This window comes from Camellia sinensis, chromosome 13 (assembly GCF_055761805.1).
Source record: "Camellia sinensis isolate YWXY chromosome 13, ASM5576180v1, whole genome shotgun sequence".
Classification (NCBI taxonomy): domain Eukaryota; kingdom Viridiplantae; phylum Streptophyta; class Magnoliopsida; order Ericales; family Theaceae; genus Camellia; species Camellia sinensis.
Window position 1 is genome coordinate 79051247 of NC_138973.1, and position 72089 is coordinate 79123335.

Here is a 72089-nt window from a genome sequence, read left to right on the forward strand (position 1 = left end):
TTTGTTGAGTTTATAAGCTCTAGCCTAGAATACTTGGGTTGGGGCCCAAGGGACACCCCAAGTTTGTAGAAGGGGGGAGTTATGGACAAAGTGAACCTTAGCCCAAACCACCACACGCATGCGCCGCCGCCGTCCGTCCGGGCCGGGTGTGGGTCAAGTCGGTTCTTGTATTAATTTTTTCAAAATAATATTGCGAGAATTTAATTCAAATTTGAATTCTAATTTTTTGTCCAACATTTAAGACAACTTCTGTCCGAAATTTCTCAACAAATTTAAACTGTTTTTCAGTTATTAAACTTCCAAAAACTGCCAAGCAGTTTCGGGTTTAACTGCTGCAGTTTACAGAATTCAAATCTGTCCAGATCTGTTTGAATTGAAGTTGTATCTATTCGGAACAGTTTTGCGCCTATTGGTTCAAACTTCTACACTTGTTCGGCCCTATTTAAATCCAGCACTGTCCAACAGTTTTGCCCCCGGGAAAAATAGTCTAAAATCAATTTCCTTACTGCCCAAATTTCATTTGTATGCATTACTCTTGATTTTAGTTTTAGAATAAAAATCAGAGAGTTAGAACATAGGTTTGGTTCGCCGAACAAATTGTGTGGAGTGCTACTACAATTTGTGAAGATCATTGTATCCTGGGAGATAGACGCCACTCAACTGTAAGCACCGTAGTGCGGCGAATCTGTCTTAAGGACAGAGTGTCACACACCTGACTTGGTCTTTTAATTTTAATTCGGTTCGATAGCGGGAATTGCACCCATCCAGTATTTTCTGTGCAGTGTTGGACGCTCGAGCGTGGTATTGGCCGCTCGAGCGGGGTTGTGTGAGTGCCGCTCGAGCGGGGAGTTGGAAGCTCGAGCGGAGACCTGGTTCTGTAAAAGTTCTGGGAGTGTGTATCCGCCACTCGAGCGGGATTGTTGGCGCTCGAGCGGGAGTCTGTGAGTGACGCTCGAGCGGGGTGTTTGACGCTCGAGCGGGTCGACTGGGTTTAAGTTCCGTGTTTTGACTTTTCAAATCACTTTTTCACTTTCTCTTCTCTCTCCTACTTTTCCAAAAACACCATTGTTGAGCCTCTCACTCTAGAACTCTACATTCTCTCTAGGTTTTGATCTAGTATGAGTGATTTGCTCACCTTTGGCCTTTACAAAAAAGTTGTTGATCGTCGAGGGTTACTTTTTAATCTGAAAATTTCGAGATTTGGAGCACGTTGGGTTTTGTCTTCTTCTCCCTTGGAGCTCCGAATTTGAGGTAGGGATATCCTACTCCTCTCTATGGATTTTGTCTTTAAATTTTGGTATTTTGAGATGTTGGGGTTGGTTTGGTAATCTTGTGAAGATTTGGGGCTTTTGTGTTATTTTACAAAGGTTGGGGTTTTATTTATAATAAACCTAGATGTATGTGTGGTATAGAGAAATGGAATAAATGTTGAATCATTGATGAAAATGGGACCTAAGGGTTGAAATGGTAATTATGGAAAATGACCTAATTACATTGTTGATTAATTGAGATAATTAATTGTGAGAAATGAGGAAATGAAATGGAATTGTTGAGATTGGGAATGTATGGGGTTAAAGGGTGTAGTTGAATTGTTATCACACACCGAATTGAAATGTTGATTGAATATCCATTTGTGCATTTATTTTCTGTTTAGAAATAATTGTTTTGGGCTATTGGTGGAGGATAGTCGTGCTTGTTGTAGATAATGCATGATGATTAGGCAAACGGAAACTAATCAATGGAATGTGTCATGGAATTTGACGGTTGATAGAATACATTAACTGTATGTATTGAGTGATTGTATATAGAACCAATGTGTTTGTATACGTTATGTGTAGAGGAGGAGATGAGGGATGTACTCCGCGGTTTAGGGAAAGATGGGGGATGTACCTCTAAACCGGATAGTGTTGGGAGAAGATAGGGGATGAACTCCGTAGATACAGCTCATATGCTTGTCTAGAGAAGTGAAGATAGAGCTCATATGCTTATCTTTGTGAAGTGTAGATATAGCTTATATGCTTATCTGTGAATATGGGATATTGTTGTTATACATATCTGTTGAAATGATGATAGAGCTAACATGCTTATCTGTTGAAAAAGAGAAAATAAAAGGTAACTTGGACTCATAAGTCGTATGACATAAATATGTGATTTATGTGAATGTATCAGTGTTGGCCATCTATCAATTGCTAATCTTTTAGTCATTGTTCATGGTTGGTTTAGTGTATTTCTACTGGGCTGTGGCTCACCCTATATGGGAATATCATTTTCAGGTACAGGTAGCATGCCACCTCCAAGGACATAGCTTGGGAGGCTAGAGGCGGACATACGTTTTAGTTTTGATGTATTACATGTAAATTCAAGCCAAGGGCTTAACGTGTAAATGAGTTAGTACTCTTCTGTTGTAACCAAGTGTTAACTTGGAAAGCTGTAAGCCCATAGGGCATTTGCTTTTGCTGTTAACATGTAATACTTTGGTAATGAAACTCTGATAAATGAGAAAATATGGAACTTTTACATATAAATGCATATCTTTATTGATGGGTTTAATGTTGTTATTTTGAGGGCGTTACAAACTCACTCTCAACAATGTGCTGCATGTACCGGACATTCGCAAGAATCTTGTTTCCGGATCTTTGTTGAGTAAGAATGGGTTTAGGCTAGTTTTTGGAAGTGACAAGTTTGTACTTACCAAAAACGGGATGTATGTAGGAAAAGGTTACATGTCTGATGGCCTTTTCAAATTAAATATAATGACCGTTGTACCCTCAGTTATTAATAATACTACATCTTCTTCTTACTTGCTTGAGTCTTCAAATTTATGGCATAGTAGACTAGGACATGTTAATTATGGATCTTTGCGTAGATTAATTAATATGGAATGTTTACCTAAATTTAACATTGATTCAAATCATAAATGTGAAATTTGCGTTGAGGCAAAATTATCTAAAACTTCTTTTCATTCAATTGAAAGAAGTACGGAACCACTTGAATTAATTCATAGTGGCATTTGTGATTTTAAATCAATTCAAACTAGAGGTGGGAAAAAGTATTTTATCACATTTATAGATGACTATACTAGATATAGTTATGTTTATTTAATTCGAACCAAGGATGAAGCTTTGGAAACTTTCATTCAATATAAGAATGAAATTGAAAATCAACTTGGTAAGAAAATAAAGAAACTTAGAAGTGATAGAGGTGGTGAATATGAATCACCTTTTGGTGAATTTTGTAAAGAACATGGAATAATTCATCAAACCACTACTCCTTACTCACCTCAGCAAAATGGAATTGCTGAAAGGAAAAATAGGACTTTAAAAGAAATGATAAATGCCATATTAATAAGTTCTGGATTACCTTCAGAACTTGTGGGGGAAGCAATACTTTCTGCTAATTATATACTTAATAAAGTACCCCGAAAGAATGAATCAAACACCTTACGAATTGTGGCATAGAAGAGTACCATCCTACAAATACTTAAAAGTGTGGGGTTGCTTGGCTAAAGTGGCTATTCCTAATCCTAAAAAGACTAAGATAGGTCCTAAGACTATTGATTGCATTTTCATTGGTTATGCCAAGAATAGTAGTGCATATCAGTTTTTGATTCATAAATCAGAACATTCCGAAATGCATGTAAATACTATTATTGAGTCTCGGAATGCATCATTCTTTGAACATGTATTTCCAAATAAGACTGGACAAGAGACTAGTAATAATAAGAGATCTTTTGATGCTATTACTAGTAATGATCAATAGCAAGAGTTAGACCAAAATGAGGAAGAAGAACCTAGGCGGAGTAAACGTGCTAGAACTTCAAAATCTTTTGGTCTAGATTTTCTAACATTTTTGTTAGAAAATGAGCCTTTAACTTTTAAAGAGGCTATGTCCAGTCCTGAAGCTCCTTTATGGAAAGAAGCTGTCAACAGTGAAGTTGAATCCATCTTGCAAAATCACACTTGGGAATTGGTGGATTTTCCACCAGGTTGTAAACCTCTTGGGTACAAGTGGATTTTCAAAAGGAAATTAAAAGCGAATGGATCAATAGACAAATACAAGGCAAGACTTGTAGTCAAAGGTTTTAGAGAGAAAGAAGGTTTAGATTACTTTGACACATACTCACTGGTTACTAGAATAACATCCATTAGAATGCTAATTGCCATTGCATCTCTATACAATCTAGAAATTCATTAAATGGATGTTAAAACCGCTTTCTTAAATGGTGAGTTAAATGAAGAAATTTACATGGAACAACCAGAAGGGTTTAAAGAAAAGAAAGTGTGTAAATTGGTTAAATCATTATATGGTTTAAAACAGGCGCCAAAGCAATGGCATGAGAAATTTGACAAGGCAATGATGTCAAATGGATTCAAAATTAATGAATGTGACAAATGTATTTATATTAAAAACACAGACAAAGGTTATGTCATTGTATGTCTTTATGTAGATGATATGCTCATCATAGGTAGTAATAATGACATGATTAAAACTACCAAGAAAATGTTGAATAAACATTTTGACATGAAGGACATGGGCATTGCTGATGTAATTCTTGGTATGAAAATTACCAAAACATCAGAAAGATATGCTTTGTCATAATCTCATTACATTGAGAAAATACTTGACAAATTCAGCAAAGATGATGATCATCTTGCTAGAACACCTGTAGATGTTAATTTGTATCTTTCTAAGAATGTACAGGAAAGTATTTCTCAATTAGAATATGCCCAAATTATTGGAAGCTTAATGTACTTGATGAACTGCACTCGCCCAGATATAGCTTATGCAGTAAGTAAATTAAGTAGATATACGAGTAATCCGGGAGTAGAACACTGGAAAGCAATTATAAGGGTTCTAAGATATCTCTGATTTACTCGTAACATTGGGCTTCATTACACTAGATATCCAGCAGTACTTGAAGGATACTGTGATGCAAATTGGATATCGGATACTAGAGACTCGAAGTCCACCAGTGGGTATATCTTTACTCTTGGTGGGGCGGCTGTATCTTGGAAATCTTCGAAACAGACCTGTATTGCTAGGTCTACTATGGAATCTGAATTCATAGCTTTAGACAAAGCAGGGGAAGAGGCAGAATTGCTTCGCCACTTCCTTGAAGATAATCCAATATGGCCGAAACCAGTGCCTGCTATATGCATACATTGTGATAGTCAATCAGCTATTGGTAGAGCACAGAGTCATATGTATAACGGTAAGTCACGACACATTCGCCGTCGACATAACACCGTGAGACAACTACTCTCTAATGGAATTATTTCCATAGAATATGTTAAGTTTAAAGACAACATAGCGGATCCACTAACCAAAGGGTTAGCAAGAGAGTTAGTTGAGAATTCATCGAGGGGAATGGGACTTAAGCCTATTAAATAGGAGTTACCACAACGACAACCCAACCTAGTTGACTGGAGATCCCAAGATCTAGGTTCAAAGGGACAACCGAGTTGTGATTGACTCAGAAGGATCACTGTGGAGTCCAACTCCTACCCATTTCTATGATGAAATAAGTGATGTCTGCAGCGATTTAGGTTAAGTAATACTTTTAATGATTCTTATATCTAGGTAAACCTAGTGGAGTATGACAGGATACTTTTCATAAGAATCACCTATGTGAGTGTGAACTAGGCCGATTTTATAAGATTTGTGAAGGGCTACAAGTCTTTAGAGCACTCATGAAGACCAGGTTGTTCAGGGTCAAAATGAACACAATAGTGAGAACTAAACTGTGTCTGGGGATATACTGTGTGAGTTCTATTGTCTTGGTTTACACAAAACGGCTGAACAGTTTAAGACATCATGTTCACTAGTTAACTAGTAAATCCAATAGTGTCTCACAAGGGAAGGTTCAAAGCCAAAAGCTACCTATCCTTTGCAGAATATTTCCAATTTCTGTACTCTCTGTATTTAGATCATATTGTTGCATCTTCTCTCCGTCAAATTCCATTCATGTGGGGGATTGTTGGAAAAAATGGTTTATATAGGCTTATTTTGGGCCGACTTTGAGCCCAAAATTGAGTGGGCCCCGAACGTCTTTTGGGGCATGTCCGAAGAGGTGAAGTGTTCCTTGCCACATGGCAAGTCACACGGTGAAGACGGTTCGTCAAAACCATTTATGAGTGAATGGGAACATGATGTCATTTTCGGGTTCATGGAATTGAACATTTAAGTTTTGAATGTGGGTTTCCTTGAGGGGCTTGTCCCACATTGAAACTTGAAGAGAGTTTTGTTGAGTTTATAAGCTCTATCCTACAATACTTGGGTTGGGCCCCAAGGGGCACCCCAAGTTTGTAGAAGGGGGGAGTTATGGACAAAGTGAACCTTAGCCCAAACCACCACAAACGCGCGCTCGCGCCGCCGTCCGTCCGTCCATCCGAACCGGGCGTGGGTGTGGGTTATGGGTCGGGTTGGTTCTTGTATTAATTTTTTGGACAAAAGTCATTTGAATTTTTTCAAAATAATATTGCTAGAATTTAATTCAAATTTGAATTCTAATTTTTTGTCAAACATTTAAGACAACTTCTGTCCGAAATTTCTCAACAAATTTAAACTATTTTTCAATTATTAAACTTCTAGAAACTGCCCAGCAGTTTTGGGTTTAACTGCTGCAGTTTACAGAATTCAAATCTGTCCAAATCTGTTTGAATTGAAGTTGTATCTGTTCGGAACAGTTTTGCATCTATTGGTTCAAACTTCTACACCTGTTCGGCCCTATTTAAATCCAGCACTGTCCAACAGTTTTGCCCCCGGGAAAAACAGTCTGAAATCTATTTCCTTGCTGCCCAGATTTCATTTGTATGCATTACTCTTCATTTTAGTTTTAGAATAAAAATCAGAGAGTTAGAACACAGGTTTGGTTCGCCGAACAAATTGTTTAGAGTGCTACTACAATTTGTGAAGATCATTATATCCTGAGAGATAGACGCCACTCAACCGTAAGAACCGTAGCGGGGCGAATCTGTCTTAAGGACAGAGTGTCACACACTTGACTTGGTCTTTTAATTTTAATTCGGTTCGATAAATAAATCCGGTATGTTATTTATTTATTTTGTTTGAATTTATTTCAAATTATTTTATTTACACAGTAGATTGTTCCAACAGTTTATACTTAGCTTTTTATGTAATTCACATTAAAATGGGACCTTTGGATCCATAAGAAAAAATAGATGACCAAACAATTTATAAAATCATTATTTAAGATTTATTGATGCTTCATTTTATTATTATTTTGAGTAATTTTTTTAATATCATAGACCTATTAAATTCCAATAAACAAGAAATATGAAGGATATTGAAACTTTTAATAATAATTTTATTAACACATTCACAAATTGGCATGAATCCTATATCAAGTAATAATTGATTCTCTCAAAACTTATAAGCGTTTTAATAACATTATTAATTAATATATATATCTATATATATATTCCTGACATATGAACTAACTTCTTCTGTTATCTTTTCAAGACAAGACATATATGATATAATGCACTTTCCAATCCACCTATACCATGAAATCCCAACAAACTAACAAACTAGGTACTCCAATGGTTAATGCTATTTTTGTTTCATCTTGTCCATTCGAGATTAGCGGAAATGACCCAAAACACAAATAAAAGTTAGGGTAATTTACACTTTACGCCCCTATATTTTATATTAAATCTTACTTTAATCTTTACACATGAAATCGTAACAGTGAATATTATTTTGGTCAAATCCTACTTTGATCCTTACACATGAAATTGTGACAATTAACCTCTTGTACTTTTGGTAAAATCTCATATTGATCTCTATACAAGTATTAATGTCCCCTTTGTATTAGTCAATTGTTTAAATCATTAACAGAATCTACTCATGTGATAAGAATATGATTACGCTTTGAGGATAAGAAAAAAAAATTATCTATATTTTTTACTAATAATACACATTTTATCTCAAAATTTATATCAAAATATAATTGTATTAGACTAAACCAAACGCAAATTGTGAACAATTAAGAAGATGAACTAGGATTTTGCATAAATTGGAATCACGAAACTCTATTTTTCACGGTAACACGGTCTTCTGTCTATTTATCTTTTTTTTCTCTTTGATATTTTTGTCTCATTTTTTTTTTTTCAAAAGCTCTACTTTCTTATCTTTTCATCCTATTTTTTACCATACGAATATATATATTGTATTATATAATTCTCATGTGCTTATCACGTAGGACAAAGTGTATTTACAGGAAACATGAATGATTTTCCCCTCTTACCTATATTTCGTAGTCATATTTTTGTCACATGACTGAATTCTGTTTAAGATTTAAAAATAAAATAATAGAATAAGGATATTGACACTTGTGTAGGAACCAAAATGAGATTTGAGTAAAAGTGTAGGGGTTGACTATCATGATTTCATATGTGGGAACCAAAGTGGGATTTGACTAAAAGTGTAAAGGGATGATTGTCGTGATTTCATGTATAAGAGCCAAAGTGAGATTTGGTGCAAAGTACAAGAGTGCAAAGTGTAATTTACCCTAACATTTGTTATGGACATTGAGCATTTTGGGTTTGTTTATTTGGTAAATTTTTTTATTTTCATTTTTAGTGAATTTTTTACAAAATAAAATTCAAAAGGATTTAGGTTTCTAAATTCAACTCGACATGGTGAATAGAAAATTTTAAAGATTTTAAAATTTTTTTTAAAAAGTCTAGATAGTTTTATAGCTTGTTCTCGCTTGTTCAATTTTTTTTTAAGAATATTTCAATTTTTTTTTAAATTTTTAGATTTGTTTACACAACACGAAGTGAAAAAGTGCAAAAATGGCATAATATTAATAAAAAAAAAAATTACTAAAGACAAAATAATTTAGCGAAAGGTATGACTTTTTTAAGTGTTCCAAACAATAAATAAATAAATAATACAATTGTATGTCCGCCCGAAATTAATGTTATTCAAGTTCTTTGTTCTTTTTAAGAACTTCCATTGCTTCTAGTGTCAAACATTTCAAAAATGAAAAATTCTATTCACAGCAAAAATTTATACAAAACATTTTATAAGATTGATGTGGTAAAGTCATTATTGTAACAAATTCATTTTTAACGATATTCTATTTTGAAGTAAATGATCCACAATAAACTACATCATTATATATAAAAAAAAAATTATGAATAAATTTTTTGTTTATGTAATATTACTCTTTAAAAATTAATAGAGGGCCTTCATTGCAAAAACCAAAAATAGTGTCGTATGAGAAGAGCATACAAGAGGCGTGCACAAAAGATTAAGGGAGTCGAACTTGGATTTAGTTGATGGATAATTGTCACATTTGTATGGACAAGAATTCAAGTCAGTCGAACTTGGACAAGAATTCGTATGAGAAGGAAGAAAAAGAAAGAAAGGAAATGCCTGTCCACAACTAAAAAATTAAAAATTACATACAGATTGTTTTTACATTTTGCTTCTTATATTATTTTAGTTTCTATATTTTTAATTGGTTCAATTTTAATTGTTAATTTTAGATTTTATATCAATTTGGCATAATTGATAAGTTGTTAGTGTCTTTGGCAAAAAATTATTAATTAATTGGTTGAGATTATTTCACAAAATTGAGTAAATTTATAATTTTTTCCTAAAAATATGACACTTGCCATTTATGTGGGATTTTTTATTAAAAAATTATAACAATTATAATCAATTAGATTAAATTAAGACAAATTCAAAAATTCAAGGTCAAAATTGAGTGAAATGAAATTACAAGTACAAAAATCAAAATAGAGACACTATTGACATAATTTGTCCAAAATAAATAAATAATGGATAATAAAGATGCAGGGGAGGAGGAAGACACTCCACTCAAATTGCAAAGACTCACTCACTCAGAACTTCCAAGAATCAAAAATTTTTAATCAATGGAGCAAGAGGGTGTTAACAACTACACCAAGGTTTGTGTTACAGGAGGCTCAGGGTATATTGGTTCTTTCCTTGTTAAGAAGCTATTACAGAAGGGCTATACTGTCCATGCCACACTGAGGAACTTAGGTCTCTCTCTCTCTCTGTCAGATTGGTGTTTGTGTAGGTGTAGTAAACCTTAAATTTTTATTTTGATGGTTTCATGTTGCAGATGAAAAACCCAAAGTAGAGCTTCTTAGGTCCCTTCCTAATGCAGACACCAGATTAGTACTATTCCAAGCAGATATATACAATCCCACTGAATTTGAACCAGCAATTAGAGGCTGCCAATATGTTTTTCATGTGGCTACCCCAATGCAGCACGATTCCCAGAGCTCTCAGGTTCTAATTCATGATTTTCTCTTGTTGTCTCTAATATGTATAAATTTCAATGATGTTGAAAATTAATTATAATTGAACAGTACAAGGATACATCTGAAGCAGCCATTGCCAGCGCAAGGATCATAGCTAATTCTTGCGTTAGATCACAAACTGTTAAGCGGCTCATCTACACGGCTAGTGTAACGTCATCATCGCCATTGAAAGAAGATGGGTCTGGCTATGAACCCTCCTTCAACGAATCCTCTTGGACTTCTCTAAACCTCTCTTATACTTTCAGCAACGATTTTTTTCTGGTATGCTTGGTTGATAATGCTGCAAATCAATCCAAAAAACATATTTTGAGTGATTTTTGTACAAATTCAAAGTTAATTTTTATTTTATTTTTCTCGGTAGGCATATATTAAATCGAAGACATTAGCAGAGAAAGAAGTGTTGAGCTATAATGAAATTGAAAACAGTAAATTGGAAGTGGTGAGTCTGGCTTGTGCACTTGTGGGAGGAGACACTCTTCTTTCCTACTTTCCTGCTGCTTCTAGTTTAGCTGTAATTATATCACAGCTCACTGGCAATCTCTCATACTATGCCGGCTTAAGATTTCTCCAAGAACTTTTGGGTTCAGTTCCGCTACTACACATTGATGATGTTTGTGAAGCGCACATATTCTGCATGGAAAAAGAGTCGCTGAGAGGTAGATTCTTATGCTCTGCCGTGGATCCAACTATACAAGAGATATCAAATTACTACCAAGAAAACTATCCCCAACTAAAGATAACACCAGAGTAAGTGACTCTGTCGAACTTCATTGGATGGTGTTTTTTCTTTCTATAAATTTCATTGGATGGTGTTTTTTCTTTCTATAAATTCCAACCACCCCCCCCCCCCCCCCCCCCCCCCCCCCCCCCTATAACTTGAATTCAAATCAGAGACTAACAATATGAGTTCATTTTTAGGCTCATGGGAGGACCGAAGAGAGGAAGCAGCTGTGATTCTGTGAAGCTGATGGAAATGGGTTTTCAGTATAAATATGATATGAAGAAGATATTGGATGATAGTGTGGATTCTGGTTTCCGACTAGGAGCTCTCCCGCTCAACTAAATCAATTGGTGACCTATATGAATATATAGTTCAAATCCTTTGTGTCTGTTCCGTACATTTTCCCTCTATTTATAAAATTGTCCTAAAAATAAGACATTGAAACCATGAACTCTGACTTTTGGGTTCAATAATATATTCTCACTTAGTAGTTATGGAGATGTGCAATTACCCTTTGTATTGCTCCAGAATCTTTTATTTTCAGTAATTTGAAGAGAAAATCTGTAATAGACTATTTGATTGTTGCAATAAAGGGATAAGCATTTAAATGCACCCGCTGTATGCTTTAGTTTCTACAGATATTGCTGTGACAAAATGAGCCATTGTTTTGATCAACCAACGTTCATTTCATTATTGTTATGGGCCCTTCTACATTTGTCGTTCATTTTTCAATGTTCTTATTGAGGGCACTTAGAGCATAAGTCTGCTTTTAAATCTTTTGGGCCATTAAGCTCAAGGTTTAATTTCTTTGAGCTGAAATGATATAATTTGTCTAAAACGACAACTATCTGATGAAATCAACCTATCTATCTATCTCTTGAAATCACTCAATTTGTCTATTTGTAAAAATTCACCAAGCATATTTTCTTATATGTTGAAATTTCCTAACCTACCTATTTGTTGAAATATGACGCATGTCACTCATTCAACATCCTATCTGTTGAAATATCACCCATTTCTTTATCTCATCACCACCACTAGTAGTCGTTACAAGCCAATTATTGCTGCCGTCGACTTTTCCGACACGTCTTTATCACCAAATAAGATTTTATCTTAGATATAATGTCTTATACCATTTTTAAATTGAATTTTTCACAAATTTTCTCTCTTGAAAAAGGCCTAACCACTGAGGGTGACCTCTAGGGTTACATCCTAAGGAGCTAAGGCCCCAAAGGTCACCTTTAGGTGGTACTACACTGTAGAGCTACTTAACAATGTAGCCGTAAGTCATGGACTCACACATAGGTGGGGATTTGAATCCACACTCCTGACACTAGGTACGGATTGTCCAGACTTAGAAGATTCATCATACTAATCATATATGATATCACCCAGATAACTTACTCCAAAAAAAGTGAAACACAAAATCTCAACGTTTATACCTCAAGACCTTACACCTCCTGGTTAATCAATTTTCTCTCTTATTGATTCATAGATTATTATTTCATTACATTTCGAGTAGTTGTAAAATCTGAGGATGATTGTAGTCGTCCTTTATATTGATTGATTCCCAGTTTTGGTTTTGGTGTGAAAAGCCAGACCAAAGTAGGCTCTTACTGTCTCCTATTAACTTGTCATATTTATTATGACAGACAGAACGACCAACTTTAGGCAAAATCCTAGAGGCTTTTAGCCATTTTGATATTAACCATTCCCTAACTTCAAATGGAAAATTTATGATATGGATTCTTAAAACGAAGCATGTCGTAAGAAAGTTATTATTTTTTGAGATAAAAATTACAAATATTTATAATGCGTTATTTTAATTTGTGATAAAATTTGTGAAGGATCTTTATGATGTTCATCCTAAAGTGAAAACTTTACTTTTTGTGGCAAGAAAAGTTATGTTATTTTATAATTTATATTACAAAATTTTATAGTATTGTTATGAATTGCTTGCCGTATGCAACCTTTTAAAGATGGATATGGTAGCATCTCTCTTTTTGAAATATTAATTTTTTTTTTAAAAAAAGAAAATTGAATTTTCTTACCTTTCAAGATATAAAATTACTAATTATTTTTACATTGAAATCTTTCTAATATATTTTCAATTAATAATATTTTAGTCAACGAACTAATTAAATTTTTATAATCAACTTTAAAGATAAACAATGTTGATCCACTACAGGAAAATGAGGATTTAACGGCGTTTAATTAACGGCGTTTAATTAAACGTCACCTTTTTTTATAATTAACGGCGTTTTTTAAACGTCGCCTTTGTTGTTAGGTAAAACGGTACCGTTTTGTAGAAAGAAGACGTTTAAAAAACGCCTCAAACCTCTCTCTTCACACCCTCTTCCCTGTCTCCCTTCACACCCTCTTCTATCTCTCTCAGTTTTTATTTTGAAAACCTATTTTGAGCACCGCCGTCTCCTTCTCACTCACTCAAATCTCTCACTCACTCCTTGCTCTCTCTCTCTCTCTCTCTCTCTCTCACTCACTCAAATCTCTCTCGATTCTTCTTCGATTCTTCTTCAGTTCGGTGATTCATCTCGGGATTGCGGTTTCGAAGTTCGATTTTGAGCGTAGATCCGTGATTCATCTCCATGGATTTGGAACTCTTCGTCTTCTTCGATCAGAGGTTAGTTGCTCTCTCTTTCTCTCACTCAAATCTCTCTCGATTCTTCTTCAGTTCAGTGATTCTTCTTCGTTTAATTAACCACATTTAGAAAGGTTAGTTGCTCTCTCTTTGAATTGTTTTGATATCCTTTATGCTTGTTCAACATGGCTATTATATATAATAGACAAAATCCTAATCGTAGCCCAAGGATTAGAATAAAAAAAAGGGAAAAATTATTGGCGAATAAAAGCTAGTCCTAAATTTGACTAAATTTTATGCTTGACCTCGTCAATATATGTAATTTTCAGGTACTCAAAGAGAGTTTTAAGATTTATTGTGCAATTAATGATGGAATCATCAATCTGGTTGATAAGGTGAATTGCCTTTATTTTCTTGCAATATTTCCAACTTTAACATGGTATTAGGTGGAGCTTTTCGCTTGCTTAGACTTTATGCTTTTGTTTTTTTATTTTTTATTTTTTATTTGTTTTTTATTTTTATTTCTATTTTTTTTTTCCAGTTTTTTGAGATGCCAAGACATGAAGCAATGAAAGCCTTAGATATATATAAACGATCTGGCCAACAGGTGATGTTTGCATTGATTTTTGTTTGAATCATCACTTTTCAAAACTATCTTCTGTATTTTGTCAAATTAAAATGGGATGGATCTGAAGTTTAGACTCTGGACTCGGTTTTAATCATTCAGATTCAAGTTTTAGTGGTTAAAAAGTAGGTGTTTACTGCAGGCTGGAAGCAGATTGAATTTTTAAAATGCCTTTTCCATTACTGTCTCACCAATTTGAATAGTCTAATAATTTTCCTTGGAAGTTGTTTTTTTTCACACATTTTAAGTGATATATCTAGGGAACTGAACTATGCCTTTTTAGTTCATTAGTAACCGTTTACAATGTGATCTACAGCTGTAGAATGTTAAGAATATTAAATCTGATGGCATTGATATGTAATATATTATTAACAAGGTCTTCACTTTTCTCTTTTTTGTTCTTGCGCTGGTGGGTCTGGATTGTTAAAGTAACATCAATAGCCTGTTGAGTAATTCTTATTAAATGTGATGCTGTCAAGTCTTGAATTAAGTCAATATCCTGTTGAGTAATTCTTATTAACATTCAGAGGAAGCACCTATTTGAGGACCCATGAGCTTAAACTGATTATCTCAATGCCATCATTTGATTTTTGTTGTAGGAAACAAAAATGGGCTTCTATTGCCTCACACCACCACCGACCAAGGTAATGCTGTGACAAACATTTTGTTATTCTAAGTAGGATTACATTTTTATGTTGCTCTTAGTTATCATGGATATTCTTGTGTTTCTTAGAATTTTATTTGATCAAATCTTTCCTTTTTAATTCCACTTGATGCTACTGGGTGAAAATTGCGTCCATGTATAAGGAAAATGATTGCATAGCTATCCTCATTTTGGAACATTAAAATCTCATATAATATATCATAGAATAATAAAATATTCTTTCAAAATTCAAGGTATGAAGGTGTTTTGGTGTTGTTTCGATATGGTTGATCCTTTGTGGTGAAACAGAGTGTGATAGCTAAATGATATTGTTGTTTTTAATTTTTAATTTTTTTTCCCCCAATTTTCTTGCTTTAGAAGAAGGCAAACAAAACCTTTCTTGTCCAAGAGGAGATACGTTAAAGGGTTTTAATGATTTGAGTGATATTTGCTTTGTTATTGGCTGCAAAGTAATCCTATACTTTTTAGTGGTCTGTCAAGCAGTTACTCATTCAGTTGAAACAACTTTGTTTAAGCCATAATCCCTGAGTTATGTTACAGAATTTTATGCTTTTTCTTTTTTGCTTCCAAGAAAATATCATTAGGCTTACTTTGGAAAAATAATTTACAAGAGAAAAGCAGGAAATGAGCAGAGAAAATATCATTAAAGGTTCTCCTATAGTTGTGGCAATATGAACCAGATAATGAAGTTCTTTAGCATGCCCCTCCTGCATGGTGTGCTTGTTTGTAGAATTTATCCCCGCCCTCGCTCTCTCTCTTTCTCATTGAATACTAGTTGTTATCTTAGTTGTTTTTTGTGATTGAATTGAAGGAAGAGATTATTTTTGCAGCAATGAAGCGACTCGAAGACCTGGGTGCCTCGTCTTTTATTCTTGATCTTAGAGATAATCTGGGTGGACTAGTTCAGGTTTGTTTGATATCTTACATTCTCCATTTGTCAATGTATATATATATATATATATATCCAAGTTGGACACTTTTATTATTTCATCTATTGCAGAAGGTTAAATTCATGATGCCAAAGAAAAATTGTCTTTGTTATATTGGTTACCATCAGTGCAATTTTAATGGATAACAGATAATTTGAATCGATTTCTTAGAGCATTGTAATTTTCTTTCTTTATTTCTTCTCCTTTGTTCTCATTGAGCCATGATTAGGTTTTATTTTATGTTATTTCTTGGACATGATTTTTAGTTGCTCTTGTTATCCTTGAATCAGGAGTTATACCCATTCATACCTTTTAGAATAACACTTCCTACCTATATATGTGTTCAAAGTTCATATTTATCATAAAAAAAAAAAGAAAAAGAAAAAAAGAAGAGGAATGAAAAAACCGTTTGGAGTTGAGGAGAAAAAGCTATTTGTGTATCTTATGAGCAAAGGAAAAATTGATTTGCTTCACTAGTTAGCTGATTTTTTCCCCCACTAATTTTCAAATGCTTTTAAACTATGTTTTTAATTTTTTCGGTTCTGTCCATGGAGTTTAATGTGATTGAGTGTTTAAAAATTGTAAATTTGATTGTTTTGCTTATTTCAGGCTGGGATTGAAATTGCTAAGCTCTTTCTAAACCAGGGGGAGACGGTATGTGAATCTAATCAATCAATGTCATTGAAATTGTAAAATCCATATTTTGATAAATCTCCCTCCATCTCTCTCAAGAGAGTTCTTAATTCTTTTGTGTGCTGGCATTTGTCCATTGATGTTATCATCAATTCCAAAATTGCTGGTTGTTTGTCATTGATTTAAAATGAATCTCATGACATAATAAATGATCATATCTTCTTTATTTTGAGATGATCCAATATTACGGGTTTCTCATATTTATATCTAGAAACTTGAGGTGCTTTCTTAGGGTTGTGGTCTTATGGGCAGGTGATCTATGCCATTGGAAGGGATCCCCAGTACCAAAAAAACATTATTGCAGAAACTGCACTTCTAATTACAGCTCCTGTCATTGTATGTATGCCTTCCTAATAACTACATATACTTCTATTGGGTTTTTGAAGTGAATTTATATGTATGATTTGCACTGTGGAAATTTATGGAATTCTCTCAAGTCAGTAGCGTGACTGTCAATTTAGAACCAACTTGTTGACTATAAACAGGGATTTGGACACAAATGATTTTTGGCATATCCTGTGAACTATATAAGATGTGATCTTTCTAAAGCTGGGATGCTTAATGCAGTACAATATGGATTGCTATTGTTCATCCTTCATGCAGAAAACCTTGGGGTTGTAATTGGATCATGGATTCGGAGAGGAAATTTTCTATGGAAAAGGAAAATTGAAGGGAAAAATTTGATGCTATTATCATAGATCATGAATAATTTGAGTTATGAGTTATTGTTTTGTTTTCTAATTTTTTATCATAATGTCAGAAACAAGCTGCCAAGAAGGATGTATTTCAGTTGTTTGCTGAGAAGGTGGAATATTTCAGAGGAAAAGAAGGATGTACTTCCAGCTATGTATTAATATCTTGGAATGGATTGTGATTTTGTATTCATCATATTCTAAAGACATACTAGAATCAGATAAGAACCTAGAAATAGAAAACATTGGCAATATTCTACTGGGAAAGAATCTTTTGGTGCGCTGTGATTTTTAGATATATGTTAGTTTGTGATTAATGTTAAAATATGATTTTTGGATATATGTTATTTTGTGGGTAATGGTGATTGAATATTAATTGAATGAGAAATTGAATTAATGCTTCATTTGTTATTTGAATATGAGTTGTTATTTTATATGTTAGTTTCATGACAGGTGTTTGAATGGGAGTTAATATTTTATATGTTAGTTTTATTATAGGTATTTTTTTTAATTTAATCAAATAAAATTAACACAATTTCACCCCCAAAAAAAAAAAAAAAAAAAAGAAAAGAGAGAGAGATATGACAGCGTTTTTACAAATGCCTCCTAAACCCTCGTCATTAACGGTAACAGATAAGACGGCGTTTTCAAAACGTCGCTAAATATCGTTGGTGACGTCAGCGTGTGTGGTGGGACATTTGGCGGCGTTTTTTAAAACGCCTCATATACTAATATCACGGCGTTTTTAAAACGTCGCAAAGATACAGCGACGGCCGCAGCTTCGACGTTTGGTACTAAACGCCACTAAAGGAATTAGCGGCGTTTTTGATAGATATAGCGGCGTTTTTTAAACGCCACTAAAAGTCTAATTTCCAGCAGTGATCTTATTAATATTTTAGTCAACAAACTAATTAATTTTTATAATCAACTTTAAAGATAAACAATGTTGATCTTATAGGAAGATGTTAGACTTATTCTAACACATTTAAGCCGACTTATATCTGGAGTTAAACTAAAAAAGTCATTTTTTTAAGAATATTTTAGCATATGCGCCTTTCTATATAAATATAAAAAAGAAAAAAAAAATTTAAAAATCACATTATTATTATTTTTAAATTATGATTTGACCATGTAAGGGATGGAGGAGATGGGCAATGGGCTGTTTTGTTCTTGTACAGTTTGAAAATGATGGAGCTGAGCCAAACCAAGTGGCTGCACGAAGAGAAACTAAGGGGGAGGTGGGAAAAAATTGCCGTATGCAATTTTGTGGTCAGTAAAAGGGTTGGAAAAAATGGAAGGATGTCCAATAGTGGCAGTCTCACCGGAGGAAAGGGAGAGAGACAACGAACTGGAAAAGAAAATATTTTCCCTCTTTCGCCAATGAGTTGGATTTCTATAAGCCATTGGATTTAAAATTGAACACATGGCTAATGGAGGAAGAAAGTCAAAGAGATAAGGAGGACAATGGCACTGGTGTGGAGGTGAGTTGGACTTGTTTTATAATATATATAGTTGGACAAATTACAGTGATATAGTATTTATATTTTGTCTCTGGTATTTTTTTGATTCTTACATTTTTAATTAGTTTAATTTTAATTTTTAATTTTTAATTTTGTATCAATTTAGTTTAATTAATAACGACGTTCGTGTTTTCGATATTGAATTGGTTGAAATTAACTCATTGAATTGAACAAGTTTATAATATTGTATTGAAAAGTATGACTTGTCACTTATGTTCATATTTTTTTTTATTAAAAACATGATAGCAGTTCTAAGCAATTTGACTCAATTGAGACAAAATTATAAATTTAAAGTCAAAATCGAATCAATTAAAATTAAAAAAAAGATTTATCCACACAAAAATTGTAGCCCCAACTTGCCTCAATTATGTGTCACCCATTCAACTCAAAATTGATCCATGTGTTTTGAGAATGACAAGCAATGCGTTTTGAGAAAGATAGCAACGATCCCCTCCATCTCTCTCTAACTTATTCACGCTCTTTTTTTGTTTTTTTTGTTTTTTGATCAAAGTTATTCTTCTCTCTGGTTGTTTTGTCTCTTCTCTCTCTAAAAATCTCATTTTTCTCTCTATCATGGTATAGGTATCTCATTTTGACTGACTCTAAGATTTCGGACGCTTGCAAGCCTCCCGATAATGAAACAGTACTTATTTTAGAATGTTTAAAGGACTGTTTAGAATTGTTGTACAAACCTGTTTTGGCCAAAAATCAACTTTTTTGCGAAAATGACCATTTGTAATGACCCACAATTTTTTTTTAATAGCCAGTGCATAACTTAATTGACCAAATTTTCGAATTTGATTGTTATGTAAATTCTATGCAAAAACAGTTTGGTTTTGTATTTTTTAAAAATAGTTCCCGATCTCAGAAAATTATGAAATTTTTATATGTTGTTTCTGTGTGAGTTTAACACGTTGAATAAAAAATTTCAGAATTAAATAATGAGTATTTATTTTATGAAAATTCACAGACTGATTGGTGTTCAGTTTAATTTATAGCATAATTTGAAATTGAGTTTGGGTGTTCGGACCAGGATTTGAGATAAATTTGTTGGGACTATTTTCGTATATAATTGGACCATGTTTGACTTATGAGTGAGATCCATGATTTAGATTTAATTTAATTTGAATTCATTTAATGACTCATGTTTAACTGTTTGGTCCTTTTTAATTAGGTGATTGGTAGTAACCACCTTAGGAGTTGTTATTATTTATTATATATGATTATAATAAATATTTGATAGTTGATTTTATGGTGTGTACCATATGGCAAAAAATTATATATTTTATAAAGAATGAAAATGTGTATATTTCGTAGCGATCAAAATATTATATTTTGTGATGTACAAAAATATTGTATTTTGTAGTGTACAAAAATATTATATTTTGTGGTGAGAAAAATTATATCATTTTATAATTTATATTATAAAATGTTGAGGTATTATTACAAAAATTATATTTTTTGAAAAAAAGTCAAGCTTTGGGGAACAAACCCATGTGGGTGGTCCCCATTTTTGTCCTTGCCATCATTTCTCCTCCTTTGATTCCCCTCATTTCCTTTTTCTTTTCATTTCTTGTGGCAGAGAGCTCGACTCTCTCTGCTTCGTCTCTTTCTCACTATGAATGCTCAACCTTTGAGATTTGAGTGAGAGTCCTTAGAGTGAAATTTTGTAAAATTTTTGTAAATGAAAGTCGGAAAGCTCATTGTGATCTTTGCAATGGTAGTCTCGGATTTATGATCGGGCAAGATTTGTCTTCCAGATCTGCTCTTCTTCATTATTTGAGGTAGGGACTTTCTTCATATTTTTACATTAAAGCTATGTTGGGGTTATTTTGAGAAAATATATCATTATAAGAAGTATTGCATATAGATATATTTTCATATTTTTGTTTGGTAATTTTTAGAAGAAAAATTATGTTGAAATGTTAAGAATGTTGGTATTTGAGATTAATTTTGGAAAAATCATTTTGTTTTGTTAATTTTGTAAAAGAAATCCGAAAATAGAATTTATTATCTGTATGGATTGTATCTACATCATATTATGATTAGATGATTTATTTTGAGAAATATAAAGTTGATTTTTTTTTTTTTTATCTTTGATTTGGAATTTATCTTTGAGAAAAATAAATTAATGTTGAGGAATATGGAATAAATGCTTAAGTAGGAATTATAGAGTTGTTTTAGGATTAAAAACTCTAATAATGTTATATTCATGATATTTTATAAAGGGGTCTTTTTTGATAAATCCTATTTGTAACTGTTTTATTCTATAAAATCCAAACTATTTCTAAATATTCCATTAGGTCCATTAATTGTAAAAGGATGAAATACCCCTCCTCCGCCTCTCCTGCCTGTAACCGATTCTACCAAAACCCATTCCCATTCCAACTATTTAATCCACAAAATTTCCAAAACAAAAACTGAATCACGAAACCAGATTCACATCGCCTCTAGTAACCCTAGATTCACATCGCCTCACCAACGTCGTCGTCGTCCACCATCCACCGTCGACCCCAGATTCCTTTTCATCTCACCATTGCGAAGGTTCACATCGGAAGGAGGGTGCTTCTTCGTCGTTGGATTGAGTTTATTTCATCCACTGAGAATGACCATACCCACCCACCATGAGGAACAAAAGTAAGCAATACCATTCCCCCTTCTACTTTTCAATCATAATGCGATCACCGATGTATACATCCACCTTCTGGTTTTCGGATTTAAATTTGTAAACATGGATAATTTTAGAATGATTTTGTAAACATAGATGATGTGAACATTTCCATTAGTGTTGATTACTGGGTAAACTTACATTAGTAAACACTAATGTGAACATTCACATCAGTGTATAATGATGTGAACATTCCCATTAGTGTTGATTACTGGGTAAACTTACATTAGTAGACACTGATGTGAACATTCACATCAGTGTATAATGATGTGAATGTTCACATTGCTATCACTGTTGATATTGTTGATTGTTGATGTCCACAGAACCCCCAAACTTCACTCAACAATGTGATCGAATATGATGTAAATATTCACATTGTCACATCAATGTCATACTTGTTTGTGTTGTTGGGTGTTGTTTGGTACTGTTGGTTCCATCCTTTGATTTTCAGTCAATGATAACATAATGTGATCACTCATGTAAACATTTACATTGCCATATAACTTTTGTTGTTTTCGTAATTGATTTTGTAAACACAGATGATATGAACATTCACATTAGTGTTGATTACTTGGTAAACTTACATTACTAGACACTGATGTGAACATTCACATCAGTGTATAACGATGTGAATGTTCACATTACTATCACTATTGACATTGTTGATTGTTGATGTCCGCAGAACCTCCAATCTTCACTCAACAATGTGATGGAATATGATGTAAATATTCACATTGTCACATCAATGTCATACTTGTTTGTGTTGTTTGGTGTTGTTTGGTGTTATTGGTTCCACCTTTTGATTTTCAGCCAATGATAACATAATGTGATCATCCATGTAAACATTTACATTGGCCTATAACTTTTGTTGTTTTCGTAATTGATTTTGTAAACACAGATGTTGTGAACATTCACATTAGTATTGATTACTGGGTAAACTTACATTACTAGACACTGATGTGAACATTCACATCTGTGTATAACGATGTGAATGTTCACATTACTGTCACTGTTGATATTGTTGATTGTTGATGTCCACAGAACCCCCAATCTTCACTCAACAATGTGATGGAATATGATGTAAATATTCACATTGTCACATCAATGTCATACTTGTTTGTGTTGTTGGGTGTTGTTTGGTGCTGCTGGTTCCACCCTTTGATTTTTAGTCAATGATAACATAATGTGATCACCCATGTAAACATTTACATTGCCCCTATAACTTTTGTTGTTTTCGAAATTGATTTTGCAAATATAGATGATGTGAACATTCACAATACTATACTGGGTAAACTAACATCAATATACACTGATGTGAACATTCACATCAATGTACAATGATGTGAATGGTGAGATTACTGTCACTGTTGATTGTTGAATGTTTTTTGGTGCTTTTGGTTCCATCCTCTGTTTTTCAGCCAATTAAATGTTCTTATTTGAACACCCAAGTCTTCCCGATAGATTTTATGGCAAGCGAAAGAGAGGCAAATCCCGTGTCATAGCCAAACCTGATCAAATAGCTGTTCTTGAAGAAGTGAACATGAAAAAAGTTAACTACCAATCAAATTTAACTGGATTGGTCAAACTGTTAAAGGATACCAAATTTACAAGTGGCCAATTGAAGTGCCATCGAAAAACACCGTTTTGGCCATTATTTGACTGCTTGATCAGTAATGAAGTTGACCTCAACCACTGCATGAAATATGATGATGTTGTTGTACGTATAGTGCAGACATTCAAGCCATCTAGTGGGAGGTTTTACATTGGGGATAAGAACATCCAGATTTCTAGAAGCGATGTATCACTGATTTTGGGGGTGGACTGCGGCACAAAGTCGATGGACCTCTCTTATGGTGCAAAACCAACAACCGGCATCATACACTGGATGTGCAAGGATGTTAGTCGGTTAAGTGCTGCCAAAATACGAGAAATTCTGAGCGAAGCATTAAAGGGCACCAAGAAACAAGACAATGAAGAGGTCGCAAGATTAGTTTGCATGTATGCATGCGTCAAGCTCTTCTTCTCTACGTCCGGAGAAACAATTGGATGGGCTTTCTACTCATACATGGACCCATTAGAAAACATGATCGAGTATGATTAGGCTGAGAGCATCCGGCCAACCCTGATGGGTTCATTGGGCCAAAACTGTGAAAAACCAGGACGAGTCACCAGATATGTGATGTTGTTAATGGTAAATCTCATAAAACTTATTCTATATTTAATATGAACATTACTGATGTGAATGTTCACATTACTGGGCAATGGAGTGGAAGTTGACATCAATGATGTAAACATTCACATTACTGTTCAGTAATATACAAGCATACATTAGTAGACACTGCTATAAACATTCACATCAGTGTAGATTGATGTGATGGTAGCACCGAAACAAATTTGGAACATTCACATAACTGATGTGAACATTTACATTACTAGGCAATGGTGTGGAAATTGATATCAATAATGTGAACATTCACATTACTGTTCAGTAATGTATAAACACACATTATTAGCTACTGGTGTAAACATTCACATCAGTGTTAACTGATGTAAACATTCACATTACTGGCCACTGGTGTAAACATACACATCAGTGTTAATTGATGTGAACATTCACATTATTGGCCACTGGTGTAGACATTCACATCAATGTTAATTGATGTGAACATTCACATTACTGACATTTGTTATTTGTGTCAGTACTGGTTGTGTAAGCATACAACAATCTTACAACCCTGCAACCCCAATGCCATTCCACGATGTGTAAAGTGGGACCTCACAGCCTTACATAGCAACATGAAGTCCATATCTTTGGCTAAGTTTGGTTTAAATGAGGTAAAAGTACAACCCAAAATATTGTGCCCATTCACATAGTCAGACAAGGAACTATCTAACTAACATAATGTCTCCAACTGCAGGTATATGGCGGCGAGCTAATGGCATCCCCAACTGAAGCAAAGATGTACCATCATACAAAATTGGATGTGGAGCCCAAACCTGAGGTTTTGTCAAGTGCACCAGCAAAGCAAGATGAAAGCACTGATGATGAAAAAAAAGACAGTCAACACAATGATGGCAGTGATGGATTTTCTGGCGATGCAATGGACCTAAATGATGTTGGACATGACATCAACCCCAACTTTAACACCCCCAATGCTGAGAGAGGTATCATCATAGCACAACCAACTGAGCCGGACATTGTGGATGTACTTATAAAAAAAAAACCAAAAAGCTTGGGGTCTTGTACGACAATGGGAAGCGAAATACAAACAGTTGGAAGAATCATGGGAGTTGAGGGCAAGGGTGATTGCTGCCCTTGAAGCAAAACAATTTGACCAATCGGGCCCATCCAATATGGACATGGACATGAAAAATTGCATGGAGTGGAAAGATAAAGAAATTCAGCGGCTGACAAAGTTGGTCGTGAACTTGGAATGTGAAAAAACAATTCTTCAAGTCCTTTTTGGCGATCAGTCCGTCCACATTATCACTCAAGTTGAAGTACAAAAGGTTCATGACAGCCTTAACAAGCATCCCGCTGCAGCATTGGAACACATTATCAGCCCACCATCGAGGGTAAAGCACATCAAGCAGAAAGTGAGGAAAGAGCACCGGTTGGATGAGTTTGAATACCCCAACTTGCCTGGTCAAAAGAAAGGGAAAGAGGGAGCTGAAGAGCAATCCCATGCAATCCAAATTGCACAAGATTTAGACAAGCATCCACAGAAAAGGAGCCAACAAAAAAAAAAGTTAACCTTGAACAACAAACTCAAGGTTTAGGCCAGCATGAGCGAACTCAACAAGCAGAAGGTCTAAAATTTGCACAAGAATGGCGGTGATGAGTAAGTGATCTTACATATCCCCAACTGAATTTTCTTTTTTTTTTTTCTCATGTTCAGTTCACATACATACTTAATAAATTAGATCATTTCATAAATGTGCAATGTTGACATTAACATTTTCTGTAATCACAATGCACAGGTTGCAAGTGTGGTGAGGGGACTTGAAGACTAAAGATGTGTATTTTGATGACATCATACATATCATCAAGGAAGAATCAATAACCAACAATGTATGGCAACTGTAAATGTGTACAAAACACAGACACACATAGACATACACACTGCAAAGACACTGTAAATAATGTACTGCCACCCCTTTGTTTCTGTAGGTGATAGATGCATATGGTGAAATTCTACTTGAACTACAAGGGCTAGTCAACCCAAGTTTGGAGGATTCAACATTCATCTTTACAAGCACATGTTTGGTAACCACTAGACTTTTGCTTTGTTTATGTTTTAATAGATGTGAATGTTCATCTCAGCATTATATGCTTATATTGTTAACTTAAATGATAGGCTGATGTGAATGTTAACAACAACATAAAAATGACATATGAGAAGATGCACATTGACAGATGTGAACATTAACATCATTCGCAGTGAAAATTATATGCCTATTATGTTGTTAACTCAAATGATACACAAATGTGAATGTTAACAATAACATAACATATCAGGTGTGAACATTCACATTTGTAATACATTGCATGAATGTTTGGAGGATTCAACATTCATCTTTACAAGCACATGTTTGGTAACCACTAGACTTTTGCTTTGTTTATGTTTTAATAGATGTGAATGTTCATCTCAGCATTATATGCTTATATTGTTAACTTAAATGATAGGCCGATGTGAATGTTAACAACAACATAAAAATGACATATGAGAAGATGCACATTGACAGATGTGAACATTAACATCATTCGCAGTGAAAATTATATGCCTATTATGTTGTTAACTCAAATGATACACAAATGTGAATGTTAACAACAACATAACATATCAGGTGTGAACATTCACATTTGTAATACATTGCATGATTGTTTCACAGGAAGCCACAGACTTCCTGTGATCAAGTACTTCTTTAGGTCAGCCAAAGCGGCTTCGCATTCTTCGGTCCACAGGAAGTCTGTGGCTTTCTTCACCAAGTTGAAGAAAGGTCTGCACTTATCTGAGCTTCTGCTGATGAATCTGTTCAGGGTTGCGGCCCTTCAAGTTAGCATCTGCACTTATTTTGCTAACGTCGGGCTCTTCAACTCTAGGATGGCCTTGACCTGATCTGGGCTGGCCTCGATGCCCCTTCTGGTCACCAGGTATCCTAGAAACTTACCAGATCCAACTCCAAATACACACTTTGATGCATTGAGTCGGAGCCGATATGTTTTAAGGATTTCAAAGACTGCTTTTAGATCGGCGAGATGACCCTCAGGCTCCTTGGTCTTAACGACCATGTCGTCAATGTAGACTTCTACTGTTCGGCCAATCAGGTGTTTAAATATTTTGGTTACCAGTCTTTGGTAAGTTACTCTTGCGTTTTTCAACCCGAAAGGCATTACTCTGTAATAGTACAGGCCTTTCGGGGTGATGAACGCGGTCTTCTCTTCGTCTGGGGGATACATGGCTATCTGGTGGTACCCCCTATAGGCATCTAGGAAGCTCATTCTTCCATGCCCTGAAGTGGCATCTACTAGCTGGTCAATATTGGGTAGAGGAAAGCTGTCTTTGGGACAAGCTTTATTGAGGCTGGTAAAGTCTACGCAGACTCTCCATTTACCGTTCTTCTTCTTTACCGCCACTGTATTGGATAGCCATGTCGGGTAGTGAATTTCTCTAATGGCCCTGGCATCCAGAAGTCTATTTACTTCTTCCTCTACTGCTTCGACGTGCATCAACGTCGGTCTTCTGGCTCGTTGAATTACTGGTTTGGCCGACCTGTCAACATTCAGTTTGTGGCAAGTGACCTCGGGGTCAATGCCAGGCATTTCGTAAGGTGTCCAAGCAAACACCTCAATATTTGTTCTCAAAAAAGCTTCCAATTCTTTTTCCTCTTCCTCGGCTAAGCCCGAGCCAAGAAGAAAGAAGCGTTCTTTATCCCCATCCTGGACGAGGATTTTCTTCAATGCCTCTTCGCTCTTCTCGGTTGGCTCCTTGCAGACGTCTTCTAGTACTTCCACGTCCTCGTCTTCAATTTCTGCATTTTCTGGCTCTCGTATACTGCAGGTAGATTTCATTGCTGCCATGGAGCAATTCTTCACCTACAGCTAATTGCCTCTGACTTCCTCTACCCCATGCTCTATTGGGAATTGCAATAGTTGATGCAATGTTGAGGGAACTACCCCCATTGCATGCAACCATGGCCTTCCCAAGATGATGTTGTAAGGGAAGGGTGTATTGATGATGGTGAATTCTGTCTTGATCTTCCTGGTGCCAGCCTGCACCTCCAAGCTTACTGTTTCCAATGGCCATGTCGGCGTTCCATTGAACCCAATCATGGGGCCATTGGATTGTTCAATGTCATCGGGGTGAAGACCAAGCTCCTTGTAACATCGGGCATACATGATGTCACAAGAGCTGCCCTGGTCAATCAGGATGCGTTTCATTTGGCACTCCTCAACATGGAGGGATACTACCAAGGCATCATTATGCGGATGCTGGACCATCTTTAGGTCGGCTTCCGAAAAGGTTATTATTGGTCCCTGGCACTCTTTTGCCCGATGTCTTTTTTCCCCAACTTGGTAGACATGTTGTAGGTGTTTTACCTTCTGGGTCTCTCCTCGGATTTCATTTTCGTTGACCTTTGAGTGGATTACATTGATTACCCAAGGTCCTTCTGTCTGCGGCAACTGTGCTGGGGGAGGTGGGCCTGCTGGTGCCTGAGGCAACCTTGCCCGTTCTTTCCTTGTCCTGATCTCATCGACAAGGTCTCTTTGATGTCCTTGTCTCACCAGGTCTTCCAAATGTGCTTTCAGGGCTCTAAAACCCTAAGTTGTATGCCCATCTTCATTGTGGTAGGCACAATGCCTGCCAATGTTTCTTTCCATGAACTCTCCTAGAGTCCTCTCTGGCGTTCTGAAATAGGGCTGGTTCCAAATTTGATCCAGGACTTTGTAGATTGGGATTCGGAACACAGTCGTTACTGCCTGTGTGGCCCTTAGTTCTGCTTTTTGTTTGTTCGATCCATTGTTACCTCGGCCTCGCTTCGGTGAGCCGTTTCCGTTCTCTTGTTTTATCTCCTTAGCCCCCAACGTGTCTTCTTCGGCACTGGCATTCTTCTCGATTCTCGCCATGAGCTCTTCCATACTTTTTGGCAATGTCTTTGCCAAAGACTTTCGTAGTGAATATTTGTCTTTCAGGCCGTTCTTGAAAGATACGACCGCCACCTCTTGATTACATTCGGGTATTCGATTGAACACCTCATAGTATCTTTTTGCATAGGCCCTAAGGCCTTCATCCTTGCTGATCTTTAGAGCCATCAATGCGTCCACCCTTAATGGCTGCAGCTTGTTTGTCACGAACCTGGCCACAAACATCTCGGCCAGGCCTTCCCAAGTCTTCACGCTTCCCTTCGGTAATTTGTGAAACCAATCTGATGCAATCTCCCTGAAGGATGAGGGGAATACTTTGCAGAGCAACGGCTCGTTCCCACTATGCAATGCCATTGAATTCAAATATAGTACAACGTGGAAGTTGGGGTCTGACTTACCATCGTATAATTGAAACCTCGGCATACTGAATCGCTTCGGTGCCTCAAATCTGTCTAATTCCACCGAGAATGGTGTCTTCGGCTTATCTGGGGAGGTTACCTCAGCTTCGGCATTCTGTTGCCTCCTCTTGAGGTAATCTCTTAAGTCTTTTTTGCTCCGCCTGGAGCTCGGCTATCTTTCGACTTCAATCATTTCGGTATACTACTCTCGGCCTCGTGGTGAGCCTTTTTCAACCCTTCTCCATGAGTTGTGTCAAAGCATAGTGCTTGTCCCTGAACATGCCGATGTCCTTTGGGGTCTGCCTCCTTTGTGCGATGCGTCCTCCGTGATTCTTCTCTTCTTGATTCTCTTCGTCCGACCTCCCTAGAAGGTCGGTGAGAGTATCTCTCGCTCCCGTTGTGCTGAGGGGCTACGGGGATTGTTTTCTGCCCTCCCTTCTGGGCATTGGCCGGTAGAATCGATGTGTCCTGCAGCGGGAATGGTGGCTGCATAACGTTATTTTGCATCATGAAATTGACGACTGACTGCAGGTCTGCCAATTTGTTTGCCATCTCTTTTACCTCTTCGTCCCTCCGTGGGCACCTATCCTTCCAAACCTGGAGGTCGTCCTCGTTGTAGTACCTACTTTGATCAGGTTTCTTTGGTATATTGCCAGTCTGGCTGACGTCTTTTACTCCATGAGCATGCTCATGAGTTTCTGTGTTGGACCTGTCTCCTTCGCCATCAAGGTTAATAGGTCTCCCACTCCCAGTAGGAGTGTCGTCCCCAATCTTTTCCTTCTATCCGTTACTGGTTATCTATTCTACTTTCTTTCCCACAGACGGCGCCAAATTGTGTGAGTGATTTTCCGATCACACTGCCCAACTCAGTATTCAGCTGGAGAACACTAGCAGAATAGATGACACCTGGCTAACCTATAACAGAAAGAGAAGATTCCGGCGGTGGTTCGTCCACCCGGGGGCACTCCGACGATCAAGTCAGTGTATCTCTTAAAGATAATCAATAGTGCTTAACTCACTAGACAAAATATAAATTGCGTACCTTAGATCCATGGGGGTGCCTCTCTTTTATAGTTACCTCAATCCTAATCCCAATAGAAGCCTGACTTCTATGGATTCCTGTTCAGTACTTACTTTGGACTCCTCAAGAGATAAAGATAAACTCCCTAAGAGCTTTATCCTTATCTTGGCTAAGTCTCCTCTTTATTCCAGGACTATTGTCCCTTTCCTTTATTCGCTTATCTCGGATTCCGATATCTTCGGGGTTAACCTCGGCCCAACCGAGATGACCTCGGCATATTGACCAGGACACATGGCACCTCAGCTGACACGTCGGCGTCTCCTTGCCACGTGTTGGTACTCGAAAAATATATCCCCACAATTAGATATCCATTAACTGAATTCATAGCATCCAAAGAAAAGACAAGTTTACCAAATTCATAAGAGTGTCACATTAGTAACATACATACACACATAGCAAAGGAAAAAATTTTTAATTTCAAACTATACTATTGTTATTGTTAATGCAAGGAGGTAAACATAGCAAATTTTATAAGGCATTAAAACTTGCTTTTGGACATATACATATTTTTCATAAGGTTGGACAAAATGAATGACATGGATTGCACAGTTGGAAAGACTGTAGCAGAAGAAGTATAAAATGATGAAGATAAATATGGAATGAAAAATAACAATATAACAAATTCTCAAAGTTTAACCGCATAACGTATCAAACCAGAGAAGGAATGAATTTTTTTAAAATACTTTAGCTTCCAATTTTCTTTACTTATTTTATTTCAAAATAATAATATTACAATATTAGTTGGATGTTTTATTTCTTCACTTTTAATAATAACAATATTACAATGTTAGTTGGGTGTTTTATGTGATGACCAACTACATCGTGAGTCCCTTCACTTATCGTTCTTATTGGGTTGTTGTGTTCGAAGGATTTTGTTTCTAAATTTTCTTACTTGTTTACTCTGGTGTTGAGTTTCACCTGTTTTGGAGGGTGCGAGTTTGATCCGGAGTGCCAGGGGTTTGAGCCAAGGAAATTCTGGGCCGGAGGACCAGGGCCACACGCGCGGGATATGAGGCCACACGTGCTAGGGAGGGACCGCCGCACGTGCGGGAGTGAAGGCTGCACGTGCGGGGAGACGCTCCGCACTTGTGGGCCTATGTGTAGTCTGAAAATCTGCCGTTTCTTTTTTTCTTGGGCTGAGTGTATATCATTATACACATCTCTCTCTCTCTCTCTAAAAAACCCTTTTCTCCTCCATCTCTCTACATTTCCTACATCAAACCTCACAAAATCTTTGATCTCTCCAAATCCACTGATATTTTGATCCGAGTTCCTTCATCAAAGTTGGATAACTAACCGAGGGCTTCGTTGTGTGCGGTGGAGATCGTGCTTCAACACCAATGATTTTAGGGCTTTCATCTCATTTTCTGCCCCAAACTTGAGGTAGGGAATTTCTTAGAGTTATATATATGTTTTGGAAGCTTTTGGTTGGTTTTGAGAGTTTCTCTTCGATTATTTTAAAAATTGGTTTTTGACTCAATAAATTAGTGGTTTTGTAAAAGAAATTCATCTTTTGTTTCTTTTTAAAAATTCTCTTGAATAATTGAATCACATTGGCTTAAGAATGATATTTTTAGTGAGGTTTTGCTAAGAGATGAGGAAATGTTTGATTTTTGTGAAAAACCTAGAAATTGGGAGTTTTGGAAAAATATTGGGGATTTATGGATTTTCTCGAGTTGAATGAAGGAGTGAGTGAAATTTTTATATTGTTGTTTGCAAATATGACAACTTCTTGATGTATGAGGATTTGGAGACCATACTTGAATTTATTGTTAAACGCATATGCATATGTGGTTATGAATTGGTACATTGTTGAGTTCCATGAAATATGAGAATTGTGATTTTGGGAAGTTGATGTTCAAAAACATTGCATGTGGTCTTGAAATGACTAAAATGTTGAGAATTGCACAAGATGTGGAAATGTTACTACGTGTTGATAGATCGAACTAAACATGTGGCATTTTGTTAAATAATATGGAAAGGAGGAAAATGGGAAATGTGGTTATCATCGTATCGTTGTTGAGATACTTAAAAATGGAGAATTGTTATGAGGCATTGTTAATTATTACATTACATCCTCTTTCAATTAATAATTATACATTTTGAATTTGAGTTTGGAAAAGTTTACATTGAGAAAAGAATATGTTTGAAATGGGAATTATTGAAATGTTTTGGGGTAAATACGTTGGTAAGTCCAGATATGAGGTGTAGATGAATGGATTAAGTTGGCCTGAGTGTCCGGGATGAAAGACTGAAAACACATGCGGAGGTGGTACCACTTCCCTTCCGGTTAGCAACCGGTAAAGTGGGGGTTTTGGTAATGCTAGTTAAGCCTACTTGCAGACACCAACCTAGGGATTACTTGAGTTGTATTTACTGCCCCATTGGATAAAATTATATATTTTATTATTGTTGAGATTTCAAGTTACTGTTGAACATGATGGCCCTTTAAACACATGTAAATGATTTTTTTTTTTTAATTGCCATTGCATGGCATGTGCATTTTACATTGGAAATCTTGCATAAATGTATATACTTTGTTAATAATTCTCTACTGGGCATTATGCTCACCCCTATGGAATTTTGGTGTAGGAAAAGACGTGGTAAACCTGCCAAACTAGGGTGTGGAAGTATGTATTGAGAGCATAAGGCTCTTTTTGTTGTGATTGTAATTTTTGTAAGCCAAGGGCTATTCATGTATTTTGTGTAATCGGGCTTAAGCTTTGGAACTTGTAAGCCCTTTAGGGCATTTACTTATTTTGATTGAATGATTCTACATGCTATGGACTCATGTAGTAGGATGCATTGAATGTATAACTGCATGTGGGATTATTCTTGTATAACATTGAGATTATGTAATAGAATATGTTGGAGATATTTCCGGTATCTCTTAAGAGCCATGGTTATTATTATATTTCAATTGTAAGTATTTTTTTTTTGGGGGGGGGAGCATTACATTTTATTTCTTCACTTATTATAATAACGATATTACAATGTTAGTTGGGTGTTTTATTTCTTTACCTTTTAATTATCAAGTGGTTTATATATACACATAACAAAAGTCAAACAATCTGATAAATTATATATTTAATAGTAATAAGTCTAGCCATATAATATGGATTACAATTATTTTATGCGATTTATTTCGATCTACTTTTAAAATTCTAATACTCAAACATTAATATAAAAATATAGAATAATATGTTAAATTTACCACGTGCAATGCATGTGTACCTCTACTAGCAAGTAAAAAAAGTCATACCCTTTTTTCAATATTTTAGACACCCCTATTTATGTGCAAGCACAAATCTAGATCAATAGTCAACATACTTATATGCTAGCTATCACTATTATTTTTTCTATTTCAAATTTTAAAATTTTATAACTTTCAATTACACATCTGTTTTTAATATACTTTATATTTTTGAAAATAACTCAACGAGATCTATCAAATAAGATCGCAATTGAATATAAAATTATGAAAAATAAAATATATACATATATATATATAAACTTCACACTGTTTTGAATTTGGAAATGTAACTTTTAAAACTTCACATTTTTTAGACATGTTTTTAAAATTTCACATAGTTTTTTAATTGAAAATTTTTTAAATTTAAATTTATAATAGTTTGAAATTTCACATAGTTGAAATGTAAAAAAATAAAAATAAATTTCACAGTAAATTTTTATAGTAAGACAAGTTCTTTCTTCTCTCCCTTTTTTTGAAGATTTTTTTTGTAAGTGATTTTTGTATTTTCGAAGTGTAAAAAGTGCGAGTTCATAATTTTTTATTGAATATTTTTTATAATTTTATAGAATAAAATATGTGAATGTTCACATTTGTTATGAATAAAAATAATATGATTTTTTTTATAAAAAAAATGCAAATATTCACATTCAGTGAATTAGGAAAATGTGAATATTTGAAAAATATGAATATTGTTTTTAAAAAAGTGTGAATATTTATATCAACTTTTACACTTTCTAAAAATTCACAATATTTTATTTATTGAAAATATGAATATTCACATTCATAATTATTACATTCTTTGAAAATTCACACTAAATAAAAAATACAAATCATAGTGTAGAAGACACATAATATTAGATATTCGAATGAAATATTCTCCCGTACTTAAGCTACACATTGTGTTGTGATTCCATTATCAAATTTGAGGATAGTTTTTTTTTTTTTTTTTTTTTTTTTTTAGTATTAAATGGAATTGTAGATTATGAATAGGACCAAATAGAATACAGGGACTTTGGACGAAGAACGAAGAGCATAGTAACTCTTACAATAAGCACTCTCTCCCAAATCATTGTTAATTTGTTACCGATCTTTTCTGTCCAACTACCCCATTAGAAGCCATTTCAGAACCCAAAAAAAAAGTTAATTTTTAGCTTTTAATTTATTTTAGGTCATATTATCTCTCCCATTTTTTACACAAGAGAACAAAAAAGTCAAAAAATTAACTTTTAACTAACTTCCCAAATCACCCCTAAAGAAGTTTAGAAAACCATCAAACCCACTTAGAAGTGGCCCATAACAATAATTTCAAATATAAACCGGGTACTATTATGAAAAATTTATCCATAAATCTTATATGGAAAAATGCTAATGTATTCAGTTCCAAGAATTTTATTTTAGAAAGTTATATTTATTTGATTTGGTATCATTTACATTTAAGTGAATATCATTTTATGATTCATTTTTTCAATTTTCTGATTCATTTTTGGAATAAAAATGGAAAGATAAGGTGTGAAAGAATTTTTTAAAGGGATTGGTGGTTGAAGTGTTGGTTATATTTATGTTAGTGTGGATTTCTAGTGCTACATTAGAGTGTTATGTTAGAATGTTACGTTTAAAAAAAGTACACTAATGAGTTTTTGTGTGTTACATTGATTGGAGTATTATGTTTGGAAAAAATACAATAAGAAATTTTTTTAGAATGTTATGTTGTTACGTTTAGGAAAAATAAACACACTAATAAATTTTTTTAGAATGTTACATTATTATATTTGAGAAAAGTAACTAAGAAATTTTTTTAGTATGCTATATTGGATTGTTACGTTTGGGTGGAAAGAAAAATGCTAGGGACTCCATATATTTTACCAAATGTTCTACAAAATGTTTTACGTGAGTGTAGAACCCACACCATGTGGATCCCATGTGGATTCCATATCCATGTGAGACATTTGGTAAAACATTTGAGATCCCTAGCATTACTTTTTGGAAAAAATATATTGAGGAGTTTTGTGTGTTATATTGATTGGAGTGTTATATTTGAAAAAAGTACACTAAAAATTTTTTTTTAGAATGTTACGTTGTTACATTTGAAAAAAGCACACTAAGGAATTTTTTGTGTATTACGTTTTTTTAGTATTACATTTGAGTATTACATTTGGAAAAAATAAATTAAGGAGTTTTTCTGAAGTATTATGTTTTGTAATTTTAATATTATAAGAAAATCTACATTTGTCTCTCAACAGATAATACACGCATGTTAATACTTAGCCCTTTATGTAATATACACTAAAATGGGACCTTTGGGTCCATTAAAAAAAAAAAATAGAGGATCAAATAGTTCGTAAAATCATTATTTAGGACTTATTGATGCTCCATCTTATTATTACTTTGAGTAATTTTTTAGAAATTTTTTTAATATCATAGACCTATTAAATTCCAATAAACAAGAAATGTAAAGGATATTAACACATTCACAAATTGGTATGAATCCTATATCAAGTAATAATTGGTTCTCTCAAAACTTAGAAGAGCACTAATAACATTATTAAGGTCTCGTTTGGAAACAGAATTTTTTAGTAATTTTTTGATTTTTTTGTTAAAATATAATGTAGAAAATAGCATGTTTGGGATGAATTTTTAATTTTTTACTAAAAGATATGTAAAATGTAGAGAAAAAAAAAACTTTTTAATATACATTGTTGACTTTTTAATTTTTTTAATAATTTTTTAACTTTTAAACTAAAAAGTGATGTTAGTGTACGCCGTCGCTAGCTTTCAAGACAAGACATATTAGGAATGGCAACGGGGCGGGGTGGGGTGGGGTCGGGGATCACACTCCCCGGCCCGATCCCTGACGGGGAACCTATCACCATCCCTGGCCCCGTTCCCAACGGGGATCGGGTTTCCCCAATCCCGAAAATTTCCTGGTCCAAATCTGTTCAACAATATTATCAACAACAACCCCGGTCCAAATCTATTCAACAAGATCATCATCAACAACTTTAAACATCAAAATCATCAACAAAATCACACACACAAAGAGAGACACACACATACATTCATACATACATACATGTATACATCCACAAAGAGAGAGACACACACATACATGTATCTATACACACAGAGGCACACACACACATACACATGTTTACATACACACACAGAGAGAATGACAGAGATCAGCAGAGATCGGCGGCGATGACGTAGAAGATCAACACAGATCTGAGATCAACGGAGGCGATAGTGACTATGACAAACGACGGAAGAGATCGACGACGATGGACGACGTGACTGCGATGAACGACGGAGGACGACGGCGACTCTGACATCGCGGACAGTGGCGGTAGCACTGAGGAGAATGAGATGTGCGAGAGTGAGAGAGAGTAGAAGGAAGCAAAGAAGAGGTGCAAGAGTGAGAAAGAGTATAGGAAAGAGAGAGAGTGAGAGTGAGAGACAGAGGGCATAAATTTTTGAGCGGTATATATAGTATGTTTATTTCGGGAAGGGGGGTAACGGGATGGGGTCGGGGCCGGGGTTAAGGCTGGAAAACATATCACCGTCCCCAGCCCAAAAGTCAACGGGGATTCATTTTCAAATATCATTCTCGGCCTGTCGGGGGTATTATTTTTCGAGAAAAAATCACTCTAATCGGGGTCGGCAAGTCGGGTCCCCGTTGGGCTGGGTTCAAATTGCATTCCTAAGACATATATATGATGTAATGCACTTTCCAATCCACCTATACCAGGAAATCCCAACAAACCAATAAACGGGGTACTCCAATGATTACTGCTATTTTTGTTTCATCTTGTGACTTGTCCATTCGAGTTTAGCTGAAATGACCCAAAACACAAATAAAAGTTTGGGTAAATTACACTTTGCACCCCTATATATTATACTAAATCACACTTTGATCACTATACATGAAATCATAACAGTTAATCTCTTGCACTTCTGGTCAAATCTTACTTTGGTCCTTGCACATGAAATTGTGACAGTTAACACCTGTACTCTTGATAAAATCTCATATTGGTCCCTACACAAGTATTAATGTCTCTTTTCTATTTTCAATTGTTTAAATCATTAACAGAATCTACTCATATGATAAGAATGTGACTACGACATGAGGGCAAGAAAGAAAAATTATCTACATTTTTTACCAATACATTTATCCCAAAGTTTATATCAAAATATGACTGTATTAGGCTAAACAAAACGTACATTGTGAACAATTAAGAAGATGAACTAGGATTTTGCATAAATTAGGATCGCGAAACACTATTTTTCACAGTAACACAACCTTCTACCTATTCATCTTTCTTTCTCTTTGATATTTTTGTTGCATTTTTATTTATTTCAAAAGCTCTATTTTCTTTCCTTTTCGTCCTAATTTTTACCATACGAACATATATATTGTATTATATAACTCTCATGTGTTATCACGTAGGACAAAGTGTATTTGTAGGAAACATGAATGATTTTCCTCTCCTACTTCCATTTCGTAGTCACATTTTTGTCACATGACTGAATTTTGTTAAAGATTTAAAAATGAAGTAATGGAATAGGAATATTGATATTTGTATAGGGACCAAAGTGAGATTTGAGTAAAAGTGCAAGGGGTTGACTGTCACAATTTTATATATAGGGACCAAAATGGGATTTGACCAAAACTGTAAGAGATTGACTGTCATGATTTAATGTGTTACCCTAAAAGTTAACATTTGCTATGGACATTGAGCATTTTGGATTTCTTTATTTAGTATTTTTTTTTTAATTTTCATTTTTAATGAATTTTTTACAAAAAAATTCAAAAAGATTTAGGCTTCTAAATTCAGCTCGACGAGGTGAATAGAAAAATTTAAAGATTTAAAAAAAAAATTTAAAAGTCCAGATAGTTTTTAATCTTATTTTGGCTTTTTCAAAAAAAAAAAAAATAGAATATTTCAATTGTTTTTTTTTTTTTTTAATTTTTAGATTTGTTTACACAAGACGAACTGAAAAAGTAAAAAAAAAAGAAATAATATTGAGAAAAAAAAATTACTAAAGACAAAATAATTTAGAAAAAGATATGACTTTTTTTTAAGTGTTCCAAACAAAAAATTACAATTGTATGTCTGCCGGAAATTAATGTTATTCAAGTTCTTTGTTCTTTTTAAGCACTCCCATTGTTTCTAGTGTCAAATATTTAAAAAATGAAAAATTCTATTCATAGAAAAAATTTATACAAAATATTTACAAGATTGATGTGACAAAGTCATTATTGTAACAAATACATTTTTAATGGGTGTTCTATTTTAAAGTAAACGATCCACAATAAACTACATCATTATATATAAAAAATGGGTTTTTTTTTAAGGTCCCTGGTATTAACATTTTATAGCATAAAGGACACCAAATATTTTCATAATGTCTAAGGTCCCTCAAGTTGATCCAGAGAAAATTGGTCTAGAGAAAATTAGTCCAGAGAAAATTGGTCCAGAGAAATTTCATGGATTCAACCCAGAGAAAATTCAAATTTCTCTGGGTTCAGTTTGACCAATTTTCTCTATTTCTCTAACCTTCCAGAGAATTTTTCAGATAAAATTTATACAATGGTCAAAATCCCAGAGAATTTCTCTGGATAGAAATTTTTTGACAAACTAATTACTACCAAATATGTGAAATGAAAAAATTCATTCTGCACTCTCCTTATGATAATTTATATATAAATGAGTCAAAAACATAAACAAAAAGTCACATTACCCATGATAATAGAGAACTCCCTTCAACCAAAACCGAATCTGAAAGCAAAATACTTGATCCAAATCTTCACATCATCTGATGCAACATAAGTCCTTGATTAGCCAGCACCAACAAGAGAAGATGGAATAGTTGCTGAAAAAATGTAGTCAATATATATATATATATATATAACTATGACTGCCAATTAGGTGGAAGGGAAGAAAAGGGAAGGAAAGGAAGAAGGTATGGAGGAAGCTGCTGTGAGGAGGGGAGGGAAAGAAAAGGGATGGAAAGGGAGAAGGTATGGAGGAAGTTGCTGTGAAAATTGAAAAGGAAATGGAGAAGGTTGGTCCAGAGAAAATGAATGAAGAATTTCTCTGGATCACTCTAAGCCAGAGAAATTCTCTCAAAATCAATGAAATTCCTAAAGAAACATTTCCAGAGAAATTCTCTTTAACCCAGAGAAATTCCTTTCCAACTCAGAAAAATTCACAAAAACTCAAAAATTTTCAAAAAAATCACAAAAACCCAGAGAAATTTCCCTTGCATGATTTCCTCAAAAACTCACTTCAGATTGATGTCCATGGGATTTGAATGATGGATAGGCAGACAAAACACAAGTGTGAAAACTATGAACTGCAAGTCAGCACAGAGAAAATTCATATGTCCAGAGAAAATTCACAGTCTAGAGAAAATTCATCAACGTCCAAGGGGCATCACGATCTCAGAGAACACACTTCAAATTTGCAAAGCATAAATGTTACAGACAATTTCATCAATGTCCAAGGGGTATCACCATCTCAGAGAACTCAATTGCAGGAGTTGCATCTGAGTTGTTCCCTGTGCCCATTGTGGCGATGTGAAAATCCATGTTGTTTAGTACTTCAACCTTACCTGTTTCGACACCAGTTTGAAGTTTCAAAGGCAACTCTAGGTTCCAGAGAACCTCACCCATAGTCGGCCTCTCTACACTATGTTTGGCCAAGCAATTCATGGCAATTTCCAAAAACTTCACAAATGACTCTTGATGTTGTTCCTTTCATACTTGTGTCTACAATCTGGTCCGCGGTACCATTATGGAGGTGAGATGATACCCACTCTACTAAGTTTACATCTTTCTCTTCTACTACGAGATTCATTACCGACTTTCCAGAAAGCACTTCTAGCAGTACCACACCAAATGAGTAAACATCTGCCCTGTGATCCGAAAGTCTCTGTAGCACTTGGAGCACAAGTTCATCGTTGCCGCTGTGCCGAAGAAGCCACACCCATTGGCGTGAGATCACAAAAAGCGCATTCGAACCATCTTCTATGATGGTGAAATGCGATCCTCGCCATGGCAAATACATGGCTTGTTGTCTGATGTACAGAGGCGATGTGGTGCCCAAAGACGTGAATGCTGCGGTGGCAACCATCTGAGGAAGATGTTACCTGCCAGAGCTCTATTGCCTAACGAAGAAAAACTCGATTACTCCATCGCGATTGAGTACGACAGCCCTCCTGTGCCCTACCAGGTCCCCAAGGTCGATCCATTGGACGTCGATTCCATCTCCATTCGCACCACTTCAATCGTTTCCGTTTCCGAATGCGTACCAGTTGTTCATGTTGCTGTCCCGAACTTTGATAGTTTCGGGACAAAGAGTCAAATTTCTCTGATACATGTTTAGGGACCTTAGACATCAAAAAATAATTTTGTAGATCTCTTCCATTACGAAAAGTGGGAGAGGGACCTTAGGCCAATTTTCCCTATAAAAAATTATAAATAAATTTTTTGTTTATATAATTTTACTCTTTAAAAATTAATAGAGGTCTTTCAGTCGCAAAAATCTTTTTAAAATATTGTGTCGTATGAGAAGGACATACAAGAGGCGTGCACAAAAGATTATGGGAGTCGAACTTGGATTTAGTTGATGGATAATTGTCACATTTGTATGGACATGAATTCAAGTCAGAGACAGAGAAGGAAGAAAAAGAAAGAAGGGAAATGCCTGCCTGCAACTAAAAAATTAAAAATTACAGACCGATTGTTTTTACATTTTGTTTCTTATATTATTTTAGTTTCTATATTTTTAATTAGTTTAATTTTTATTGTTAATTTTAGATTTTATTTCAATTTGATATAATTGATAACTTGTTAGTGTTTTTGACAAAAAAAATTATTAATGAATTGGTTGAGGTTATTTCACTAAATTGAGCAAGTTTATAATTTTTTCTCTAAAAGAATGACACTTGTCATTTATGTGGGTATTTTTTATTAAAAAATTATAACAATTATAATCAATTAGATTAAATTAAGACAAATTCAAAAATTCAAAATCAAAATAGAATTAATTGAATTATAACAATCAAAATGATACAAAGATCAAAATAGAGATACTACTGACATAATTTGTCCAAAATAAATAAATAAATAAATAATGGATAATAAACATGCAGGGGAGGAGGAAGACACTCCACTCAAATTGCAAAGACTCACTCACTCAGAATTTCCAAGAATCAAAATTTTCAATCAATGGAGCAAGAGGATATTAGCAACTACACCAAGGTTTGTGTTACAGGAGGCTCAGGGTATATTGGTTCTTGGCTTGTTAAGAAGCTATTACAGAAAGGTTATACTGTCCATGCCACACTGAGGAACTTAGGTCTCTCTCTCTCTCTCTCTCTCTCTCTCTCTCTCTCAGATTGGTTTTTGAGTAGTTGTAGCAAACCTTAAATTTTTATTTTGATGGTTTCATGTTGCAGATGAAAAACCCAAAGTAGAGCTTCTTAGGTCCCTTCCTAATGCAGACACCAGATTAGTACTATTCCAAGCAGATATATACAATCCCACTGAATTTGAACCAGCAATTAGAAGCAGGTATATGTTTTTCATGTAGCTACCCCAATCCAGCACGATTCCCAGAGCTCTCAGGTTCTAATTCATGATTTCTCTTGTTGTCTCTAATATGTATAAATTTCAATGATGTTGAAAATTAATTATAATTGAACAGTAATACATCTGAAGCAGCCATTGCCAGCGCAAGGATCATAGCTAATTCTTGCGTTAGATCACAGACTGTTAAGTGGCTCATCTACACGGCTAGTGTAATGTCATCATCGCCATTGAAAGAAGATGGGTCTGGCTATAAACCCTCCTTCAACGAATCCTCTTGGACTTCTCTAAACCTCTCTTATACTCTCAGCAACGACGTTTTTCTGGTATGCTTGGTTGATAATACTCCAAATCAATCCAAAAAACATATTTTGAGTGATTTTTGTACCAATTCAAAGTTAATTTTTATTTTATTTTTGCATGGTAGGCATATATTAAATCAAAGACATTAGCAGAGAAAGAAGTGTCGAGCTATAATGAAATTGAATACAGTAAATTGGAAGTGGTGAGTCTGGCTTGTGCACTGGCAATCTCTCATACTATGCCGGCTTAAGATTTCTCCAAGAACTTTTGGGTTCAGTTCCGCTGCTGCACATTGATGATGTTTGTGAAGCGCACATATTCTGCATGGAAAAAAAGTCACTGAGAGGTAGATTCTTATGCTCTGCCGTGGACCCAACTATACAAGAGATAGCAAATTACTACCAAGAAAACTATCCCCAACTCTCAAGATAACACCAGAGTAAGTGACTGTCGAACTTCATTGGATGGTGTTTTTTCTTTCTTCAAATACCACCTCCCCCCCCCCCCCCCCCCCCCCCAATGACTTGAATTTCAAGCTTACTAGTTAAATTCAAGGGAAAAGTTAGGGACCATAAAAATTTTTTTTATGAAAATGATTATGAAAAATTTATGATCCTTGGATTACCTTGATTAGTGTGTGGTATTTTATTTTAAGTGTAATCTAAAGGTCACATAACTTTCATGATTATTTTCATGAAAGGTTTTTCATGATACCTAGCATTGTTGTAAATTCAAATTGATCAGAAACTAACAATATGAGTTCATTTTTAGGCTCGTGGGAGGACCGAAGAGAGGAAGCAGCTGTGATTCTACGAAGCTGATGGAAATGGGTTTTCAGTACAAATATGATATGAAGAAGATATTGGATGATAGTGTGGATACTGGTTTCCGACTAGGAGCTCTCCCGCTCAACTAAATCAATTGGTGACCTATATTAATATATAGTTCAAATCCTTTGTGTCTGTTCCGTGCATTTTTCCTCTATTTATAAAATTGTCCTAAAAAAAAGACATTGAAACCATGAACTCCTTTTTGGTTCAATAATATATTCTCACTTAGTAGTTTGTTACAAGATTTATGGAGACGTGCAATTACCCTCTGTATTGCTCCAGAATCTTTTATTTTCAGTAATTTGAAGGGAAATTTTGTAATAGACTATTTGATTGTTGCAATAAAGAGATAAGCATTTAAATGCACCAGCCGTGCGCTTCAGTATATCTACAAATATTGCTGTGACAAAATGAGCCATTGTTTTGATCAACCAACGTTCATTTCATTATTGTTATGTGCCCTTCTACATTTGTCGTTCATTTTTCAATGTTCTTATTAAGGGCACTTAGGGTGTAAGCCTACTTTTAAATCTTTTGGGCTATTAAGCTCAAGGTTTAATTTCTTTGGGCTAGAATGATATAATTTGTCTAATACAACAATTATCTGATGAAATCAACCTATTTGTCTATCTCTTGAAATCACACAATTTGTCTTTTTGTAGAAATTCACCAAGCCTATTTTCCTATATGTTGAAATTTACTAAACTAGTTATCTGTTAAAATGTGACACATGTCACTCATTCAACATCCTATCTGTTGAAATATCACACATTTCTTTATCTCATCACCACCACTCGTAGTCGTTACAAGCCAGTTATTGTTGCTGTCGACTTTTCCGACACGTCGTCATCACCAAATAAGATTTTATCTTAGATATAATGTCTTATACCATTTTAAATTGAAGAGAAAAAGGCCTAACCACTAAGGGTGACCTCTAGGGTTACATCATAAGGAGCTAAGGCTCCAAAGGTCACCTTTAGGTGGTACTACACTGTAGAGCTACTTAACAATGTAGCCGCAATTAAGTCGCGGACTCACACATAGGTGGGGATTTGAATCCACACTCCTGACACTAGGTACGGATTGTCCAGACTTAGAAGATTCATCATACTAATCATATATGATATCACCCAGATAACTTACTCCAAAAAAAGTGAAACACAAAATCTCAACGTTTATACCTCAAGACCTTACACCTCCTGGTTAATCAATTTTCTCTCTTATTGATTCATAGATTATTATTTCATTACATTTCGAGTAGTTGTAAAATCTGAGGATGATTGTAGTCATCCTTTATATTGATTGATTCCCAGTTTTGGTTTTGGTGTGAAAAGCCAGACCAAAGTAGGCTCTTACTGTCTCCTATTAACTTGTCATATTTATTATGACAGACAGAACGACCAACTTTAGGCAAAATCCTAGAGGCTTTTAGCCATTTTGATATTAACCATTCCCTAACTTCAAATGGAAAATTTATGATATGGATTCTTAAAACGAAGCATGTCGTAAGAAAGTTATTATTTTTTGAGATAAAAATTACAAATATTTATAATGCGTTATTTTAATTTGTGATAAAATTTGTGAAGGATCTTATGATGTTCATCCTAAAGTGAAAACTTTACTTTTTGTGGCAAGAAAAGTTATGTTATTTTATAATTTATATTACAAAATTTTATAGTATTGTTATGAATTGCTTGCCCTATGCAACCTCTTGAAGATGGATATGGTAGCATCTCTCTTTTTGAAATAGTAATTTTTTTTTTTTTTTTTTAAATTTGAATTTTCTTACCTTTCAAGATATAAAATTACTGATTAAGTTTTTACATTGAAATTTTTCTAATATATTTTCAGTTAATAATATTTTAGTCAACGAACTAATTAAATTTTTATAATCAACCTTAAAGATAAACAATGTTGATCTTATTAATATTTTAGTAAACGAACTAATTTTAAAGATAAACAATGTTGATCTTATAGGAAGATGTTAGACTTATTCTAACACATTTAAGCTGACTTATATCTGGAGTTAAAACTAAAAAAAAGTTATTTTTTTAGAGTATTTGAGCATATGCACAGATAGAAGGCTTGGTTTGGTTTGGTTTGGTTTATTTGAGCATATGAACCTTTTTGTATAAATAAAAAAAAAAAGAAAAAAAATTTAAAAAAACCACATGAGGCTTGAATTATTTTTATTTTTAAATTATGATTTGACCATGTAAGTGAGGGAGGAGATGGAAATGGGCTATTTTGTTCTTGTATAGTTTGAAAATGGTGGAGCTGAGCCAAACCAAGTGGCCGTACGACAAGTGAGGGAGGAGATGGAAATGGGCTATATTTTGTTCTTGTATAGTTTGAAAATGGTGGAGCTAAGCCAAACCAAGTGGCTGTACGAAGAGAAACTGGGGGGGGGGGGGGGTGGTTTGGATTCGAATGGTGGTTATGATTGGAGTTAGAGGGAAAAAAAAAAAAAAAAAAAGAAGAAGAGAAAGTCAGAGACAACAAGAAAGTGAGCTCTGAAGAGCGTAACAAAATCTTAATTGTTATTTTTTTAATAAAAAATACGAGATGGGTCTCACTGAAACTAGTGTTTTAGTGACAAATTTTATGGCCATTTTGTGGTCAGTAGAAGGGTTGGAAAAAATGGAAGGATGTCCAATAGTGGCAGTCTCACCGGAGGAAGGGGAGACAAGGAACTGGACAAGAAAATATTTCAGAGAAAGATGGGTTTCTTATATATATATATATATATATTCCCTCTTTCGCCAATGAGTTGGATTTAAAATTGAACACATGGCTAATGGAGGAAGAAAGTCTAAGAGATATGGAGGAAGGATCCTCTAGAGTTTTTTTTTTCTTAAAGTTTTTTAGAGTGGTGTATTGTGTGATTGAGATTTAATGACAAGTCACATCAATTTTTCAACATTAAATCTCAACCACACAATACACCACTTTAGAAAATTTTAGGAAAAAAACACTCTAGAGGATCCTTGGTGGGACGATGGTACTGGTGTGGAGGTGAGTTGGACTTGTTTTATAATATATATAGTTGGACAAATTACATTGATAGTATTTATATTTTGTCTCTTGTACTATTTTGATTTTGATATTTTTAATTAGTTTAAATTTAACCTCTAATTTTAAATTTTATGTTAATTTGGTTTAATTAATAACGGCGTTCGTGTTTTTGATACTGAATTGGTTAAAGTTAACTGATTGAATTGAATACGTTTATAATTTTGTCTCGAAAAAATGACATGTCACTTATGTGCATATTTTTTTATTAAAAATATGATAACAATTCTAAGCAATTTGACTAAATTAAGATAAAATTATAAATTCAAAATCAAAATCGAACCAATTGAAATTATAATAAAGATTGATCCACACAATAATTGTAGCCTGAACTTGCCTGAATTACATGTCACCCTTTCAACTCAAAATTGATCCATTTGTTTTGAGAATGACAAGCAACACGTTTTGAGAAAGATAGCAACGATCCTCTCTCTCTCTCTCTAACTTATTCTTATTTATTTATTTATTTATTTTGGATCAACGTTATTCTTCTCTTTGATTGTTTTGTCCCTTCTCTCTCTAAAAATTTCATTTTTCTCTCTACCATGGTGTAAATATCTCATTTTCACTAACTCTAAGATTTCGGACGCTTGCAAGTCTCCCAATAATGAAACGATACTATTTCATCTATAGAATGTTTAAAGAATTGTTTAGAATTGTTATACAAACCTAGTTTGGCCAAAAATCAACTTTTTGCCAAAATGTCCATTTTTCTCCTAGACCCGTTTTTAGTCAAAAACCAACTTTTTAACCCTGGAAAGCCCGATTTTTGCTTTGATTGATAATATTTTCCAAAATTAGTGACCCGATTTGTAAGAAACATTGATCAAAATGCAATTCAGGCTTACTAGTGCCGCAAGCAAGCCAAAGGCGTAGGACCTTGTATCTTTGCATGCATGCATGGCATGTGTACCAAGGCAAAATGTGCGTACACACGTTAAATGTGAGTGCGCACGTTGTTTGTACGTGCACACAATCATTGCGCATGCGCACTTGGTCTATGTGTGCGCACATTGAAGCATCGCAGAGTTATTTTTGGTAACTCAATTTTGGTGCATTTTTTGTAGGAATGGTAGAGGAGGAAGTGATGAAAAAACCTTAGAAGGGTTTAAGAACCTTCCCCCAGCTTTATAAATAGAGCCCCTCCCCCTCTCTTTGAAGAGGGTTAAGGAATTGAACCATTTTCTAGAGTTTTTTAGAGCAAAACACCATTCTTTTCCTTCTTTTTTCTTTAGCTCTGAAATTCCCACACCCTAAAGGAACTCTAGGCCTCCTAAAATACTCTAAGGATTAAAGAACATCAGCCTTAACTTGGAACCAAAGCATGAGGGAGGCTTGCAAGCAAGGAACTCGATTTTTCTTACCTTCTTTTGTATTTACTCTTCGGTTCCTTAAAACTAGAAAGTAACTCTTTGTTTCTTCTTATTTCAGTACATATTATTGTCTATCTTTCAGCATATAATCAAGTAGAGGTGTTAGAATGGCATGATCATCATATAGTTTATCATCTTTAAAAAGTTTTTTTTTTGTTTTTTTGGTCTTTTCTCACATGTTTCATTTATTTTATTAAAACAACATATTTTTAGGCTTATTGTAATCACATAATCAGCATGCATGGCCCAATTTAGGCATTATGTAGGTTAGTTTTGCATTACTTTATGTGTTTCTTGTTCTTTTATGCATTAAATTATGTTAGAACCGTTAAACTAGACCTAGGTACATATTTTGTATGATTAGTTGCATGTCTAGGTCATATTTATTTTATCTATTGCATGTAAGACGCATAAAGTGGCATCCATGTAAGTCCTCTAAATCTTCATAGCATGTGCTTGTGCTTTTGCATTGTCTTTTAATAATACACGTCTATATGCTCTTTATATGCAAAATTGTCTGTTTTAAATATTTTTGTGGATATTGTATATTTTAGTTTATGTTTAAGACCATGGATTATCAAAATCAACTTTTTCTAATGAAGAATCATTTTTTTTATTATTGTATAAATATGGCTTTATTCATGTGATCTAACATATAGGATATTCAATTTTCTTCAAATCATGTAGTTTTAAGTTAGTTAAGGGATTTAGGTCTAAAATGAATTTTTGTGAACAATTAACCACTAAAATCATAAAATAGAGAGTGAATAGAGGTCAATCTTCGGATTGGGTTGTAACGCCCCGAAATAATACACATTCACATCAACAAATATTTACTAAATAGTGACAAAGATCCATCCATCCTTACATGTTTAATGAAACGAGCTTATACAAAAGTTTCAGATGCAAGTATACACTCAATGATAAGAAAAAACCTGAATCTATAGCATGTGAAACATCTAGTTTCAAATAATTAAAATGCCCTTAAGGGCTTACATCTTCCAAGGCAATAGCCCGATTACACAAAAGTGGCCTCTCGAACTCATACAAAAAATAGCCCTTGGCTAGCAATTAAATCACAACAAAATAGAGCTATGTACTCTTCATAATTATCCACGCCCTCAACTTGGCGGGATCACCACTTCTTTTCCTGCACCAAAATCCCACATGGGTGAGCATAAAGCCCAGTAGAGAAATCCCTGATAAATTATATACATTTATGTAAAATATCCAATATTAAATGCAAGTGCAAATGTCATGCAATGCCTTTTCAAAGATAGTCTTATCTCATTACTTTCTTGAAAATCACCATGTTTCCGATGACATTTTTGCCATCTCATCAATTCCAAATTTCCAATTTTAATCATAAGGGGCGGTAAATATAACAAAGGTAGTTCCTAGGTTGGTGTCTGCAAGTAAGCTCAACGAGCACTCCCAATAATCCCACTTTACCTGTTGTTAACCGGAAGGGAAGTGGTACTTCCTCCGCGCATGTTTTCGGTCTTTCACCTCGGACACTCATGTCAACGTATCAGTTCATGTACACCCCCTAACCGGACTCACCAACGTATTTACCCCATACACATTATCGTTGTTTTCATTACCATATATGTATGTATATATATTCCTTTCTTGAATGTAAATGTTTCCAATCTAGATACACAATGCATAATAATTAGTTAAAAGAATATGAAATGCAATGATAATCCATGCCTCATAGTATTTCTCCAATTCCAAGTTATTCCAACAACATTACCATAACAATTACATTCCTCATTTTCCCCTTCTTCATGTTATTTCATAAAATGGTACAAGGTTGCTATCATGGATCTTTATACAACAATGAACCTACACATTCATATACTTTCACATTCTAAATATTTCAAAAGCCAGAGCAAATGTTTGAACAATAATTTCATTTCACAACAATACTCATATATCATGGAACCCAACAATTTGCAATTTGTAATCACATGTGTATATGTAGGTGACCAATGAAAAATTAAGTGAGCTTTCCAACCTTTATACATCTAGAATTTATCACACAATATCAACATTATGAAATTCTTACTCACCCTTTTATTCATTTCAAGAAGAATCCCTTAATTTCCCCCATTATTCCCAAAACCCCCAATTTTCTATGTTTTTCACCAAAAACCCTAACCTTTCCTCATTTCATTCCCAAAAAAACCCCTCTAAAGACATCAATCTCAACATCATGGTTCCATATTTCAAAGTTTAGAACTTACAAAAGAAAACAATAGATTTCTTCTACACAGCCATCCATTTCTTGAAACAAAACCCATTTTTTTCGAAATACCAAATGAGAGCTCACAAATCAATCACAAACTTACATAAACATATATATAACTCAAGGAAATCCCCTACCTCCAAGTTTGATAAAGAAATGGAGATGATGAAAGAAGACAACCGTAGAAATCAAAGGTTGTAGAAGTTGATCTCCACCGTACACATTGTAGTTCTTGAGAGGCTCTCCCACTTTGATGAAGGAAGTTGGTTTGGAATGCCTTAAATCCAAAGAAATAAAGAACCCTAGGTGTTTTGATGTATGAAATGTAGAGAGAAGGGAGAGAATATGATTTTTAGAGTGAGAGAGATGAGCCAAAAGCGATACAGTCAGCCAAAATGGGGAAATAAAAATAGAGTTTTCGGTCTGTCCCCAACCCACACGTGCGAAGCCTCCTTTTCGCACGTGTGGCCCCCAACCTCGCACGTGTGGCCATCCATTTCCGTACCTAGTTCCGCACCTGCATATTTTGCAGTGTGCTGAGCCAAACCTCCCCTGAATTCTGCACACGCGGCCTAGCCTCCTGCACGTGCGGCCCTCTCCCACACGTGTGGCCCAAGGCCCTCACACGTGCGGCTAGCCAACCAGTCCAGAAAATTTTCTTTGTTCTACTCCCATCACACCGGATCGATTTCACACCCTCCGAACCAAGTGAAACCTATCACCGGAACAAACAAGGATAGAAATTTCTAGGAGAGCTTTCGAATCGCCACAAACCCAAAAGATTAACAAGAATCTAAGTGAAATTTGACACACTAACGAGGCAAAATCGAAGTTAAATAGAAGAACAAGACGGATGACATATTGGGCCATCACAACCTCCCCACCATAAGAAATTTCGTCCTCGAAATTTGAATAAACTCCCTGCACAAAGTGCTCTAGCAACTATCATCATTTTAACAACACTATCGAGTTGCACATCTATGTTCAACCAACATTTACCTTTCCTTTCATCATCATTCCATTAAAACAATAATTGCTCAAATTAGATATGTGAAATAAAACATCTATAACAAAATATCATCCTTCAATAACCTCATGCTCAAATTGACAACACATACAACAATATGTGATCAACAATTTAACATTTTTCCCTTCAACACTAGGGAACGTTACAATTAAAATAGAATAATTAGGCATGCTCAAATAAATCCGGATACTTGGAGCGGACCTCTGCTTCTCGTTCCCAAGTCACTTCTTCAATCCTATGGTGTCTCCACAACACTGTCACTAACGGTATGGTTTTGTCTCGCAGCACTTGCTCTCGGGTATCTAAGATTTGAATTGGTCGCTTCTCGTAAGAGGCATCTTCATCTACCTCCAAATCAACCCAATCCAACACATGAGAAGGGTCGGGTTCGTACTTCCTAAGCATGGACACATGAAACACGTTGTGAACCCCTGAGAGTTTTGGCGGTAAAGCTAACTGATATGCCACTTCTCCAATTCCCTTTAATACCTCGAAAGGCCCAATGAACCTCGGGGACAACTTACCACTCTTACCGAATCTCATTAAACCCCTCCTAGGTGAGATCTTAAGGAACACATGATCGCCCACTCCGAAAGATAAGGGTTGTCTCCTCTTATCGGCATAACTTTTCTGTTGGCTTTGAGCCGTAGCTAACCTCTTGCGAATGAGAGCAACTTTCTCAGTTGTCTCTCTAACGATTTTTGGACCCAACAACGGTGCATCCCCCACCTCGACCCAACAAACTAGTGATCTACAAGGTCGGCCATACAAGGCCTCAAACGGTGCCATTTCGATACTAGCTTGATAACTATTATTGTAAGCAAACTCAATCAACGGTAAATGCCTCTCCCAAGACCCCTTGAAATTTAGGACACAAGCTCTAAACATGTCCTATAAAATCTGAATGGTGCGTTCCGATTGCCCATCGGTTTGAGGGTGATAAGCGGTGCTAAAAGTTAACTTAGTTCCTAATGCCTCTTGAAAGCTTTGCCACAACCGAGCGGTAAGACGAGGATCCCTGTTCGACACAATGGTTACAAGAACCCCAAGAAGTTGAACTATCTCTCTAACATACAACTCTGCTAAGTGCTCAACTGAGTCGCTAGTATGCATTGTAATGAAATGTGTGGACTTAGTCAACCTATCAACAATTACCCAAATGGCATCATTGCCCCGCTGTGCTCTAGGAAACCTAACTACGAAGTCCATGGTAACGTGCTACCACTTCCACTCAGCTATTGGTAAGGGTTGTAACAAACCCGCTGGTCTTTGATGTTTAACCTTCACTTGTTGACAAGTAAGGCACTTGGACATAAAGGATGCGACATCCCTCTTCATACCCCTCCACCAAAACTGACGGCTAAGATCGCGATACATTTTTGTGCCTCCCAGATGTACTGCAAGGCGTAAATGATGGAATTCCCAAAACACTTACTCTCTACAAGATTCAGGTACAAATAAACAGTCTAAGTTGCGTACACTCTGATCTGAGTAAATGTTTATGCCTTCTCTTCCTTCCCGTTACAGATTCTATTATGAATTAACTCTACTTCACGGTCTCCTCGTTGTACCTCCACAACTTTGCTAATCAGGATAGGTTGAGCACTCGAGGTAAACAATGTCGCACCCTCTTCGGACTCACCCAATTGCAATTTAAACTTGCCAACTTCACCCAACATAACCCACTCCCGAATGGCCACACTCGCCAAACTACTCACGGTTTTTCGGCTTAAGGCATCGGCCACTACATTGGCTTTCCCTGGATGATAGTGTAACTCAAAATCATAGTCCTACAAAAATTCCATCCACCTCCATTGACGCAAATCCAAATCATTTTGGGAAAACAAATACTTCAAGCTCTTATGATCGGAGAAAATCTCAAACTTATCACCATATAAAATAGTGCCTCTAAATTTTCAAGGCAAACACGATTGCAGCTAACTCTAAGTCATGGGTAGAGTAATTCTTCTCATGGATTTTCAATTGCCACGAATCGTAGGCTACAACCTTTCCTCCTCGTATCAAGACATAACCAAGCCCATCCCAAGACGTATCACAATAAACGGTATAACCCAAACCTCTCTCCGGAATGATCAACACCGGTGCCGTATTCAATCTAGTTTTGAGTTCCTGGAAAAACTTTTCACAAGCCTCACTCCACACAAACTTAACCCCCTTTCTAGTCAACCTAGTCAAAGGCGCGGCTATTCTAGAGAAGTCTCTCACAAAACGCCGATAATACCCCGCAAATCCCAAGAAACTCTGGATCTCAAAAACATTGTTAGGTTGCTCCCAATCTTGTATGGAGTCTATCTTCAAAGAATCTACAGTTACTCCCTCTCTTGACTCCACATGACCCAAAAACTTCACCTTAGTGAGCCAAAACTCGCACTTCTCAAACTTGGCATACAATTGATGTTTTCTAAGCAATTCAAGCACTACCCTCAAGTGAGCCTCGTGTTCCTCGTCGGAAGTCGAGTAGATTAGGATGTCATCTACAACGACGACCACAAAATGGTCCAAGTACTCCCTAAAAACTGGGTTCATCAAATCCATAAAAGAAGCCGGTGCATTAGTCAACCCAAATGGCATTACAAGGAACTCATAATGGCCATAACGCATATGAAAGGCCGTTTTCTGGATGTTCTCCTCCCGAACTCTCAACTAATGATATCCCGACCTCAAGTCTATTTTGGAGAAGCAACAAGACCCTCAAAGCTGATCAAACAAGTCATCTATTCTGGGTAAAGGGTATTTGTTCTTAACGGTAACTCGGTTCAACTTGCGGTAATCGATACACAACCGCAACGACCCATCCTTCTTCTTTGCAAAGAGAGCCGGTGCTCCCTAAGGTGACGTACTAGGGCGAGTGAAGCACTTGTCTAAAAACTTTTGGAGTTGAATCTTCAACTCATGTAACTCTGCTGGTGTAAATCCATACGACACCATAGAAATTGGTGCCGTTCCAGGCACTATGTCGATGGTGAACTCAATCTCCCGGTAGGGTGGCAAACTAGTAAGGTCCTCGGGAAACACGTCCGGGTATTCAAAAACTACCCGTGACAACCCAACTCGAGTCCCGTCACTCTGACCATCCAAGAGAGTAGCAAGAAGACCACTGAGCTCGTTCCTACTGCGAGGATCAAATACTGGCGATAAGACCCTATCGACCCTGTCCCCTAGAAAGTAAAAACAATCACCACTCGAGGTACACACTGTGACCCTCCGATGAAAACAATCCATCACTGCCCGATACGATGACAACCAATCCATGCCCAGAATGACGTTAAAACTCGAGATGTCTAGCAACACAAAAGCAAACGGGAGTCTACACCTAGCAACCTCTATCTCACAATCGCGACACCTCCGATCTAAGTTAACTATAACCCCAACCGGTGACTCAACTCTGAGTGGAGACGCTAACTGTGCCACCTCTAACCCCAATACAGATACGAATGTAGCATATATGAATGAATGAGACACACCCGTATTTATCAACACACTGGCCAAAGAATTACACACAATAAAAATACCTCTCACAACCAAGGATCCTGGCAACTGCTCTGGCGCGACAACAATGTACATGCACCCTCGGAGCATAGGCCTACTATACTGATTGAGCCGAAGCGGCTCCCTGATGAACTCGTGAAGTCTGAGCTGAGTGAGCCTGCTGGTAGCTCTGAGTCTGCCACAACCCCGATGCACCAGATGCGCCTCCCAGCTGCAGGCAAGCTCTCTTTATATGCCCTGACTGACCGCACTAATAGCAAGTAGGCCCCTTACCCCAACTCTGAGACTGACTCTAAGATCGATTAGGTGGTGGTGATGGCAACATCTGCTGTCCTCCTCCCTTCTGTGGACAAACAAAGGCCTTGTTACCCGGTTGGCTAGACTTGAAGCAAGAAAACCCACTTGGTGCACTCTTTCCCGGGCCTGCACTAGGCAAAAGGAAAGTGGATCTAGACTGTTGCGGCTGAGACTGGGATGAAAAGGTGTTTCTACTCTTCTTGTTGGGCCTATAGTCTCCCTGTGACCCTTGGCCCTTAGACCTCGAATTTCGAAGTCTCTCCTCCTCGGCCTCCACGGTAATCTCCATATGTGAGGCCGCCTCCACAAGACGGTCATAATTCCGGATCATATTCCCAGCAACCTTGAATAAGATCTTGGTTCTAAGCTTCTTCTCAAACTCAATGCAACGGCGCTCTTCCGTTGCTACCAACTCCGGTGCAAACCGGGACAAACTAGAAAAGGCTGCTTCGAACTCGGCCACGGACATGTTGAGTTGCTTAAGGTCTTAGAACTCCTTTCTCAATCTCTCCCTAGCAGTGGGAGGTAGGTTCTTGTCTTGGAAGGCCACCACAAACGCCTCCCATGTCGGTTCTATATGGCCTTTAGCATACTTCCACCATTGGCCCACGTTCCCTTTGAGGTAATAACTCGCAAGAGTCACCCTCAATTCGCCATCCTCTATATGAAGCATCTAAAAGTCTTCACAGTTTGTTCGAGCCATTCATCTGCTTTCTTAGGCTCGGGGCCATCATGGAACTCATCTGGCTTGGCCCGTAAAAACTCCCTCATAAGGAAGCTCGCCCTCGTCTCTACGGCATTCTCCCTAGCTTGGTTCTCCGCCCTCAAAATGTTCATGGACTCCGTTAATGCCCCCATCATTTCCCGGGCTAGGGCCCCCATTGTGGCTTGGCCCACTTGCCCCGGTAATTCCGCTTGCCCCACTTGCTCGGCCATGTTAGCTTGGCCTACACCCTCTTCTTGCACCGAAACCTCATGAACTGGTACCCCATGCACACCCTGACGGCCCGTACCACGTCTTCCACCTCTACGACCACGACCTTGAACCCTTCCTGACATCCTAAATGATGAACAAGATAGATAATTTAGCACATAATTCCAAATGTGCTCACAACTTGCCTCACACGTCAATCTATAACAATCACATATATTCTACCACACAAACAATTCAATTCACTCCACATAATCACTTAGTCACATAGGCACATACGAATTATCCTTTAGTGATGAGATTCGTCCCATGAAAAATCAAGAATTCTTAGTAGAATGAGTATTGATCAAGTACCCTTCTAATACGACCTCAAGGAATCTAATAGGCGCAAATAACATCCCAAAAGTCCAATCTCATACCCATATAGTCACATAAGCATGCTATCACATAATCACAAATAAACAAAACATTTCCTAATCATGCGAAATGAACCCATTGTGGTATAACAACCATTTCCCGCGAGCCCCAAGTATTCAAACCCAGTAGCTTTGATACCAAGTTGTAACACCCCGAAATAATCAACACAAACTACCCACATCAACAAATATTTACTAAATAGTGACAAAGATCCATCCATCCTTACATGTTTAATGAAAAGAGCTTATACAAAAGTTTCACATGCAAGTATACATTTAATGATAAGAAAACACTTGAATCTATAGCATGTGAAACATCTAGTTTCAAATAATTAAAATGCCCTTAAGGACTTACATCTTCCAAGGCAATAGCCCGGTTACACAAAAGTGGCCTCTTGGACCCATACAGAAATAGCCCTTGGCTAGCAATTAAATCACAACAAAATAGAGCTATGTACTCTTCACAATTATCCATGCCCTCAACTTGGCAGGATCACCACCTCTTTTCCTGCACCAAAATCCCACAAGGGTGAGCATAAAGCCCAGTAGAGAAATCCCTAATAAATTATATACATTTATGTAAAATATCCAATATTAAATGCAAGTGCAAATGTCATGCAATGCCTTTTCAAAGATAGTCTCGTGCCATGTCCTTCTTGAAAATCACCATGTTTCCGATGACATTTTTGCAATCTCATCAATTCCAAATTTCCAATTTTAATCATAAAGGGCGGTAAATATTACACAGGTAGTCCTTAGGTTGGTGTCTGCAAGTAGGCTCAACGAGCACTACCAATAACCCCACTTTACTGATTGCTAACCGGAAGGGAAGTGGTACCTCCTCCGCGCGTGTTTTTAGTTTTTCACCCCGGACACTCAGGCCAACTTATCAATTCATCTACACCCCCTAACCGGACTCACCAACGTATTTACCACATACACATTATTGTTGTTTTCATTACCATATATGTATGTATATATATTCCTTTCTTGAATGTAAATGTTTCCAATCTAGATACACAATGCATAATAATTAGTTGAAAGAATATGAAATGCAATGATAATCCATGCCTCATAGTATTTCTCCAATTCCAAGTTATTCCAACAACATTACCATAACAATTGCATTCCTCATTTTCCCCTTCCCCATGTTATTTCATAAAATGGTACAAGGTTGCTATCATGGATCTTTATACAACAATGAACCTACACATTCATACACTTTCACATTCAAAATATTTCCAAAAGCTAGAGCAAATGTTTGAACAATAATTTCCTTTCACAACAATACTCATATATCATGGAACCCAACAATGTGCAATTTGTAATCACATGTGTATATGTAGGTGACCAATGAAAAATTAAGTGAGGTTTCCAACCTTTATACATCTAGAATTTATCACACAATATCAACATTATGAAATTCTCACTCACCCTTTTATTCATTTCAAGAAGAATCCCTTAATTTCCCCCATTATTCCCAAAACCCCCAATTTTCTAGGTTTTTCACCAAAAACCCTAACCTTTCCTCATTTCATTCCCAAAAAAACCCCTCTAAACACATCAATCTCAACATCATGGTTCCACATTTCAAAGTTTAGAACTTACAAAAGACAAGAATAGATTTCTCCTACATAACCATCCATTTCTTGAAACAAAACCCATTTTTTTCGAAATACCAGAGGAGAGCTCACAAATCAATCACAAACTTACATAAACATATATATAACTCAAGGAAATCCCCTACCTCCAAGTTTGATGAAAAAATGGAGATGATGAAAGAAGACAACCCTAGAAATCAAAGGTTGTAGAAGTTGATCTCCACCGTACAGAATGTAGTTCTTGAGAGGCTCTCCCACTTTGATGAAGGAAGTTGGTTTTGAATGCTTTAGATCCAAAGAAATAAAGAACCCTAAGTGTTTTGATGTATGAAATGTAGAGAGAAGGGAGAGAATATGATTTTTAGAGCGAGAGAGATGAGCCAAAACTCAGCCAAAATGGGGAAATAAAAACTGAGTTTTCAGATTATCCCCGTCCCGTACGTGCGGTACGTGCCCCCGTACGTGCAGAGCCTCCTTTCCGCACATGCGGCCTTTAACCCTGCGCGTACGACCATTCACTTCCGCACCTAGTTCTGCACCTGCATATTTTGCAGTGTGCTGAGCCAAACCTCCCCTGAATTCCGCACGTGCGGCCTAGCCTCCCACACGTGTGGCCCAATGCCCCCGCACGTGTGGCTAGCCAACCAGTCCAAAAAAATTTCTTTGTTCTACTCCCGTCACACCAGACTGATTTCACACCCTTCGAACCAAGTGAAACCCATCACCAGAACAAACAAGGATAGAAATTTTTAGGAGAGCTTTCGAATCGTTACAAACCCAAAAGATTAACAAGAATCTAAGCGAAATTTGACGCACTAACGAGGCAAAATTGAAGTTAAATAGAAGAACATGACGGCTGACATACTGAGCCATCACATGGGCAAAGGGGGTACTTCTATACAAATAGCCTTCCCCTTTTGTCACGCCTCAAATTTACAAGGTTCAGCCTACGTGAGTAAACCATCCAACGATAGACAATAACTAACAACACTCATGCAGATGTATATAATAAAGGAACGCAGTACATGTGTTATTTCAATTTTATACATTTTTAGATACAACATCTAAGTCGAATGGATGCTCTGTAACTAAAACATACAAAGATGTTATAATCAAATTAAGACCCCCAAAGGCTTACATCATATACAATGGGTGTAAGCCTTACAAGAATAGCACACGACCAACAAATAAATGAACCACCCTACACAGTTCCAAACACAACTTCAACGTCTTAGTCCACATCTACATAAGCAGACTTGAAAAATATTTTCAGCCACGTAAGGTGAGCAAAAAGCTCAGTAGGAAATATTTCAAAAACTAAATATGCTCCACCAGTGTAAATGATCATGAATGCAATACATGCATATATAATATGCTCAATGCATTCTCAAATCCACTTGCTTTCTCAATAAAAACCCTTTCTTCCTAGTTTTCAAAACCTTTCGTTTATTCAAAACGCTTTCCGAATTCAATACATTAGTTTGATATAAAATCTATTTCCATAAGTCAATCCTAATATCTCAATACCAACTAGCAATTTCATTTCCAATTCTAATACAAAGACATCGTTAACCAACAGCAAATACATAGCTAAAACTGTTTTAAAATCAGTTCTTTCCAAAACCAAAATGATAATAAATAAAATGGATAAGTCTCCAAAACCAATACAACCTTTCACGAAAATTTCGTCTGTGGGAAACCGTCAAACATGACCTATGTAAACGTAAGCTATACAAGCACTACCATTGCCATTTTATGGAAATTTCATCCATGGGAACCGACACTCATATAAACACGTGTTTTCGAGACTTTCACCCAGGACACACAAGCCAACTTAATTCAATGGAGTCCATCCCCTTTCTTCTCCCAAACATGGAGTACATCCTATTTCTTCTCCCAAACATCGTACATTTACAATGTATTAAAACATAACCATATTCAATGACAACGGGTAAGAGATTAGTTTTTTTTCCCCCCAAATTTACCATTTTATTTACCCTTTCCAAATAGCACAATACATGTAATCCAAAATATGATTTTCAAAATGAAACAAATGCTCTTAAAACATAACACAAGAATTTTCAAAATCTCTTTCCAAAACATACAGTTTGAATTCTCAAAATCCATTGCACGCTCCATGATATGCATGATAAACAGTCTAGTTTGCCTAGTCCACATGTAATTTCTACAACAATCATGGCTATCTTCCACCAATAGCCCAAAACAAATATCTCTAAACAGATAAATAAATTCCATTAAAGACACACATTTCTAAAATCTCAAATGGGAGTGATAATACATATCCAACTCTACCATCATCATTAATCATCATTTCAATTTCACATTTCTTAACATTTATTCTATTTCCTCTTTATAATCTTAACATTTACATTTTTGGGCATAACCCCTTTTCCTCTTTGAAAATCCATTTCAATGCAAGAAATAGCTCATTTCAACATATGTCAACTCTAATTTCATAATCATAACCTTTTTCAAGAAAATATTTGAAAACCCTTCATTTACATTTTTGATTTAATAATCCAACCATTTTCCCAAAAGATCAACATTTTAGGGTTTTTCCAAATTATGACTTTTTACTTTTAAAAACTCATGCATTTTTCTAAGTAGGAAAATAAACTTTTGTAGCCAAACCATAGCTCAACAATTCCATTTGGAACAAACCCTCATTTAAATACAAATTTTTCAAAAATCAATCCAAGAACAATGAAATCTATATATTTAAAATACATCACAAATACACTACCGAACTCATATTGAGTTTAAGAAATAGATCCTACCTCTTGAAGCAAGAAGGAAACAAGTTGGAAAAATCATCGGTGGCGAAACAATGATCCGTTGAGATTAAATGAAAGCCCTCGTCGTGCTCTGTGTTTCGATATATGGAACTAGGGGTCAAAGATGTATAGAAATAGATGAAATCAAGCCTAAAAAGCTTGAGAAAGAAAAAATGGCAGAAGGAGAGAGAAGAGTGATAAGTGAAGAGATTTGATACAAAAAGTGACTTTTAAAGATCTGATTCTATGCTGTACGCACGAGCGTTGAAAGTTGCGCTCGAGCGCACTATACTCACAACATAGATTTTTAAATTTCAAATAGATATCTCTTGTCCGGACTCCATTTAGGGTCGTTCTTGTGTCCAAACTGAAGCCCCGAAAGAAAAAGAGTGATGATTACTCAATAACAATTATTCGAATTTGGAGTTTTTTATTCAATCTCACCCAACCACTATGGTAACACCTCAACCAAGGCTCAAATATTGACTAAGAAGGTTCTCAATCAAGATAATCAAAGAGTCAAATATAATTCTATTATAACAGGAAGCTTAGAGTGCTACACCTTTTGTACTTAAGCTCTCGAACCTAGAATGTTCTTGGTTATGATAGACTAGGCCTTCACTTAGTTTTGATTGTTAATGGTTTCTTAATTCACCTTTAAAAATTAAGTAGCAACTTTATGTCAATAAAGCAAGTTGGTATGGGATGCTTACTTGAGGCTCGAAAAAGGCACGGTGCCCACACATGGTAGAACTTGCAGTTCTTCCTCTTCAAGATTGTCTCAGAGATCACCTTCCTCGCCAAAAACCCAATACCAATTCCAACTCTAAGAGTTCAAATCGCAGAAAACAAAGCCCTAATTGGAAGAAGAAGAACAACAAAAACAGCAACAATTAAAGGTGTTTTCTTAAGGACGTAAAAAATACTAAGAAAAGTGTTTTGGGTACCCACAATAGCGATGCTACGACCTATCTACGGCAAATACTCGGCGTTGATTTGTTGTGAATTTGATTCCATCACAATGATGATGACGACTTTGTGATGTTTCTAATGAGTTGGTTTTGCTTGATTACTCCAATTGGTCATCTTTCTCTTAATTTTTCATGGTGGTGAGGATATAGAGGTTGTTAGAATTTCTAGGTTTGGTGAAGATTTGCAAACATGTTGTTTGGATTTGAATGGTCATTTTCCCCTATAAATTCACATTTCATGTTCTCTTGCTATATCTATATATATGAATGATGAGTGCAAGAGAGGATGAGAGGAAAAAAGGTTTTTTGGTTTTGGGTTTGGATTTGAATGAATTGAAATTGATTGAGGTGTGAGAGATAGATAGAGATGTTTATTAAGAGAGAGAAACATAAAGGTGGGTAAACCAAGGGATTTGGAGCTGCAACTGTGCAAGGTGCACAACAGCCACTGCTGTGCAGCGAAATGGGCCTATTTCGAAGCTCATTTGGATGGTCTTTAGAGTAAAGAGTAGAACATACCTGCAAAAACTCAAGTTAATCGGATATCGTTAACCCTTTCATACACTTACATTTGTATATATAAAAATAAAAGACAATTGTGATTTAAAATATTAAAATGAATACAAATGTGAGTAGATGAAAGGGTTAACGATATCTGATTAACTCAATATGTTATAAGTATGTTCTACTCGATATACTCTAAAATGTGAACTGTTCGTATTATCAACATGGGCCCTGAAATAGGCCCATTTGGCTGCACAATAGTGGCTACTGTGCAAGGGGCACAACAGCCACCCTAAGTCCTAAACGAAATAAAAGTTGAAGGTAAAGTAGGTTTTCCACTAATCATGAGAAAGAGAGAGGGGGATTGGGTTTTGTTTTCTGGTTCAGTGGCATACACATGAAGCCCACACAAATATGAGGCAACAAGCCAAACGCTCCACCAAGTGCTTCCACCCTCATTCGGGCAATTCAGGCGGGCAAAAAATCGGTAGATGTAGTAGAATGTTGAAATTATAAAGACTAAAATGACACAAAGACTAAAATATAGGGATTATCAAAGTAATTTTCTTTATATAGTTTTAAGGGTAAATTACACTTTGTCCCCTTTATGTTTGGGTATTTTCTTACTTTGACCCTTTATAAATTTGTTTTTCCACTTTGGGCCTTCTTATTTACTCCAAAAGCTAACTTATGTATAAAATTTGACAAAAAATAACACATTGACAATCATATTGTATATATAAAAAGAAATTATTGGGGTGTTTGGTGTGGCTTATTTTGGCCAACTTATAAATTTTAGCTTTGGAAAAGTTACTTTCGACTATTTGATTAAACTTATTTCAAACAGTTTCTAAGTCTAGTAACTTGTTTTAATTAAAAAAAAATGATTCTGAGAAGCTATCCACCCCATGTTTTTGATTATCAGCTTCTGTTGTGTACATGTTAATTTATGATTATACCCTTAGATTTTTTTGAAAATAGAAAAAGACCCAAATGAACTATATAGATTTTTATTTATTTATATATACATGGGAAATGTAGACTAGTAGTGAATAAAAAAAAAAAAAAAAGAGTTAATTCAAGAAACTATTTCACAACTTATTTACCAAATACTACTCAGCACTTAAATTTATAATCTAACAGTTGCATCAAACATATTAGCAGCTTCTGATTAAAGTTATAATCTATAATCCATTAAGTTATTTATAATCTATTTTAACAATTGCACCAAACACCCCCATTGTATATAACTTATACCTCTAACAGAAATTCCAACCCTAATATAATAATGGGCGCGCGAATTACACTAACGATCCTTTTAATTTGGGGCTTGTGTCACTTTGACCTCTGGCATTTTGATTGTGATATATTTGAATCTGAATTTTGAATCTCATTCCAAATAAGGACTATTGAAGACACTATTGTTGCATTTTAAAATCAAAGTCGTCAATTTAATAAAATATAAACTAATTTGACAAAAATAAATATCAAAAAATTATTTTTAAATTTTTAAAAATTATTTCTATTTATCAAAGATAAAATTATATGAAAATGATAAATCTTTTATATTTTTATTTTTTTACTAAATTAATTTTTAGTATGTGTTTAGATGACGATCATGTAATGAGTGATTATTTTTGTTAATGTTTTTGGATGGTTATCATGTAATAGATAGTTTTATTTGTTGTTAATTGATTTTTTATTTATTTTTTATTTTTTATGATTATCATGTAATTGATGGTTATTAGGCTTTTAATGTGTCTCAATATGTTTAATATATGAAATGTTTTTAATTTTAGATTTTTTTTTGATTTAATGGATTGGTTTACTAATGATATGAAAGTTATCGCCATATTTGACTTTTGAAAAAATAGAAATTAATTTAACAAAAATAAATATTAAAAAAATTATTTCTACCTACCCTGCCAAAAGATAAAATTATATAAAAATAATGTGTTTCTAATTTTTTTCACCAATTTAATTTTTAATTTCTTAGAAAAAAATTTCTAAAAATAGATTCTGATAACCAAACCAAATAGAATTTTATAATAAAAAAAGTTCCAGCATTATTTATTAAAAAAAAAGACCATTACATTTCAAACAACATACAAGTTAACCAATACAAAATAAGTTGTATGATGACTTTGCCCTTGAAATCGACCATTTGCAAATGAAACATCTTTAGTTGTCTTTATTTGGAACACGATTCAAAATTTAGGGTCAAATGTATTACAATTGAAAAGTTAGGGGCCAAAGTGATACAAGTCATAAATTATAAGCACTGTTAGTATAATTTTTCCAAATTAATAATATACTTTTTATGTCATGAGACAACTAACTTGACATTTTCTGTCTAATTTTGAACATAAATTAATTTTATGAGTAAATTAAAAAATCTTAAACAATGAACGGTTAAAGTAAACAAAAAAATAAATAAATAAATAAATGAGGATAACCCTCCGTAAGTTTGTGTAAGAGTTTGAAGACAAATAATTTGCTTGTTAGCTAAAGTTCTGTGACGTAATTTCATGCATTTTAGAAGAGTGACAAGGATAAATTTTAACATATATGGTCCAAAATGCCCTCATAATGTTAAAACAATGTTCTTTCTCGTTGTTTCTCTCATAATGTTGTTTCTCTCTCCTACGATTTTCTGCATAGGTTAAGTGATTTTAAAATTTTAAAATTTAATAACTTTTGATTCTAACTCTATTTTTTGTAAAATTTATATTTTTAGAATCTTATTGACAAGATCTTTCGAAGAAAACCACGAGTAATATGAAATTCTAAAGAAAAAAAATTCATGAAAGGTTAGTGAAATTTCCCTGATCCATTGAAATTTTACTGACTTATCTTAGGTTAGTGAAATTTCGCCAACTTTTTTTTTCCCCTCAATTTCATATTCATCATAGATCTTATTTTACAAATCTTAATGAAATGATTCCAAAAATACAAATTTTATAAATAAAAAAAAATACAAATCTAAATCAAAAGTTATATAATTTTGAAATTATGAGTTAAAAGAGTAATAAGTGTTACCTAAAATGGTATAGTGAGGGTATTTTTGTTACCGTGTGTTTTAGAGGGGGTTTGGAATTGCTATGCGTAGCAACAACTATTGTGCACCTTGTTGGGCCCATTCCATGGCCCAAATTGATAATTTGAATCGTTCACATTTTAGAAAATATCAAGTAGAGCATACCTGTAAAAAATCACGTTGATCAGATATCACTAAATCTTTCATCACATCACATTTATATCTACAAAAATTAGTAAGTGTAATTTGTAATATAAAACTACTTGCAAATGTGATTTAATGAAAATCTTAACGATATCCAATTAAAGTGATTTTTTGTATGTATGTTCTGCTTGATATCTTGTAAAATATGAACAGTTCAAATTATTGAATTGGGTCCTAAAATATGCCCAATTAGGTGCGCAACTACCAAACCCTTTTAGAGGACCTATACTAATATAGAAAATTGTATTGCTCGTATCCTTCTAGAAAGATATTATTAAGGATGTTAAACACAAAACCTCTATTAAGTAGTTGTTTGGGATGTGTTATGTAAATGCGCTTTTTGACTTTTTAGTAGAGAAAAAAGAATATGTATGCTTGGGATAACTTTTTTATTTTTTACGAAAAGATGTGTAATAAAATATTATAGTAAAATCAAAATGACAATTTTATCCTTTTGACTTTTTGACTTTTAACTTTTTAATTTTTTGGGTTGTTGAATTCAAAAGGCAAAATAATAATTTTAACTTTTTTAATTTATCCCAAACAAGGCCTAACTTCTCATGGCATTTAAATAGAAAATAAGAATAAAATGTCACATAAAAGAAAGACAAAAATTTAAGATAAGCACTATTTTTAATATTATAAATTACATTAAATTTCAATAAACGTTGACCATTGTCTGTGTTTTTCTAGTGGACTAGGTCGAAACTTACTAAAATTTGCAAGATTTTTTTTATGTACCTAAGTGGAGCAATACTACAAATTTAAAAAAATAAAATCTAGAAAGTACTCAAAATTTTAAATTTATGAATTTTCACTCATAAATCCTATTTCATGCACTTGTAATCAATAACGTCCGATAACATATTTTGTATAAAAGATTAAGGTCCCTTTTAGCAACACTAGAAATAAATAGTTTATTAATTGGTTGTATTATTTGGGTTTATTATCTCTCTATTTTTCTGTACTTCTTTTCGTAATCTATTATCTATTATTTATCTACTATTATTTTAAAAGTTTGAAGAGTAAATATGTTTTCTACTTTTTTCGTATCTTGAAAATATGCTCCTAAACTTATTAAACCTCACATAGCAATCTACATTTACCGAACAACCAAACACCTTCCAAAATTTAAATACTTTCAAATATCATAATATTATTATTTTTTTTCAAAGAGACTATTTTGTGTTTTCAATTGCCCCACGTAAAAATCATTACTTATGGTCTTCTCAGAATTGGATAAAACATGAAAAGTGTGGCGGCATATTTTTTGGATAACAACACGTGGCCAAGGTGGCATCAAAGTGCTAGCCGAGGTGCCACATGTCCTGGTCATGACACTAATATGATCTCGGCTAGGCCGAAGTTATCTGCGGAGATACCGAAATCCGGGACAAGTGGATAAGGGACAAGAGTCCTAGAATGGGAAAGGACTTCAGTTTGGATAAAGATAAGACTCTTAGGGAGTTTATCCCAATCTAACTGTGAGTACAGGATTAGCATTGAACCAGAGTCCATTGAAGCTAGGCTTCTATCGGGATCAGGTTAGTGTTGGCTATAAAAAGGAGGCATCCCCGTGGGTCTAAGGTACGCCTTTTGTATTTTGAATAGTGAGTTAAAAACTTTTGCTATTTTTGAGAGATCACTGACTTGATCGTCGGAGTGCCTCCGAGTGGACGAATCATCGCCAAAGTCTTATCTTTTTGTGACAGGTCGTTTGGGCGTAATCTATTCTGCCAGTGTTCTCCAGCTGAGTACCTGTTGGGTAGTGTGGTCAGAAAATAGCACGCACAATTTGGCACTGTCTGTGGGAAAGAAATGAAAATAGATGGCCAACGACGGACAGAAAGAAAAGGTTATGGACGACATTCCTACTGGGAGTGGTAAAAACGTTGACCCTAACATGGAGGAGGATAACTGCAACAAAGGAACTCGGGATCAGAATCTCGGAGAGAAGGACGTCGGCCAGGAGGGAGATGTACCAAAAAAGCCAGATTGAGGTGGGTACTATAACGAGGAAGAGCTCCAGGTATGGAAAGACAGATGGTTGCGGAGGGATGGCGAGATGAAGGGAATGACGAACAAATTAGCGGACCTACAATCAGTCGTCAATTTCATGATGCAGAACAATGTCATGCAGCTACTGTTTCCGTTAGAAGACACGCCGATCTCAATGGCCAAGAAAGATGCCCAGAAAGGAGGGCAGAAAACAGTTCTTGCAGTCTTTCAACACGACAGGACCAAGGAACACTCTCACCGGCCTTCGAGGAAGGTCGGGTGAGAAGAGTCAATGAAGGGAGATTCTCGGAGGACACATCGTACCAAAGAAGCTAACCCCAAAGAACATTGGCATGTTCAAGGTAAGGAACTCTGTTTCGGCACGACTAATGGAGAGAGGTCCAAGCGGACTCATAACGACACCGGGAGTAGTGCACCGAAAAGGCTAAAATTTGTTGATAGCCGAGCTCCTGGACGGACCAAGAAGGATCTGAAGGATTACTTCCAGAGAAAGCGACAAGATGCCAAGGTAATTTCTCCGGTCAAACCGAGAACACTGTTTTCGGTAGAGTTGGACAAATTCGAGGCCCCAAAAAGGTTCCACATGTTAAGACTCCAGATATACAACGGTAAGTTTGACCCTAACTTTCACATTAGCTTGTACCTGAACTCGATGGCACTGTACACCATGAACAAATCGTTACTTTGCAAAGTGTTCCCCTCATCCTTTGGGGAAATTGCATCAGACTAGTTTCACAAGTTGCCGAAAGGAATTGTGAAAAGATGAGAAGGCCTGGCCGAGATGTTCATGGCCAAGTTTGTGACAAACAAACTACAGTCGTTGAGGGTGGACTCCTTGATGGCTTTGAGAATTGGCAGGGATGAAAGCCTTAGGGCCTATACCAAAAGGTATTATGAGGTGTTCAACCGAATACCAGGATGCAACCAAAAGGTGGCAGTCGTGTCTTTTAAGAATAGCCTAAACGATGATTGTCTACTTCGAAAATCATTAGCAAAGACACTGCCAAAAAGTATGGAGGAACTAATGGCTAGGATCGAGAAGTATGCCAGAGCCGAAGAGGACACGCCAGGGACAAAGGTGCCAAAACAAGAGAAGAGAAACGGCTCGCCAAAATGAGGCCGAGGTAATGATGGATACAATAAGCAAGAGACAAGACTGAGGGCTGCACAGATAGTCACAACCATATTCCGAATTCCAATTTACAAAGTGTTAGAAAGAATTCAGAATCAACCCTATTATAGAGCACCAAAGAAGATTCCTGGTGAATTTATAGGAAGAAGTCTGGGGAAACGATGTGCCTACCACAATGAGGATGAACATCTAACACAAGGGTGCAAAGCCCTAAAGGCACATTTGGAAGACCAAGTAAGAAAGGGTCATTTAAGAGACCTGGTAGATGAGGCCAAGACAAGGGAGGAGCAAACAAGACTACCTCAGGCATCAGCTACACCACCTCCTCCAGCATTACAACCACAAGCAGGCAGACCACAAATGATCAATGTGATCCACTCAAAGGTTAATGAGAACGAGATACATGGGGAAACTCAGAAGGTAAAACATTTACAGCATGTGTATTAGGTCCGGCAGAAGAGACCTAGGGCAGATGAGTGCCAGGGACCAATGGTATCTTTTACTGAAGATGACCTAGAGATGGTGCTGCATCCACACAACGATACCTTAGTAATATCCCTCCAGATTGGAGAATGCCAGGTAAAGTGAATTCTGATTGACCAAGACAGCTCTTGTGACATCATGTATATCAGGTGTTACAAGGAGATTGGCCTTCATCAAGATAATCCAGAACAATCCAATGGTCCAATGGTCGGGTTCAATGGAATGCCGACGTGGCCCTTGAGAGCAGTAAGTTTGGAGGTGCAGGCTGGCACCAAGAAGGTAAACACAGAGTTCACCATAATTGATACTCCTTCCCCTTACAATGCTATCCTGGGAAGACCATGGCTGCATACAATGGGAGTTGTTCCCTCAACATTGTATCAGCTGTTGCGGTTCCCAACAGAACATGGAGTTGAGAAGGTTAGAGGGGATCAGGTGCAGACAAAGAATTGCTCCATGGCAGCAATAAAATCCATATGCAACATACGAAAAGCAGAAGCAGCAAAGATTGAAGATAAGGACATGGAGGTCCTTAAGGACGTCGGCAAGGAACTAGCCGAGAAAAGTGAAGAAGCCTTGAAGAAGATCTTAGTTCAGCAAGGGGATAAAGAGCGCTTCTTCCTTTTCGGCTCAGGATTGGCCGAGAAAGAGGAAAAGGAATTAGAGGCATTCTTGAGAGCAAACCTTGAAGTATTTGTCTGGACACCATACAAGATGTCTGGCATTGACCCCGAGGTCACTTATCATAGATTGAATGTGGACAGGTCGGCCAAACCTGTCATCCAGTGAGCAATGAGGCCTACGTTGATGCATGTTGAGGCAGTAGAAGAGGAAGTTGATAAACTTCTGGAGGCCAGAGCCATTCGAGAGGTAAACTACCCAACATGGCTATCAAACACAGTTGTTGTGAAGAAAAAGAATAGGAAGTGGAGGGTTTTTGTGGACTTCACCAACCTGAACAAGGCTTGTTCCAAAGACAGTTTTCCACTCCCCAAAATTGATCAATTGGTTGACGGCACCTCAGGACACGGAAGGATGAGCTTCCTGGACCCTTATAGGGGGTACCATTAGATAGCCATGTACCCCCCAAATGAGGAGAAGACTGCATTTATCACCCCCAAAGGGTTGTATTGCTATAGAGTGATACCTTTTGGGATGAAAAATGCATGAGCAACTTACCAAAGATTGGTGACTAAAATGTTCAGACATCTAATAGGCAAAACACTGGAGGTATACATTGATGACATAGTCGTGAAGACCAAGGAACCTGAGGATCACCTGACTGACCTAAAAACAGTTTTTGACATCCTTAGAACATATCGGCTCTGACTTAATGTGTTGAGGTGCGCATTTGGAGTTGTGTCAGGGAAGTTCTTAGGATACTTGGTCACCAGAAAGGACATAAAGGCAAGCCCGGATCAAATCAAGGCCATCCTAGAGTTGAAGAGCCCAACATCGGCAAAACAAGTGCAAATGTTGACTGGAAGGGCTGTAGCCCTAAATAGATTCATAAGCAGAAGTTCTGACAAATGCAAACCTTTCTTTAGTTTAGTGAAGAAAGCCACAGACTTCTTATGGACAGAAGAGTACGAAGTCTCCTTGGCCAACTTGAAGAAATACTTGACCACCGCTCCAGTTCTCTCAAATCCAGTACCTGGAGAGGAGTTGTTCTTATACTTGGCGATTTCAGAACATGCAGTAAGTGTAATGGTAATCAAGAAAGAAAAGGGAGAACAGATGGCAGTTTACTACGTGAGTAAAACCCTAGCAGATGCAGAGACCGTATACCTACCCTTGGAGAAGCTGACACTGGCTTTAGTAATGGCCTCCAAGAAGCTGAATCATTATTTTCAAGCCCAAAAGATTGTGGTGTTAACTGAGCATCCTTTGAAGTCCCTGTTACAACAAGAAGATCTGACAGACAGAATAGCCAGATGGACAGTGGTGTTAGGCCAATATGACCTGGAATTTAGATCCAGAACAGCAATCAAAGGCCAAGTTTTGGCCGATTTCGTGGCCGAGTTCACACCAGGTGCCATTATACATCGGGCTCCGTTGAGCCGGGGTAAACAATGTCTAGGTGAATAAGGAGAAACCCAGCTAGGGATAGCAGAACGGAGGAAAGAAGAGAAACTCAGGCCCTGTAGTATTTACGTCAACAACTCCTTCCGTTTGTTTATTGATGAAAGCTCAAACCAACAAGGAGCTGGGGCAAGAGTAGTGCTAGTATCACCAAATGGACAGATGCTGGAACAATCCATTCATTTGGGGTTTAAAGCCTCAAACAACTAAGCAGAGTATGAAGCATTGATTGCAGGATTAAAATTGGCAACATCAATGGAAGCTGATGAGGTAATGGTCTTCTATAACTCCCAACTTATCGTCAACCAGGCAACAGGCGAATACGCAGCCTGTGATGAAAGGATGGTGGCCTATGTAAAGGAGGTAAGCAGACTAATAGCATTGTTCCAAAATTGTCGACTGTAGCAAGTTAGCCGAGATGACAACAGCCATGCTGATGCCTTGGCTAACTTGGCTAGTGCAATGAAACCAGGAGAGGCAAGGACAATAATGGTTGACTACTTATCAGGTTCAAGTGTAGAACCAATGAACATAGAGCATAAAACAATGTGTGTGGAGATGGGATCAAGCTGGATGGATGAGATAATAACATTCTTTAGAGATGTAAAACTGCCAGATGATCATAAAGAAGCACACAAGATCAGACTGAAGTCGGCAAGATTTATTCTGACAATAGAGGGGCATCTCTACAGAAGATCTTTTACTGGTCCCCTTTTGAGGTGTGTGCATCCTTCACAAATTGAAGACTTCTTGTATGAAATACACAAATGAGTATGTGGAAGCCACACTAGGGGTAGATCACTTGCTCATAGGGCCATTACCCAGGGGTACTGGTGGCCTTACATGTAGAAAGATGCTAAAGCTTATGTTAGAAAGTGTGAGAAGTGTCAGAGGTTTGCACCTTTGATACACCAACCAGCAATAGATCTGAACCTAGTGTCCAGCCCTTGGCCATTTGCCCAATGGGGCATGGATCTTGTTGGACAACTGCCTCAAGCGACTGGACAATGGAAGTTCCTGCTAGTGACAACATACTACTTTACCAAGTGGGCTGAAGTTGAACCCCTCGCAAAGATTCAGGACATTGATGTAAAGAACTTCATATGGAAGAACATCATCACCAGGTTTGGGATCCCAAGGGCAATAATAGCAGACAATGGTACACAGTTTGACAGTAAGCTAATCAAGAGCTTCTGTGCAAAGTACAAGATCAAGAATTATTACTCTACTCCAAGCTTCCCTCAGAGTAATGGTCAAGCAGAAGTATCCAATAAGGTTATCTTGGATGGGATCAAGAAAAGATTGGAAGCATCAAAGGGAAAGCGGGTGGATGAGTTGCCCAGCGTACT

At 35.9% G+C, this 72089-nt stretch overlaps 2 protein-coding genes and 1 pseudogene across 3 annotated transcripts; all 3 read left to right on the forward strand.

Moving 5' to 3' along the window:
• Window positions 1–9340: 9340 nt before the first annotated feature.
• On the forward strand, window positions 9341–11655 carry LOC114305997 (NADPH HC-toxin reductase 1-like). Its single transcript, XM_082902592.1, has 5 exons — window positions 9341–10038; window positions 10121–10290; window positions 10371–10583; window positions 10684–11069; window positions 11241–11655. Exons 1-5 carry the CDS (start codon window positions 9909–9911, stop codon window positions 11383–11385), a joined length of 1044 nt encoding a protein of 347 aa, XP_082758718.1. The 5' UTR covers window positions 9341–9908; the 3' UTR covers window positions 11386–11655.
• A 355-nt stretch (window positions 11656–12010) lies between these two features.
• LOC114299109 (uncharacterized) lies at window positions 12011–17596 on the forward strand. The gene is made up of 8 exons (XM_082900658.1): window positions 12011–12129; window positions 13465–13684; window positions 13972–14037; window positions 14184–14249; window positions 14867–14911; window positions 15762–15838; window positions 16470–16514; window positions 16806–17596. The coding sequence occupies exons 1-6, from the start codon at window positions 12011–12013 to the stop codon at window positions 15765–15767; spliced, it is 522 nt and encodes a 173-aa protein (XP_082756784.1). The 3' UTR covers window positions 15768–15838; window positions 16470–16514; window positions 16806–17596.
• Window positions 17597–41438: 23842 nt separating this feature from the next.
• On the forward strand, window positions 41439–43117 carry LOC114301145 (NADPH HC-toxin reductase 1-like; annotated as a pseudogene). Its single transcript, XR_014349103.1, has 5 exons — window positions 41439–41672; window positions 41773–41887; window positions 42021–42228; window positions 42330–42644; window positions 42977–43117. The product of XR_014349103.1 is annotated as an NADPH HC-toxin reductase 1-like (transcript).
• The last annotated feature ends 28972 nt before the right edge of the window (window positions 43118–72089 follow it).

Excerpts from the sequence above, each read along its gene's own strand:
- LOC114299109 (XM_082900658.1), top strand. The coding sequence starts at position 12,011 with ATGACGCATGTCACTCATTCAACATCCTATCTGTTGAAATATCACCCA. Across the intron at positions 12,130-13,464 it reads GCCGTCGACTTTTCCGACAC|CACCGCCGTCTCCTTCTCAC; the intron begins GTCTTTATCACC and ends ACCTATTTTGAG. Across the intron at positions 13,685-13,971 it reads TTCGTCTTCTTCGATCAGAG|GTACTCAAAGAGAGTTTTAA; the intron begins GTTAGTTGCTCT and ends TGTAATTTTCAG.
- LOC114305997 (XM_082902592.1), top strand. The coding sequence starts at position 9,909 with ATGGAGCAAGAGGGTGTTAACAACTACACCAAGGTTTGTGTTACAGGA. Across the intron at positions 10,039-10,120 it reads TGCCACACTGAGGAACTTAG|ATGAAAAACCCAAAGTAGAG; the intron begins GTCTCTCTCTCT and ends TTCATGTTGCAG. Across the intron at positions 10,584-10,683 it reads TCAGCAACGATTTTTTTCTG|GCATATATTAAATCGAAGAC; the intron begins GTATGCTTGGTT and ends TTTTCTCGGTAG.